At 35.3% G+C, this 53,829-nt stretch overlaps 4 protein-coding genes and 1 long non-coding RNA gene across 6 annotated transcripts; all 5 read right to left on the reverse strand.

Annotated features, from left to right (window-relative positions):
• Positions 1-2,309: 2,309 nt before the first annotated feature.
• Positions 2,310-5,612, reverse strand: LOC135671036 (receptor-like protein EIX2). Of its 2 annotated transcripts, XM_065178909.1 has the most exons (3): positions 5,289-5,608; positions 4,658-5,147; positions 2,310-2,602 (listed from the first exon to the last, which is right to left on the reverse strand). In XM_065178909.1, exons 1-2 carry the CDS (start codon positions 5,602-5,604, stop codon positions 4,690-4,692), a joined length of 774 nt encoding a protein of 257 aa, XP_065034981.1. In that variant the 5' UTR covers positions 5,605-5,608; the 3' UTR covers positions 2,310-2,602; positions 4,658-4,689. The 2 variants fall into 2 exon arrangements, with proteins under 2 accessions (XP_065034981.1, XP_065034980.1); XM_065178908.1 differs by having other exon boundaries at positions 4,658-5,612.
• Positions 5,613-10,874: 5,262 nt separating this feature from the next.
• LOC135670988 (probable LRR receptor-like serine/threonine-protein kinase At1g51880) lies at positions 10,875-14,319 on the reverse strand. Its single transcript, XM_065178807.1, has 5 exons — positions 13,423-14,319; positions 12,153-12,414; positions 11,927-12,053; positions 11,369-11,437; positions 10,875-11,289 (listed from the first exon to the last, which is right to left on the reverse strand). Exons 2-5 carry the CDS (start codon positions 12,234-12,236, stop codon positions 11,048-11,050), a joined length of 522 nt encoding a protein of 173 aa, XP_065034879.1. The 5' UTR covers positions 12,237-12,414; positions 13,423-14,319; the 3' UTR covers positions 10,875-11,047.
• Positions 14,320-14,592: 273 nt separating this feature from the next.
• On the reverse strand, positions 14,593-21,752 carry LOC135670987 (receptor-like protein EIX2). Its single transcript, XM_065178806.1, has 2 exons — positions 18,667-21,752; positions 14,593-16,423 (listed from the first exon to the last, which is right to left on the reverse strand). Exon 1 carries the CDS (start codon positions 21,700-21,702, stop codon positions 19,012-19,014), a length of 2,691 nt encoding a protein of 896 aa, XP_065034878.1. The 5' UTR covers positions 21,703-21,752; the 3' UTR covers positions 14,593-16,423; positions 18,667-19,011.
• Positions 21,753-25,278: 3,526 nt separating this feature from the next.
• LOC135670989 (uncharacterized) lies at positions 25,279-28,063 on the reverse strand. The gene is made up of 3 exons (XR_010512597.1): positions 27,030-28,063; positions 25,719-25,981; positions 25,279-25,619 (listed from the first exon to the last, which is right to left on the reverse strand). It is a non-coding gene; the product is annotated as an uncharacterized LOC135670989 (long non-coding RNA).
• A 98-nt stretch (positions 28,064-28,161) lies between these two features.
• Positions 28,162-31,224, reverse strand: LOC135670963 (probable LRR receptor-like serine/threonine-protein kinase At1g05700; the record flags this gene model as incomplete). The annotated part of the gene is made up of 3 exons (XM_065178769.1): positions 28,162-28,301; positions 29,425-29,927; positions 30,782-31,224. Coding segments are annotated over 3 exons (1,086 nt in total), but the record flags the coding sequence as incomplete, so codon positions are not given.
• Positions 31,225-53,829: the final 22,605 nt, after the last annotated feature.

Here is a 53,829-nt window from a genome sequence, read left to right on the forward strand (position 1 = left end):
ATTATTGTAGCCCCCTCGGAACAAATTTTAATATTCATTTCAAAATAGTAAATGGGCTCCATGAAGCATTTTGACACAACTCTGCCCGGAAAAACGTTTCACATGCATGAGCACACCTACAGCCAACACCTTATATGATTTGGTTTAGATGTTTGTATGATCTTACCATTGATATTAATATCCAAATTGTCCTTGACCTAGCTTATGAATAACTATCTTGAAATGATATTTACAGGCACATCAGAACCATTAGATACATCACTTGTTGTTCGGTAACCAAGTCCTTTTATATATTGTCAATCTCAGTCATATATATTGTTGTCAATCTAACTTTTGTTTATCATCTCATATGCGTCAAATCACCACGAGAAGTAAAAGCGCAGAAGAATATAAATTATGATTTCTGATAATGCATGGTTCAAGTGCTTGGACTCAAAAAGAATAATTAACATTTTTTCCCGAAAAGTACTCATATCCTCTGAACATAAGATTATAAGATTGACAGTTATGCATAATATCTCAAACATTTCATTACAATAATCAAGTCTTTGGAATTATTGGAGCTTATAGCAAATTAGTGTAATCAAATTAGTGTAATCAAATTATAACATTATGGTAAGTTCATTTAGCTGCTTGTTCTTCGTGTCTAACTTGTGTAATTAAAGAACCATAATTACGGTATTGTTCATTGTAATTTCGCTTCTATAGATAATTAAACTTGGATCTTAATTGGGTTTGATTTAGTCTAATAGTCTTTTCTAGCGATGAACACTTTTACTGGACATCTGTGGTTAAAATTGAGAGTCAGTTTAATCAAAATTGTAATCGAAGAGTATACAGAGTTAATTACTTCTATAGTGCAAATGAGTCTTTATGTTTGTTACAATTTTTTGAGATAACTACAAACAGATTATAGCACTTTGTACCCTTTATAGAAGATCAAGGCTTCATCCCTTTCCAAATTTTCATTAGTGATTCAGCCTCAAAAGAACTACCCTAAGCAATGAATCGCGTATACCCCCCCACATTACGCGGTTCTCTGTTTGATTTGGTAAATAAAGGAAAGACAGGAGAAAACCCTAGAGTTCAAGAAATCCCCTTTCTCCACGCGAGGCATGAACAATGTACAATCCGTATGGGAGAAGAAATTTCAGCAATCATGGAGTGGAAGGTCTGCGTTTACCTGAGGGATCCCAAGTTGTAGCGACTGTGGAACAGTAGTGCAGCGGATTGAGTCGCGTCCTGGTACGCCAGGTGGTTGTCGATATGCCTCAACTCCAGCGAAGATACGAACGGTGTTCCCGAACCAATGTTGGCCAGGCATATCGACAGGGAGTCGGACGGGGCGGCAGTAATAATCTCGGCCCCGTAAAGTGCGAACACCTCGGTGATGTTGATGGTTTGCCGGAGGTTGACACCGACATAGAGATGGAATAGCAGCGGTGGGGCGACGGAGTCCCCAATGGCTTGGCCGTCGTAGTTGCCGTGAACGAAGGAGGCCCTTACGAGATACCTGTCCCCTTCCTTCAACCCGGGAATGGTGTAGCAGTTGCGAGTTCCGTCGGGAAAGCTTCGAACGGTGAACCACGTACGTACCTTTGTAGAATCCTCAAAGTACCTGTCAGTGAGTCGGACGTTTTTTCCCGTATCGATGTATCCTTCATCGACTTCGTACTATATATATATATATATATATATATATATATATATATATATATATATATATATATATATATATATATTTGAGCAATATTAAATTTGAGCAATATTAAAGAGGTTAGAATATTATCATCTTAATAGCCATATTGAAAGGGTTTATTTCGTCTATAGATATTTTATGTGTCTTTAGGAGGGAGAATAAGATGGAAGCATACTTTAATTTCTCCTGAAAGAAAGATATAAATTATTTAATATTTATAAAAAAAAGATATACAAGAAGAGTTGTGCCTGAATAGGGATATGACTAAGTCTTTAACTGATCTTATATAATGAAAATTTTAATTTTCTCTTTAGAGATAGACGAATGTTGTCAAATCATTTTAAATAGAAAAAATGATGATAATAGGTTTATTAGAAAAAATCTGAACTACCATATAATAATTCTAAAATGATTAAGAAAGATGAGTATCGATATGTCATTATCTATAGTATTTCGAATCCCAGCAATAGAAACTTTTAGCCAAAGCTCAAAATCACATCAAGTAATCGAAAGAGGAGAAACAAATAGATTTCCTGAAACACATCAGCTAATTCCTGGAGGAGAAACTAACAATGAATTCAGAAAGTGAACAGATGCCACAAAAATACTATTAAAGAACTTCTATTTTATAACTATATCAAATATTGCAACACCTTTTTTTTTTTTGGTTCCAACACCAAAAATTAGATAGACCTATTAAATCCAAATATATGCAATACAAAATAGATACATCAATAATGTCTACGTATAACAACAACGACATATTGAGTTCTCAAATACAAATTAGTTCACCAAAGATATCCCACTAATAGATTATTACATCACAAGTCTCAAGAGTTTGAACCATAAATGATTTAATTTATTATCTCGATGTATATCCAAATTCAGTCAACTCGTAGGTATCTGAAAATTTTTAACAATAAGGATATAAGCAACCACAACTTAATAAACACCAAAACTCATATATTAGCAAAGCTTCTCATGGATGCATTTTATAAAACTATACACTTATATAAAGGGCAAACATAACTTTACATGCTTTTCAAATCACAACTTTTTAGCTTAATAAACACATAAGATAATATAATTTTTTAATACATTTGCATAACAAAACATAAGTGGATAGATTTCATTTTAATGCCAAGATTATTAATAATCAATCATGAATCAGTATAAGTATAACTAAGTCTTCATATCTAAATTCATCGATAGTCATAACTATAATAAAGGGCATATATTAAAATAAAAGTCGAAGTGCTAATGGCCATGACCATATTATATTCTTGTGACAAGGATAAAATCATATTTAATCTCCATGGTATAGGTAATACATTTATCTTTATGTCAGACCAATGTACAACAACAATTAATAAAGTTTGAATCAAAACCAACGAATCGAGAACAATTAACCATCATTTAAAATAACATATTGACACCTTATTTGAAATATGTCCAACAATATAGTATTAGAAAATATAATAATTAAATATTTTACTTATTTTAAACAAATGCAATATCGAAAAGCTTATTTTCAAAAGCCAATTTAACGTTTGCAAATCACATAACTTCATTATTAACAAATATATTATTAAATTGGAAAACAAGTTAGACATAATCATTCGATACTTACGTTTATCATAGATTATTATAATTGATATAGTGATCAAAACTCTCCTTCTTTTCCAAATCATTCGAATAATATAAACCAATCCAATAAACAATCATAATATTTTCTTTCTTATGTGAGAATGACTATTTTTTTCTCTAAAATCACAACATACTCAATAATTTTAGAATAATTAATCTATAGCTCTATTTACTCTCTGATTGGTAGGGAATGAATAGGAATTCAAAATCATACATATATATACTCTTTCAAATTTAAAACTTACTCTCTTGATATAAAAACAACATCCTTATTAAATCTCACACCTATTTTATTTTTTTCTCCTCTTTTCTTCCGTCGCCAAAGCCACCCCTCTCTTCCTCTAATTTATTATTATTTCGAAAGTAATGTGTTTGTTCCTTTAAAATCAATATACCATATTTTTGAACTATATCTTTATACGAAAGACTTGGTTGTAGTTCTCTTCTTTTTCTAATATTTCTCTGCTTGAAAACTATGAGCTAACTCTTGGATGATGTTATAATTATGCAAACGCTAAACAACCACATTACATACAAAATTGATCTCAAACACCATAAATATAGCAGCCCATCCTTTCTTAGATCAACAATACAAATTCTTTTTTCATTGATCACAACCAGCATCTAGGAATCCAAAATATCATATAAATAAAAAGTATACTGATGACATACCTTCTCCTCATCTACCGTAAAGCCTAGGATCATCCACACTAGAAATTTTAGGATTAACGACTCAACAATCGTGGAAGAATTAATTTCCATTGCACCCAAACCCAATCATACACATCATCGATGAAATGGAAATAAGCATGCCTCCATGCGTCCTTGAGGAAGAGAATACCACAAAATATCCAAAATCCCATCACAAATCCTAGTACCATGCTAATATAGAACCATAGCCAATTGGAAATCTCTTTCTCGTGCTCTTGTATATCAATTTGAGTTGTTTTATTATCAGAACAACTTTTGGAAGTGGGTGGTCCACATAAGTCGGCATTACCCATGTAAATGGATGGATCATTGAGTGTTTGAAGTTGACGACCAGATGGTATCATTCCCGAAAGATTATTATATAACAAATTCAAATAGCTCAAGAAATATAAAGCCGATAAGGTCCCAACTGACATTTGGTTAAATATACTAATCTGAGTTGGAAAGGGGGAACCCAACTCTGGCCAATTGATATGGTGATGGAGTTGTCATACAAGTCTAATACTTGCAATCTTGTAAGATTCTCCAATTGAACTTCTGAAAGGACACCTCCAACAGAATTTCCAGCGAGATACAATTCGGTGAGATTAGAGAACTTACCAACGGAGGAAGGCATGGAACCGTTGAATAAATTAGATCGGATATCCAAAATGATGAGATTCGTCATTTGCTCCAGCCAACCGCTCAAATTTCCTGTCAATTGGTTGATTGCCTCCTAGATCAAGAAAAGTAAGAGAACCCAAGTCTCCAATTGTATCGGGAATAACGCCATAGAACCCAGATTCATGAAGATCAAGATGGGTAAGACTACTAATATTCCCCAACCATTTGGGTAAGGTGGAGTTGAAATTATTAGAGGAGAGATCAAGGACGGTAAGAGAGGAGGTGAAGTTGACGTGGACAACATAAGCTGGGATGGTATTGAGACTAGCGGAATACATACTTAACACTTGGAGGGATGGCAGCATGTTCACGGATGAGAACCAATCTGGGACATCGGTTAGGTTCAACCCGCTCAAGTCCAGGTGCTTCAAGGACGTGAGATGGGAGAGCCACTCGAGGTTGTCAACAGGTATTCCTCCCATGAAATCTGTAGAAGATAGATTGAGGTATCTCAGTTTCTTGAAGGAGCCGATGAATTCCTGTATGCGGATCCCGCTGAAATCATTGAAGCTAAGATCCAAGTGCTCCAGATGTGATAAAGCAAGCAATGACGAGTTCATCCTCTCACCGCGTAATGCCCAATCAAACGTATTCCGGAGGTCGAGCCTGACGACGTGGCCAGTGGTGGTGTCGCAGGTCACTCCCTTCCATGTGCAACAGTGGTGGCCTGTCCAAGAAGATAGCCGGTTGCGGGTGTCTCGGACACCAGCTTTGAAGTCCAACAGTGCCTCCCTCTCCAAGCTGAAACACCCACTTGTCACCGTGGCCCGGTGGAGGAGGAGGGCCAAGAGGCACAACGACAATGATGATAAGAAGCGTAAAGGGAAACCCATGGCGCGCAGTTTGATCTCCCTCCCTACCGAACTACCTACCAATTTATCCATGATATATAAATTGGGCATAGCTCACTCAGCTTGCTTGCTATGTGTGGTTGGAATAATAAATTAAACTTTATGGTTAGATAGAATTTTGATTTATGAATTCTATCCAAGATATAATTAAAATTGAAACCTTAAGTTTACCCTTTATAAAATAAGGGCTCATGTAAAGTAATACTTTAGGTATAAAATTTGAGATGAGAGATGAATTAAAATAGATTAAAGTTTTTATATTAAATACATAATTTTGAATTTTGAACTCGCTTCCTTATTTTTCTCTATCGTCACTTTCAACATAACATCATGTGACGTAAGAGTGAGGGCCAAGTTTTTGTTCCATCATCGTAGGGGTAAAATGATAGATACCTAAGGATGAAAGTCGTCATGATTAATACGGCTTTTTGGAAATTGATAGCATCGGTCTCAATCAGTGGGATAAGTACTGTTTGACATATGAGCGACTAGCAACAAATAAAACAAAAAACGTGGGGTTGTCTTCTTTAAATTTGATTGATGCAGAGAAAGATGAACGGTGAGAAACCTCACATCCCTAAGATGAGCTAGCATTCCAAGGATTCCTTTTCTACCTACTGGTCTATACGTCGCTGGTCAAGAAGACTTTGACTTGCGGTAAATTAGAATTTAGATTAGAGTTCTAAATAGAAAAATTAATTTTTAGTAAATTAGAATTTATTTCTGTGTGTATATATATATATATATATATATATATATATATCCTGAACACTATGAGAGTGTTTTGGTCCTCCTTTCACACATCATCTTACAAATGAATATTATTTTAGTATTACTTTTTATTCTTCTGTAGGTTGGTCATCTTCTTCTTATGAACATAAGGATGCGCCAAACAAACTACAATTTGACTTGCGATTAACATCTATCATTTTCTCTTCTTCTTTCAAGTGAATATTGGCTCTCTCAAATCTTAAGCAGCACATCAAGCATAATTTAGTGTATAATCTTAACGAAACTTGCATGCGATGGTTGAAGCTTGAATTGTCATAATGACAATTTTAGGACAGAAAGTGCCTCATCTGCAGCGTAATATGTTTTCTAGAGGCTAAAAGAGGACTGTATTCCCCCTCTTTCAGAAGCATCCTCTTGGTATAACTTTTTTGTCTAGGAAAGACGTCAAATAACATCATGGACGAGCGTGCTTCATACGGAAAGATATACCGAAGAAAGTTAATTGGGATAGCTACTCAACTCGATCGGGTAACCATCCACTTAGGTGAGTGGGCAAGACTCGAGAACTTTACAAGTCTTCCATGTCTACTGGTGAAATGAAGAAGATGACTTGCATGCTGTGTGGAAGAAGTTGGCATTTATTGGAGTTGATTCCGTCGTCGATTGGGCTGACAGGTCAAGTCTTCTTCGTGCAGAAGTGGAGATCAAAAGTAGTCCATGGAATCGGAGAATTTTGCGTGCATCCCTTTCCTCATCAGTTGCTGCTTTATAAACCATGAATGTTGGCTTTGTGATTTCACCGGCCATACACCTCCACCTTCTTCCTGTTCTTCTGATTGCAAGTGGGGGTTTTTAACATGGAGAGGGAGGTTTTGGAATTAAACTTATTAACTTATCATAAAGAAATTCAATTTGTATCAAGAGAAAAAATAAATTAAATATCTAAGAACAAATCAAAAACTATTGGTTAGAGGTTTTTAGAAAAAAATGATTTATTTTAAATATAATTGATATAATGTATCTATGGGACTATATAAACCTTGGGTCATGAAACATAAAGTTTTAAAATTGTGAAGAGTTTTGAGTGAAAGATAGAGTATTTTGCCTTGTCCTACTTTTCGATTGTGTGATAGCCATCATCTTACTCTTCCATTGTGTGATAGTCATATCTCTTTTTACTATCAAGTTCAACATTTGATATATGACCTCTTCTTCAAGCATCACTCAATTCTAAATCTTTTGATTAACAAAAGAAAATCATGACATGTGATAACAAAGAGATTTTTTCAACTGCATAGCAGATGAAATTTTCTCAACTGCACGAGGAAATCTCGCTGCTCCATTGAGGAAATCCTCTCATTCATCATATATAAATAGGCACCATATAATACTAATTGAGATGTGTTTTCCTTGTTTCTATCATTTCACTCTTCGTTTTATCAATATGGTAAATCTAAATGAATGTTCTTCTAAGCTCTCAAGATGTATGAGAGTTTGTAGAATATGAATTTGTTGAATCAAGTTCAATAGAATGAGCAATCACTATAGAAATAAGAAAATAACTTAAAAGATAGAAGAAAAGAGAAAATGACTTTGTTCACAATCTTTTAAGGGCTTGATGATATAATGTTTGAAGTCATCACTCTAGTAAATGCTTCAAAAGTATTTGGTGGTGTGGATCAAGTAAAATAGCTTCGCCTATAAGTTTTACTAGTTGATTTTATAAAATTACAATAAGATATTTCTGAATCTATTTATAATTACTTCTCAAAAGTCATTTCTATTGTTTATTAAATGAGACAAAATGGGGAACATATACATGATGAAAGAGTAATAGAAATAAAGTACTAAAATCTCTATATCCAATTTTATTTTTATAGTGATTAAAGAGTTTAAAGACTTAGAACAAATATCTTTAGAAGAACTAATAGGTTTTCTTCAAGTTTATAAACAAAGACTTACAAAAAGAGGAGAAGAAAAATATATATAGTAAACACTATAAACGTTTACTCTCGAAAATAAATGTAAATTAAAATCTCAAAGAGAAAAAGGTTATGGTTGAGGATAAAGAGGAAGAAGTTACAGAAATCATCAGACCAATTAAAAATCTCAAAACAATGAAGGTGATAGAAAAAATTTTAGCCAAAAAGGCTAAGGTTATGGTTGAGGATGTGGCCGAGGCTGTGCACGTAGTAAAAATTCTAAAAGGTCTGAAATTCAATACTATGTTTACAAAAGGTATGGACATACTCCTAATAACTTATAATAATAATTTGAAGAAAGATTAATCTATGACATAGTATCAAGTTTTGTTGAGAAAGAAAAGAACCAAAATCAAGTTTTGTTAATAACTTGTAATAATTTGAAGGAAGATCAGTTTAGGTTACCTAGTATATACAGGAGCTTCAAATCACTTGTGTGATATCAAAGGACTATTTTCAGAAATGGATACAAGTAATTCCAAGAACATTACATTTGGTGACCTATCTCAAAAACTAGTAAGAGACAAAGGTAAAATTTTTCTTAGATTTAATAATGATAAAAAAATACATGTTTCAAATGTTTATTATGTTCCTAATATAAAAAATAATATTATGAGCTTTGGGCAACTACTCACATGTGAAAATAGTGAAGAACAAAATGTTTCCTTTACATTTATGCATATTTGATTGGTCAAATGATTTTAAAACTGATATTGAAACCATTTCTACGTTATGGTATCTTAGATATACGTACTTAAATTTGAGACTTTGAAACTTCAAGTATAATATGGTGACAATAATATCATGAAATTGATAGCCCATCAAAGTTATGTGAAGTATATGTACAAGCAAGAAAGAAATACTTTCAAATTAAGAAGAATAAAAAGAGTATGACATCGACTTGATCTAGTGCACTTTGTGGCTCTATCAATCTAGTATCACTTATAGGAAGTATGTATGTTTTTTTACTTTTACTGATGATAATAGTGGCAAAACTTAGGTTTACATGTGGAAAAAAAAAAATTTAAGTAAATTCAAAGAATTTAAGAATTTGGTTGAAAGTCAAAGTGGTTGTAACATTAAATGTTTAAAAATAAATAAGGATGACGAATATTAAAGAAATTTAAAAGTTTTTTATAGAAATAATAGAATTTTACATCAATTCACCATATCATGCATGCTTCAACAAAATGGTATCTTAGAAAGAAAAAATAAGGCTATACATAATATAGTCCGATGCATATTGAAGAAAAGAAGAATTCCTAAAGAATTTTGGGGAGATGCTATTGCTTGTGCAATTTATTTGCTTAACAGGTTTTCGATAAGGTGAATTGATAATATTACACTAGAAGAAGTATGAAGCTTATAGAAATCAATATATGTTGTGGAGGTCAATATGTTAATTGGGTAATACGTTGAATGAGAGGACGATGCGGCGAAGGGTCAGACAAAACGCTAGATAAACCAATGACATGCCAGATTCATGCTTTGTAATTAATTATATCTTGATTGAAGTAGTTTATGGTATAATTAAGTTGGTTTGTAGTGAAACTATACCAACTTAATTAAGGGCCCATTGAACCTGATCTAGGACTAAGTTGGGCTCATTCAATGACCCAAAAGTTGGGTCAGGCAATGATATTGCTAGACTAGGCAGTGGAACCACCAGAGGCTCAGTCTCCGAGATCTAATCTCTCAGGATGTCAGGTGGTGGTATCGCTAGACTGGACGGTGGTACCACCTAGTGTCAGATAGTATTGGCGGTTGTACTGCCAGTACCCTAAAGACTTGGGATGAGACTATTTTTTACTTCAAATTTGAATCCATTTGGAGCCTATAAATATCTCACTCATCCCTGCTCAATTAATACAAAACAAAATTGTGTAAAAATGCTGTTATAATTCCTTAAGAGTTCCCTTTCTCTAGCTTTATGTTTTAAATTCAATTTGAGAGAAGGGTAAGAGAATTATAAAGATTATCTCGTAAACCTATAAAAATGAGAAAAGAATTGTAAGAGGATAGTTGGTCTTCATCCGTTGAAAGAAGATAAATAGTGGAAGCCAATGACCACGGAGGAGGAATCAAAAGTAGATGTAGATCACAATGACCAAACTACTATAAAATTGGTGTGCACTTTCTTTATGCTCTTCATTACTATTGTTTTCTGTTTTAATTGATTATCACTTTTTTTTTAAATCGACATCATTTTTTCAAAAGCACTAATTCAGCCTCTTTTAGTGCCGATTCAATCCTAATAGATCGTATCCATTGGACTAAGTGACACCTTTTTTTGTTGCTCCAACAAAGCTGATAGGCCTGTAACCAGCTCCAGAACAACTATACATCACTTTTTTCAGTCAGCTAGGAGGAAGCAAAGTACTTGAAAAAAGAAATGTATCAATGTAGTACTTGGTAACTACTATGATACTTTTGGAGAAGAAAATTAAGAAGATTGAATATTGTTTTGACTTCACTCATACATTAATTTAACATTATTCCTATTTTGTAGCTTTAAAAGGGGCAAAAATAACCATCCCAGAAAGGTGCAACAATTGTTAGTGATTCTCCTCTTGGAATTGGAAAGTTAGCTAAGAAGAAATCTGCATCACATTTGGAAAAAGAACATTTTTTTGTTTTTCTTCTCATTGTGATTCTACATCATTCTCTTTTTCATTTAGTTGCCAAAGGAATTCTTAGATTCTCTATAAAACAAATTAAACCGACTTGTCAGTAGAGGGGCAAACAAGGAAATCCTGAGCAATTCACACTGCAAATATTATCTGGCAAACTTCTGTGAAGTAGAAAACATACTCGGGATCTATGTATCCTGGAGTGCCAGCCACAACATCAGTAGATACGTGAGTCTGGGCATCGGTCAGGAAAGGCTTTGACAGCTCAAAATCTGCTACCTTTGCCTCAAAGTCATGTGTTAAGAGGATATTGTTAGTCTTCACATCTCTATGGATTATAGGTGGCACACATCCCTTGTGTAGATACTCCAGACCTGTTCAGATATTGTTCAGTGGAACAGAAAGTGAAAATTTGAAAAGATATATAAAAAGCAATACCAATTGTAAGATCACCTTGTGCGGTTTCCACTGCTATCTGAATTCGTTCTCTCCAACTTAATGTTTGGCTATTTCCAGTTTTATCTGTAAAATGAACTCCAGAAATTCAGCATAACGTAAAATTAACTCAAGAATATTATGTTGCACAGTTCTGTAAGGACCGGATGAATTTGACAATGCACTAAAGATTCTGAATATGTCTCAGATACAGTCAAGAACATTTTATCTATAGAAAAAAAGGTGCAGTTACGAATCTAAAATGTTTATAAAAAATGAAAAATCGTACTGGATAAGTCAGTTACACTAAGCTCCAGAATCTTGACAAATAATGATCAGGGTACTGTTTTTGCTAGAAGAAAAAAAAAAAACTAACATGATAATATCTTATCAATTGCATTAATTCAATCCAATGGTAATGTATGACAAATCAAGAGAGAGAAATTCTAGGTATAGAATGAGAAATATACTGTCGAAAGATACAACATTTTCGGGTAAAGCAACTTAAACTGGATTCAATCTTCTCCAAGCATACAGTAGCTCAGATCATAGAATACTATTCAACATCTTTTTTACCTGAAAGATGATCTCTAAGACTTCCACGAGCAGCATATTCATAAACAAGTCCAAGTTGATTGCTGTCTCTACAGTACCCGATCAAAGACACTAAGTTCCTGTGATGGACCCTCGATAAGAGAACAGCCTGCAACCCAAAGTGGAAGATATATACTTAATTTCATCCATAACCTATTTGTTCATTAAAATGCTAGTCCACCAAAATGCATTCATATAGATTGCATACCTCGGCTTGAAACTCTTTCAGCCCATGTGATCTGGAGCCAGAATTTGCAGACAAGGACTCCTCAGATGATGTCCCTTTGACCATCCGATGTGAGTGCAAAAGTTTTACTGCTGCTTCAGTGCCATCATGCAATCGACCATGGTAAACATTCCCAAACCCCCCCTTTCCAAGTACAAGATCAAAATTGTTGGTGATGGCCTTCAATTCATCATATGTAAATCTATGGGTTTCGGGTATAGCAAGCGCGTCTTAATTGGCGGTGCTATTATTTCATTAAAAGAAACAAAAAGAGTGCTGTTAACACTGCTTCTCATTGTAATGAAGGTGAAGTTGCTAGTACAGAATTCCAAAACATGCATCCACAAGTCACTTGTAACCTCCAGAGAGAAATTTCATGAGCTATGATTCATAATAACTCATATACCTACCAATGATCACTTTCCATTGTCTGTATGTTGATAGCATACAAGTAAATGAAGGAGTTAATTTAGAAAAGTTGTGTAGATAATTCTAAAACAGACTCTATAATAATGAGCGTAAAGAACATTGATGAGCCTAAAACATACTTTACAAATATAAAGGTGAAAAAGTTAGCTAAAAATTAACTGACTTAATTTTAGGCAATCACACTTATATGCAAGGTTTGTCAAGCTTTGGTAGAATGGTAGATAATAAATTATTATTTATCAACCCACTAGTTGTTTATAAGTTTGTATTACACATGGCCTAAAAATTGACTCATTTAATCTTGATCTATTTGATAAAGAACTTAGCTTTATCAAAAGTTTAATCTCAGGCAGAATTTAGACAAGACTAGAATTGAAAAAGATCAGCATAATTACACCCCAAATCAGAGTTGGGAAGGTTCATCATAATGAATGGTCTTATGGAATAGAAACTTCCCTTGAAGTAGTGTGTGGTATCAACCATAAGCTTACATCTGTTTTAGCTGTTCGCTCCAACTAAACCAAAAAAATATTTAGATAAAAATAGTTGTTTGGATGCTAACAACTATGACAGATACAGTAACCAAGCTAGAAATCTTTGTTTTACGAGTCTCACTTTTGTTACCCTCGATAAAAGAGAAAAAAAATCTTTTCAGCAATAAAAGAAGTTATTTATCTCTATGATATCAGAGAAGACATGCCCTGATATTATACAGATAAGAGTTCTATCTCACTTCTAACATTGCCTTTTTGCTGAAGAAGAAAAGGACATTATACAACAAAATTGTATGTTTATAAGCTATTACTTGCTTAAAACCACTTACATAATTTTGTTGTAGATTTTTTTCTCCTCAAGAAGAAGAATAAAAGCGATGATAGGAGCAGCAGTATTATCAGCGCAAGGATGACAGCAATCAGCACAATGGTGAATTTAGCAAGCTTCCTTCCTTTGCTGCCAATTTGACATGTACTATGACAGAGACATATATCCGGATTGTTGTCCACTCTTTGCAGAACATAAAGTTCATAAGATATTAGTATTAGGTAGAAGGAATTGTGGGAAGATTTGGGATGTTAGACTACAGCACAAACCTCAACTCAAGCAATCCTTTTGATTGTCCATCACACAAAGAAGCTGGAATAGGCCCATTGAGTCGGTTATTTGACAAAATTCTGCAAAAAGTTTGATCTTGCTCAACCATTAGCATATAATATGTGGAGAAAGAAGCCCTGAAGCATGCGCACGACAAAGTTGAAGTTTTCAACATTGAAAACGCATGCACCATGTGAAATGTGTAAGAGAGAAAAATATGTTCTTACAGCACATTGAGTGATGTCAATTCTTCTAAAGAGGGCGGTATTGGGCCTGTTAAATCATTGTTTGACAAGTCCCTGAGACAAAATACATGGATTACATTAGTTAATGATATGTTTTCATAAGAAATTTCATTAAAAAAAAAAGTAGTTACATGTTGATCTATATAACTTTGGTCCTTGGAAACCAGATTTCATGAGTAAAGCCATATTAGAAGCAAAACACAACAATAGTGTTGCGGTTTAGTTCAGTTGTTATAGGATAAGGTTAAAGAAAACCCGAAGCTAGTGCTTTGGTTTGTAAACTGGTCCATCTGCATTCCTAATTTTGGCAACTAACATGAAAACACAAAAGCCTTCTGTTTATGAAGTTAGAAAAAGGAGATTAGAAGTGAATAAAATACACATGTAAAAGGGTAACAAGTCAATTTCATGCAACATCTACAAGTTGTTCTATAGTTGTCTGCATGATGTTGCTAGCCAGCAGCCTCTGACAATAAATTTAGAAACTTACAAATAGTTAAGGGCCTTCAGATTAGCCAAAGCATTTGGTAGAGCACCATTCAACCCAAGATAAGAGAGGTTTCTGTTAAAGAAAATAAAGTAGAAATCATTACATCAGAATCAGTGCTTTTTATTGATGTCTTTTAAAACAACCAAATCTTGGAGCTTACAATGAGGTGACTCTTGGGGTACCAGAGCTTGAGTAGGTGCAATTTACTCCACTCCAAATGAATTGCTGCGGAGCACAAGGATCACCCTGCCATATCTTCATCTGATATAATTTCTTTATCCCCATCATAGCATCAACTGTTAATTTTACTGGTTAAGCCAATATCTGATATGCTATGCAGAGAGAAATTCTTATTTACTTCAGGAAAGAGATAGCTTCGGTACAGATCAACCATGGTCCACCATACTGAATTCAAGCTATTGTGAAAAAAATCCAAGGTTGGCATGTAATTGGATGCATGCCATGTAGATGATTATTGTAGCCCCCTCGGAAAAAAATTTAATATTCATTTCAAAGTAGTAAATGGGCTCCATGAAGCATTTTGACACAACTCTGCCCGGAAAAAGCGTTTCACATGCATGAGCACACCTAGCCACACCTTATATGATTTGGTTTAAACGATAGAACTTTGATCACTGAAAATCCTGATGTTTGTATGATCTTACCATTGATATTAATATCCAAATTGTGCTTGACCTAGCTTATGAATAATTATCTTGAAATGATATATACAAGCACATCAAAACCATTAGATACATCACTTGTTGTATGGTAACCCAGTCATTTTATATATTGTCAATATCAGTCATTTATATTGTTGTCAATCTAACTTTTGCTTATCATCTCATACATGTCAAATCACCACGAGAAGTAAAAGCGCAGATGAATATAAATTATAATTTCTGATAATGCATGGTTCAAGTGCTTGGACTCAAAAAGAATAATTAACATATTTTCCCGAAAAGTAGGCACATCCTCTGAACATATGATTGACAGTTATGCATAATATCTCAAATATTTCATTGCAATAAGCAAGTCTTTGGAATTATTGTACACTCCAAGTTGACCAAATGAATCCCTACGTAAGTTCCAGTAGACTGATTATTTTAACAAAGGTGGCAGAAAATGTGCTTCATTTTACCTATGCTACAACAAAATAAAGGAAAGAGACAATATATTCATCTTCAACTTAATATGTAAACTTCAAATCAGCAATCAGCTAAATAAGCAAACAACTTATTGTATATGTTCAGGTAAGACACCAGTGAAATGGATAATGCACTGCCAATAACATACTACACTTTTTTCCTTCAGAAAATGGATCAAAGGGGGGGGAAGCATGAATGGTCACATTGCATGTTAGTCTTCAAAAGTGTGCAGGTAATTAATAAGAAAAACACAGTTCATCTTGAGGGGAAAAAAAAAAAGAAGCAGATGATACAAGTTATTGGCCGGACTAGAGCGATGGATGTCCAAAGTAGTGGTGGGATAGCATACCATCGGCTGGATCTGTTGCCAAAACTGAAAGATTAATAGGAATGTAAACCTCAGCAGCATTGAGGATGGGGGGAAGGGTGGAACAGGCCACCCTTGTCAGATTAAAATAACCTTTTAAACCTGGGTACGCCAGCCGATGGATGAAATGGACATGAGTTGCCAGTAGATATGCAGGACTGATGTTATCACTATCGGGTTCCCCATCTGCTCTCACCTGAAAAATTCTACTTCCATTCCCACTTAAATAGTTGAAATCAGCAAAGTGCAAATAGATATAGAATGTTGTTTGAACACTCGAATTGAGGCCATAGTGCAAGAAATATTGCAATGTAAAATTATCTGCAGCAACAGTTGCAGTCCCCATGACCACGCCTGGGACCTCATAAGCATCACCACGAGTGGTCTTGATTCCCAAAGTACTGCTCGTAAAATACCATGTTTCACAACCAATATAACTGTTGCAAGGATCCCATGTCCTATCATATTTATCTTCTGGATACCTGTACAGCATGAAATTTGTTAACCAATCTATATTATTAATACAGATATGATTTTGATAGACTCAACCACTTTTCAAAGGCATAATAAAGAGAGATTATGCTAGTCGTGTTCCTTAAGACTCCTCCTTCGCCACACACGACAATGTTAATCATTGTCCTCATCGAGTTTGCTGTCCTCTCCCAAATTGTGGTAATTATCTATCTCCTGGGATCTCCTATTTCTGATCACTTATTTGTATCAGATACATGTGATTATTTCTGGTAATCAAATATAATAGGTTTATTAGAAAAAAATCTGAACTACCATGTAATAATTCTAAAACGATTAAGAAAGATAAGTATCGCTGTGTCATTATCTATAGTATTTCAAATCCCAATAATAGAAAATTTTAGCTCAAAATCGAAATCACATCGAGTAATTCAAGGAGGAGAAACTAACAATGAACTCAAAAAGTGAATAGATACCAACAAAAACACTGTTAAAGAACTTCTATTTTATAACTACCTCAAATATTACAGAGACTCCTTTTTTGAGTTCCATCACCTCCAATTACATAGACCTATTAAATCCAAATATATGCACTTTATGCAATATAAAATAGATACATCAATAATGCCCACATATAACAGTAGTAGTGACATATTGAGCCCTCAAATACAAATAAGTTCACCAAAGACATCCCACCAATAGATTATTACATCCCAAGTCTAAAGAGTATGAACCATAAACGATTTAATTTATTGCCTTGATGCATAACCAAATTCAATCTATTCATAGGCATCTGAAAATTTTAACAACAAGGATATTAGCATTAGTAAACACCAAAACTCATATACTAGCAAAACTTATCATAAATACATTTTAAAAAAGTATACACTTATATAAAGGGCAAACATAACTTTACATGCTTTTCAAATCACAACTTTTTAGCTTAATAAGCACATAAGATAATATAATTTTTGAATACATTTGCATAACAAAACATAAGTGGATAGATTTCATTTTAATGCCAAGATTATTAATAATCAATCATGAATCAGTATAAGTATAACTAAGTCTTCATATCTAAATTTATCGATAGTCATGACTATAACAAAGGGCATATATTAAAATAAAAGTCGAAGTGCTAATGGCTATGACCATATTATATCCTTGTGACAAGGATCAAAATCATATTTAATCTCCATGGTATAGATAATACATTTATGTTAGACCTAGAAAAAACTAGTTTATGAACTTATGACGAATGTACAACAACAATTGATAAAGTCTAAATCAAAACCAACTAATTGAGAACAATTAACCATCATCTAAAGTAACATATTGAAACCTTATTTGAAATATGTTCAACAATATATCATTGAAAAATATAATAATTAAATATTTTAATTATTTTAAACAAATACAATATCGAAAAACCTATTTTCAAAAGCCAATTTAACATTTGCAAATCACATAACTTCATTATTAACAAATATATTATTAAATTAGAAAACAAGTTATACATAATCATTCGATACTTACGTTAATCATAGATTATTATAACTGATATAGTGATCAACACTCTCCTTATTTTCCTAAATCATTCGAATAATATAAACCAATCCAATAAACAATCATAATATTTTCTTTCTTATCTGAGAATGACTATTTTTTTTTTTAAATCACAACATACTCAATGATTTTAGAATAATTAATCTATAGTCTTATTTACTCTCTGATTGGTAGGGAATGAATAGAAATTCAAAATCATACATATATATATACTCTTTCAAATTTAAAACTTACTCTCTTGATATAAAAACAACATCCTTATTAAATCTCACACCTATTTTATTTTTTTCTCCTCTTTTCTTCCCCTGCCAAAGCCACCCCTTTCTTCCTCTATTCTATCATTTCCAAAGTAATGTGTTTGCTCCTTTAAAATCAATATAGCATATTTTTAAACTATATCTTCACGGAAGACTTAGGTTATAGTTCTCTTCTTTTTCTAATATTTCTCTGCTTTAAAACTACGAGCCAACTCTTGCATGATGTTATAATTATGCAAACATCAAATAGAAGAAGATGGTAAACAACCACATTACATACAAATTGATTAATACTTGTCTTCAAACACCATAAATAAAGCAATCCATCTTTTCTTATATCAAGTACACAAATTCTGTTTTCATTAATCACAGCCAACCAGCATCTACAAATCTAAAATACCATATAAATAAAAAGTAGAGTGATGACATACCTTCTCTCCCTCTATGGTAAAATCTTGGATTATCCACACACGAAATTTTGAGATTAAAGTCTAAGTAATCGTCAAAAGATTAAATACCATTGGACCCAGAACCGATCATATATATCATCAATCATATGGAAATAAACATGCCTCCATGTGTCTTTGAGGAAGAGAATACCACAAAAGATCCAAAATCCCATCACATATCCTAGTACCATGCTGATATAGAACCATAACCACTCGGGAATCTCCTTCTTGTACTCTTGTATAATATTTTGAGTTGTTTTATTATTGAAACAACTTTTGGAAATTGGTGGTCCACATAAGTCAGCATTACCCATATAGATGGATGGATCAATAAAAGTTTGGAGTTGATAAATTCAAATAGCTTAAGAAATATAAAGCCGATAAACTCTCGGGAATGCTACCAGAAAGATCATTTATCGATAGATCAAGGGATTCTAATGAATTCATTCCTCCTATCTCCCAAGGGATTTTACTTTGTAAATGATTTCTTGACAAATTTAAGTTCTTGAGTCCTGCGAGGTCTCCAATTCCTTTTGGTATCTCTCCGGTTAGTCGATTGTTTGAAAGATCCAAACTTTTCATAAGACTTATGCTGCATCGTAAATAATGAAGATCTTGTCCCTTTGTAAAGACATCTGATTCATAAGAACAAAATGCATAATATTGTGATGTCAATCTCATGGTACTTAAATTACCAATGTTGTGAGGTATTGAACCAGAGAAGTTGTTATTAGCAAGATCCAATATTTGAAGTTGTTCAAATCTAGCAAGTTGCCAAGGAATAACTCCAGAAAACATATTTGAACGTAGACGAAGTACTGCCAGTTGTTGTAGATTTTCTCCCATCCATAGCATTATATTTCCGACAAGATTATTTTGAGCCAGATCAAGAAACCATAAATTTGTACAATTTTTCAATGACAAAGGAACCTCACCCGAAAAACTGTTATTTTTCAGTTGCAATAGCATAAGCTCACTTAAAAATCCGATCGTGTATGGAATTTCACCCGAGAAGTGATTGTTGTCCAATTTCAAGATATAAAGATTTCGTAATGATTTTCCCAGACAATAAGGGATCTCACCAAGTAATTTGTTGTTCGAAAGGTCAAGGTATTCGAGACCACCTGTCCATTGGCAGATTGATGAAGATAAGCCACCATCAAGCATGTTATCAGAGATTGACACAAATCTAACATAGGGCCATATCGGCAATTGCCCTGTAAAGGAATTATTGTAGAGAGATAGAGTATCAAGTGTAGATGGTAGCATCGTTGGTAATGGACCTTCAAATCTGTTGGAATCCAAATATAATCTTTCCAACTTGGTGAACTTTAAAGAAGATGGCAGCTTGCCTCCTATTTGGTTGTTGCTCAAATCTAAGAACCAAAGATTTTGTAATGATTTTCCCAAACAATAATAAGGGATCTCACCAAGTAATTTGTTGTTCGAAAGGTCAAGATATTCGAGATATGTCCATTGGCAGATTGATGAAGATAAGCCACCGTCAAGCATATTATCTGAGATGAACACAAATGTAACATGAGGCCATATCGACAATTGCCCTGTAAAGGAATTATTGTAGAGAGATAGAGTATGAAGTGTAGACGGTAGCATCGTTGGTAGTGGACCTTCAAATCTGTTGGAATCCAAATATAATATTACCAACTTGGTGAACTTTAAAGAAGATGGCAGCTTGCCTCCTATTTGGTTGTTGGAAAGGTCTAAATATGTGATGGTAGAAGATGAAATATTCCAAAACCAAGCGGGCATTGTCCCTGCAATTTTACAATAATCCATGGATAACACTTGGATCTGTGTTTGGAACTGCAACCATTCTGGAAATTGAGGTCCCAACTGACATTTGGTTAAATCTACATATCTGAGTTGGAAAGGGGGGACCCAACTTTGGCCAATTGATATGGTGATGGAGTTGTCATACAAGTCTAATACTTGCAATCTCGTAAGATTCTCAAAATGAACTTCTGAAATAACACCTCCAAGAGAATTTCCAGCGAGATACAATTCGGTGAGATTAGAGAACTTACCAACGGAGGAAGGCATGGAACCGTTGAATAAATTAGATCGGAGATCCAAAATGATGAGATTCGTCATTTGCTCCAACCAACCGCTCAAATTTCCTGTCAATTGGTTCCTCGACATATATAATTCTTTCAGTCCGCCCAAGTCTCCAATTGCATCGGGAATAACGCCATAGAACCCGGTAGCATGAAGATCAAGATGGGTAAGACCACTAATATTCCCCAACCATTTGGGTAAGGTGGACTTGAAATGATTATAGGAGAGATCAAGGACGGTAAGAGAGGAGGTGAAGTTGACGTGGACAACAGTTGCTGGGATGGTATCGAGACCAACGAAAGACATACTTAAAACTTGGAGAGAATGCAGCATGTTCACCGATGAGAACCAATCTGGGAGATCGGTTAGGTTCAACCAGCTCAAGTCCAGGTGCTTCAGGGAGGTAAGATGGGAGAGCCAGTGGAGGTTGTCAACATGGGATGTAAAATCTAAAGCAGCACGTAGATCAAGAACGTAGAGGCTCGAAAGGTTCCCCAGCCGAGCAGGTATTCCTCCCATGAATTGTGTAGAAGATAGATTGAGGTATCTCAGTTTCTTGAAGGAGCCGATGAATTCCGGCATGCGGATCCCGCTGAAATCATTGAAGCTAAGATCCAAGTGCTTCAAATGAGATAAAGCAAGAAATGACGAGTTCATCATCCTCTGACCGCGTAATGCCCAATCATCTGTAGTATTTGTGTTTCGGAGGTCGAGCATGACGACGTGGCCAGTGGTGGTGTCGCAGATCACTCCCTTCCATGTGCAACAGTGGTGGCCCGTCCAAGAAGATAGCCGGTTATGGGTGTCGTGGATGCCGGCTTTGAAGTCCAACAGTGCCTCCCTCTCCATGCTGAAACACCCACTTGTCACCGTGGCCCGGTGGAGGAGGAGGGCCAAGAGGCACAACGACAATGATGATAAGAAGCGTAAAGGGAAACCCATGGCGCGCAGTTTGATCTCCCTCCCTACCGAACTACCTACTCCAAGCCGCCACAGTCAGAAGAACAGGATGAAGGTGGAGGTGCATGCTATGTGTGGTACCCATTATCCATGATATATAAATTGGGCATAGCTCACTCAGCTTGCTTGCTATGTGTGGTTGGAATAATAAATTAAACTTTATGGTCAGATAGAATTTTGATTTATGAATTCTATCCAAGATATAATTAAAATTGAAACCTTAAGTTTACCCTTTATAAATAAAGAGCTCATGTAAAGTAATACTTTAGGTATAAAATTTGAGATGAGAGATGAATTAAAATATATTAAAGTTTTTACATTAAATACATAATTTTGAATTTTGAACTCGCTTCCTTATTTTTCTCTATCGTCACTTTCAACATTACATCATTTGAGGTAAGAGTAAGGGCCAAGTTTTTGTTCCATCATCGATAGATACCTAAGGATGAAAGCCGCCATGATTAATACGGCATTTTGGAAACTAATAGCATCGGTCTCAATCGGTGGGATAAGCACTGTTTGACAGACGAGCGGTGACTTGATTGATGCAGATAAGATGAGTGGTGAGATGCCTCACATCCCTAAGCTGCATTCCATGGATTCTTTTTCAACACGTCCCTGGCCAAGAAGACTTTGACTTGCGGTAAATTAGAATTTAGATTAGAGTTATAAATAGAAAAATTAATTTTTATGAACATAAGGAGGCGCCAAACAAACTACAATTTGACTTGCGATCAACATCTATCATTTTCTCTTCTTCTCTTCTTTCAAGTGAATATTGGCTCTCTCAAATCTTAAGCAGCACATGAAGCATAATTTAGTGTACAATCTTAACAAAACTTGCATGCGTTGGTTGAAGCTTGGATTGTCATAATGACAATTTTAAGAAAGAAAGTGCCTCATCTGCAGCGTAATATGTTTTCTAGATGCTAAAACAGTACTGTATTCCCCCTCTTTTAGACGCATCCTCTTGGTATAACTTTTTTGTCTAGGAAAGACGTCAAATAATATCATGGACGAGCGTGCTTCATACGGAAAGATATACCGAAGAAAGTTAATTGGGATAGCTACTCAACTCGATCGGGTAACCATCCACTTAGGTGAGTGGGCAAGACTCGAGAACTTTACAAGTCTTCCATGTCTACTGGTGAAATGAAGAAGATGACTTGCATGCTGTGTGGAAAAAGTTGGCATTTATTGGAGTTGATTCCGTCGTCGATTGGGCTGACAGGTCAAGTCTTCTTCGTGCAGAAGTGGAGATCAAAAGTAGTCCATGGAATCGGAGAATTTTGCGTGCATCCCTTTCCTCATCAGTTGCTGCTTTATAAACCATGAATGTTGGCTTTGTGATTTCACCGGCCATACACCTCCACCTTCTTCCTGTTCTTCTGATTGCAAGTGGGGGTTTTTAACATGGAGAGGGGGAGGTTTTGGAATTAAACTTATTAACTTATCATAAAGAAATTCAATTTGTATCAAGAGAAAAAATAAATTAAATATCTAAGAACAAACCAAAAACTATTGGTTAGAGGTATTTAGAAAAGAATGATTTATTTTAAATATAATTAATATAATGTATCTATGGGACTATATAAACCTTGGGTCATGAAATATAAAGTTTTAAAATTGTAAAGAGTTTTGAGTGAAAGATAGAGTATTTTGTCTTGTCCTACTTTTCGATTGTGTGACAACCATCATCTTACTCTTCCATTGTGTGATATTCATATATCTTTTTATTATTAAGTTCAACATTTGATATTAGGGCTTAGGTTAAGTTATGACATCTTCTTCAAGCATCACACAACTCTAAATCTTTTGATTAACAAAAGAAAATTATGACATATGTGATATCAAAGATATTTTCTCAACTGCATAGCAGATGAGATTTTCTCAACTGCACGAGGAAATCTCGTTGCTCCGTTGAGGAAATCCTCTCATTCATCATATATAAATAGACACCATATAATACTAATTGAGATGTGTTTTTCTTGTTTCTATCATTTCACTCTTCGTTTTATCAATATGGTAAATCTAAATGAATGTTCTTCCAAGCTCTCAAGATGTACGAGAGTTTGTAGAATATGAATTTGTTGAATCAAGTTAAATAGAATGAGCAATCAATATAGAAATAAGAAAATAACTCAAAAAATAGAAGAAAAGATAAAATGACTTTGTTCACAATCTTTTATGGGCCTCCCGGTGATATAATGTTTGAAGTCATCACTCTAGTAAATACTTCAAAAGTATTTGGTGGTGTGGATCAAGTAAAATAGCTTCGTCTATAAGTTTTACTAGTTGATTTTGCAAAATTACAATAAGATATTTCTGAATCTATTTCAAATTACTTCTCAAAAGTCATTTCTATTATTTATTAAATGAGACAAAATGGTGAACAAATAAGTGATGAAAGAGTAATAAAAAAAAAGTACTAAAATCTCTATATCCAAAGTTTGATTTTATTTTTATAGTAATTAAAGAGTTTAAAGTCTTAGAACAAATATCTTTAGAACAACTAATAGGTTTTCTTCAAGTTTATAAATAAAGACTTACAAAAAGAGGAGAAGAAAAATAAAGACTTACAAAATAAATGTAAATTAAAATCTGGAAGAGAAAAAGGTTGTGGACAAAGAGGAAGAAGTTACAGAAATCAGACCAATTAAAAATCTCAAAACAATGAAGGTGATAGAAAAAATTTTAGCCGAAAAGGCTAAGGTTATGGTTAAGGATGTAGCCGAGGCTGTGGACGTGATAAAAATTCTAAAAGGTCTGAAATTCAATGCTATATTTACAAAAGGCATGGACATACTCCTAATGACTTATAATAATAATTTGAAGAAAGATTAATCTATGATATAGTATCAAGTTTTGTTGAGAAAGAAAAGAACCAAAATCAAGTTTTGTTAATAACTTGTAATAATTTGAAGGAAGATCAGTTTATAACCTAGTATCTAGATATAGGAGCTTCAAATCACTTGTGTGACATCAAAGAACTATTTTCAAAAATGGATACAAGTAATTCCAAGAACATTAAATTACATTTGGTGACCTATCTCAAAAGACTAGTAAGAATCTAAAATTTTATCTATAGAAAAAAAGGTGCAGTTAAGAATCTAAAATTTTTATAAAAAATAAAAAATCATATTGGATAAGTCAGTTACACTAAGCTTCAGAATCTTGACAAATAATGTCATGACCCGAGCCTGATGGACTAACTAGCATATCAACTTTGTTTGGTCTAAACCAGTCCATCTGCTAACTTTCGATGTGGGACTAATCAGGGGTGTTACAATCAGGTAACCCTTTCCTACTCGAGCCCCCTCACCATGCCCAAATGCTAGGTCGACTCTGATACCAAATATCATGACCCGAGCCTGATGGGCTAACTAGCCTATCAACTTCGTTTGGTCTAAACCACTGACCAAAATGCTTAAACTGAAGTTGATAGTAGTACACTCATCAGACCCTTATAAGCCAATCTTAATATTGCCCACTTTCGATTTAGGACTAATCAGAGGTGTTACAAATAATGATCAGGTACTGTTTTTGCTAGAAGAAAAAAAAAAAACTAACATGATAATATCTTATCAATTGCATTTATTCAATCCAATGATAATGTATGACAAAGGAAAGAGAGAGAAATTCTAGGTAGAGATTGAGAAATATACTGTCGAAAGATACAACATTTTCGGGTAAAGCAGCTTAAAACTGGATTCAATCTTCTCCAAGCATGCAGTAGCTCAGATCATAGAATACTATTCAACATCTTTTTTACCTGAAAGATGATCTCTAAGACTTCCACGAGCAGCATATTCATAAACAAGTCCAAGTTGATTGCTGTCTCTACAGTACCCGATCAAAGACACTAAGTTCCTGTGATGGACCCTCGATAAGAGAAGAGCCTGCAACCCAAAGAGGAAGATATATACTTAATTTCATTCATAACCTATTTGTTCATTAAAATGGTAGTCCACCAAAATGCATTCATATAGATTGCATACCTCGGCTTGAAACTCTTTCAGCCCATGTGATCTGGAGCCAGAATTTGCAGACATGGACTCCTCAGATGATGTCCCTTTGACCATCCGATGTGAGTGCAAAAGTTTTACTGCAGCTTCAGTGCCATCATGTAATCGACCATGGTAAACATTCCCAAACCCCCCCTTTCCAAGTACAAGATCAAAATTGTTGGTGATGGCCTTCAATTCATCATATGTAAATCTATGGGTTTCGGGTATAGCAAGCGAGTCTTGAATTGGCGGCGCTATTATTTCATTAAAAGAAACAAAAAGAGTGCTGTTAACAATGCTTCTCATTGTAATGAAGGTGAAGTTTCTAGTACAGAATTCCAAAACATGCATCCGCAAGTCACTTCTAACCTCCAGAGAGAAATTTCATGAGCTATGAATCATAATAACTCATATACCTACCAATGATCACTTTCCATTGTCTGTATGTTGATAGCATACAAGTAAATGAAGGAGTTAATTTAGAAAAGTTGTGTAGATAATTCTAAAACAGACTCTATAATAATGAGCGTAAAGAACATTGATGAGCCTAAAACATACTTTACAAATATAAAGGTGAAAAAGTTAGCTAAAAATTAACTAACTTAATTTTAGGCAATCACACTTATATGCAAGGTTTGTCAAGCTTTGGTAGAATGGTAGATAATAAATTATTATTTATCAATGCACTAGTTGTTTATAAGTTTGTATTACACATGACTTAAAAATTGACTCACTTAATCTTGATCTATTTGATAAAGAACTTAGCTTTATCAAAATTTTAATCTCAGGCAGAATTTAGACAAGACTAGAATTGAAAAAGATCAGCATAATTACACCCCAAATCAGAGTTGGGAAGGTTCATCATAATGAATGGTCTTATGGAATAGAAACTTCCCTTGAAGTAGTGTGTGGTATCAACCGTAAGCTTACATCTGTTTTAGCTGTTCGCTCCAACTAAACCATAAAAATATTTAGATAAAGATGTTGTTTGGATGCTAACATCTACGGAAGATACAGTAACCAAGCTAGAAATCCTTGCTTTACGAGTCTCACTTTTGTTACCGTAGATAAAAGAGAAAAAAAAATCTTTTCAGCAATAAAAGAAGTTACTTTTCTCTATGATATCAGAGAAGACATGTCCTGATATTATTTATACAGGTTAAGAGTTCTATCTCACATCTAACATTGCCTTTTCGCAGAAGAAGAAAAGCACATCTAACATTGCCTTTCGTTGAAAAAGAGAAGGACATTATACAACATAATTGTATGTTTATAAGCTATTACTTGCTTAAAACCACTTACATAATTTTGTTGTAGATTTTCTTCTCCTCAAGAAGAATAAAAGCAATGATAGGAGCAGCAGTATAATCAGCGCTGGCACGACAGAGATCAGCACAATGGTGACTGTAGCAAGCTTCCTTCCTTCGCTGCCAATTTGACATGTACTATGACAGAGACATATATCGGGATTGTTGTCCACTCTTTGCAGAACATAAAGTTCATAAGACATTAGTATTAGGTAGAAGGAATTGTGGGAAGATTTGGGATGTTAGACTACAGCACAAACCTCAACTCAAGCAATCCTTTTGATTGTCCATCACACAAAGAAGCTGGAATAGGCCCATTGAGTCGGTTATTTGACAAAATTCTGCAAAAAGTTTGATATTGCTCTACCATTAGCATATAATATGTGGAGAGAGAAGTCCTGAAGCATGCGCATGACAAAATTGAAGTTTTCGATGTTGAAAACGCATGCACCAGGTGAATTGTGTAAGAGAGAAAAATCTGTTCTTACAGCACATTGAGTGATGTCAATTCTTCTAAAGAGGGCGGTATTGGGCCCATTAAATCATTGTTTGACAAGTCACTGAGACAAAATACATGGATTACATTAGTTATTGATATGTTTTCATAAGAAATTTCATTAAAAAAAAAAGTAGCTACATGTTGATCTCTATAACTTTGGTCCTTGGAAACCAGATTGCATGAGTAAAGCCATATTAGTTCAGTTTGGATGTTATAGGATGTGGTTAAAGAAAACCCCAAGCTAATGCTTTGGGTTGTAAACTGGTCCATCTGCATTCCTAATTTTGGCAACTAACATGAAAAAACAAAAGCCTTTTGTTTATGGAGTTAGAAAAAGGAGATTAGAAATGAATAAAATACACAGGTAAAAAAGGGTAACAAGTCAATTTCATGCAACATCTACAAATTGTTCTCAAGTTGTCTGCATGATGTTGCTAGCCAGCAGCCTCTGACAATAAATTTAGAAACTTACAAATAGTTAAGGGCCTTCAGATTAGCCAAAGCATTTGGTACAGCACCATTCAACCCATGATAAGAGAGGTTTCTGCAAAAGAAAATAAAGTAGAAATCATTACATCAGAATCAGTGCTTTTTATTGATGTCTTTTAAAACAACCAAATCTTGGAGCTTACAATGAGGTGACTCTTGGGGTACCAGAGCTTGAGTAGGTGCAATTTACTCCACTCCAAATGAATTGCTGCGGAGCACAAGGATCACCCTGCCATATCTTCATCTGATATAATTTCTTTATCCCCATCATAGCATCAGCTGTTAATTTTGCAGGTTAAGCCAATGTCCACCATACTGAATTCAATCTATTGTGAAAAAAATCCAAGGTTGGCATGTAATCGGATGCATGCCATATAGATGATTATTGTAGCCCCCTTGAAACAAATTTTAATATTCATTTCAAAATAGTAAATGGGCACCATGAAGCATTTTGACACAACTCTGCCCGAAAAAATGTTTCACATGCATGAGCACACCTACAGCCACACCTTATATGATTTGGTTTAAACGATAGAATTTTGATCACTGAAAATCATGATGTTGTATGATCTTACCATTGATATTAATATCCAAATTGTGTTTGACCTAGCTTATGAATAACTATCTTGAAATAATATTTACAGGCACAACAGAACCATTAGATACATCACTTGTTGTTCGGTAATCCAGTCATTTTATATATTGTCAATCTCAGTCATATATATTGTTGTCAATCTAACTTTTGTTTATCATTTCAGACATGCCAAATCACCACGAGAAGTAAAAGCGCAGAAGAATATAAATTATGATTTCTGATAATGCATGGTTCAAGTGCTTGGACTCAAAAAGAATAATTAACATTTTTTCCTGAAAAGTATGCATATCCTCTGAACATAGGATTGATAGTTATGCATAATATCTCAAACATTTCATTGCAATAATCAAGTCTTTGGGATTACACTCCAAGTTGACCAAATGAATCCCTACGTAAGTTCCAGTAGACTGATTATTTTAACAAAGGTGGCAGAAAATGTGCTTCATTTTACCTATGCTACAACAAAATAAAGGAAAGAGACAATATATTCATCTTCAACTTAATATGTAAACTTCAAATCAGCAATCAGCTAAATAAGCAAACAACTTATTGTATATGTTCAGGTAAGACACCAGTGAAATGGATAATGCACTGCCAATAACATACTACACTTTTTTCCTTCAGAAAATGGATCAAAGGGGGGGAAAGCATGAATGGTCACATTGCATGTTAGTCTTCAAAAGTGTGCAGGTAATTAATAAGAAAAACACAGTTCATCTTGAGGGGAAAAAAAAGAAGAAGCAGATGATACAAGTTATTGGCCGGACTAGAGCGATGGATGTCCAAAGTAGTGGTGGGATAGCATACCATCGGCTGGATCTGTTGCCACAACTGAAAGATTAATAGGAATGTAAACCTCAGCAGCATTGAGGATGGGGGGAAGGGTGGAACCGGCCACCCTTGTCAGATTAAAATAACCTTTTAAACCTGGGTACGCCAGCCGATGGATGAAATGGACATGAGTTGCCAGTAGATATGCAGGACTGATGTTTTCACTATCGGGTTCCCCATCTGCTCTCACCTGAAAAATTCTACTTCCATTCCCACTTAAATAGTTGAAATCAGCAAAGTGCAAATAGATATAGAATGTTGTTTGAACACTCGAATTGAGGCCATAGCCCAAGGAATAATGCAATGTAAAATTATGTGCAGCAACAGTTGCAGTCCCCATGACCATGCCTGGGACCTCATAAGCATCACCACTAATGGTCTTGATGCCCAAAGTACTGCTTGTAAAATTCCATGTTTCACAACCAATAATATAACTGTTGCAAGGATCCCATGTCCTATCATATTTATCTTCTGGATACCTGTACAGAATGAAATTTGTTAACCAATCTATATTATTAATACAGAGATATGAGATGATAGACTCAACCACTTTTCAAAGGCATAATAAAGAGAGATTATGCTAGTCGTGTTCCTTAAGACTCCTCCTTCGCCACACACGACAATGTTAATCATTGTCCTCATCGAGTTTGCTGTCCTCTCCCAAATTGTGGTAATTATCTATCTCCTGGGATCTCCTATTTCTGATCACTTATTTGTATCAGATACATGTGATTATTTCTGTAGTGTTGGTCCGCTTTTCTTTTTGTTGCATTACTGGAGTCTATAGCAAATTAGTGTAATCAAATTATAACATTATGCTAAGTTCATTTAGCTTGTGCTTCGTGTCTAACTTGTGTAATTATAGAACCATAATTACGGTATTGTTCATTGTAATTTCACTTCTATAGATAATTAAACTTGGATCTTAATTGGGTTTGATTTAGCCTAATCGTCTTTTCTAGCGATGAACACTTTTACTGGACATCTGTGGTTAAAATTGAGAGTCAGTTTAATCAAAATTGTAATTGAAGAGTATACAGAGTCAATTACTTCTACAGTGCAAATGAGTCTTTATGTTTGTTACAATTTTTTGAGATAACCACAAACAGATTATAACACTTTGCTCCCTTTATAGAAGATCAAGGCTCCATCCCTTTCCAAATTTTCAGTAGTGATTCGGCCTCAAAAGAACTACCCTAAGCAATGAATAAAGGAAAGCTGGAGAAAACCCTCGGGTTCAAGAAATCCCCTTTCTCCATGGGAGGCATGAACAATGTACAATCCGTATGGGAGAAGAAATTTCAGCAAGCATGGATTGGAAGGTCTGCGTTACCTGAGGGTGTAGTTGGTGAGGGATCCCAAGTTGTAGCGACTGTGGAACACTAGTGCAGCGGATTGATTCGCGTGCTGGTACGCCAGGTGGTTGTCGATATGCCTCAACTCCAGCGAAGATATGAACGGCGCTCCCAAACCAATGTTGACCAGGCATATCGACAGGGAGTCGGATGGGGCGGCAGTAATAATCTCGGCCCCGTAAAGTGTGTACACCTCGGTGATGTTGATGGTTTGCCAGAGGTTGACACCGACATAGAGATCGAATAGCAGCGGTGGGGCGACGGAGTCCCCAGAGGCTTGGCCGTCGTAGTTGCCGTGAACGAAGGAGGCCCTTACGAGATACCTGTCCCCTTCCTTCAACCCGGGAAAGGTGTAGCAGTTGCGAGTTCCGTCGGGAAAGCTTCGAACGGTGAAACCTTTGTAGGATCGTCGATGTACGTTTCAGCGATTCTGACGTTTCTACCCGTGTCGATGTATCCTTCATCGACTCGGTACAGTATTCCAGTTTCGGAGTCGGTATAGCTACGAGTGGCGCCACAGTCGATGATTTGGGTGATCCGTTCGTATGATATATGTTAGGTTAACTGATAAAGATTAAGATCGAAACTTTCGATCTGTCGACTAATTATATAAGTCCAATATGAATGTCATGAATCGAAATATATATATATATATATATATATATATATATATATATATATATATAGTCTTCGTTAGTTGGAGGTTGAACTCATGACTTTAACATAATATAGAGACGACTTGCAGTGACAGAGTGAATGCATTTGACATGATTTTGTTTTCTGTTAAGAGTATCTTAATATTTATTTTGACTAGAAAAACTTGATATAGAGTAGATTAATAACTTGGATCAGTCTTACCCTTAACTTTTGCAGTATTGAAAGGGTTTATTTATTCTATAGATATTCTATGTATCCGGGGAGAATAAGATGTGAAGAATACTTTGATTCTTCTTGAAAGAAAGATATAAATTATTTGATGTTTAGAGGAAAAGTCTTTATTAATCTTATATAATAAAAATTTTAATTTTCTCTATGTAGGTAGATGAATGTTGTCAAATCATTGTAAATAGAAAAAAATGATGACAACATGTTTATTAAAAAAAAACTGAACTACTAGATAATAATTTTAAAACCATTAAGAAAGATGAGTACCGCTATATCATTATCTATATTATTTCAAATGGCAGCTAATTCAAGGAAGAGAAACTAACAATGAACAAATACCAACAAAAACACTATTAAAGAACTTCTATTTACTAACTACTTCAAATATTGCAGCGGTTCCTTTTGTGAGCTCCATCACCTCCAATTACATACACCTATTAAATCCAAATCTATGCACTTTATGCAATATAAAACAGAAACATCCATAATGTCCACATATAACAACAATGACATATTGAGCTCTTAAATACAAATAAGTTCAAAAGACACCCCACTAATGGATTATTACATCAAGTCTCAAGAGTTTGAATCATAAACGATTTAATTTATTGCCTCGACGCATAACCAAATTCAATCTACTCCTAGGCATATGAAAAAAATTATTGTAAGATTATGTGCCCTTATTTAATTAAGTAAAATATATTATAGATATTATTGGATTTTGATTATGGTTATTGACCAATAGAAAAAAAGTACATGTTAGGAGATACTCTTAATGGGAGGAACTCTCCTAATAAATAGAAGGATCTAGTTCTCATCCTTGCAGATTGATATTCCATATCCGAAGATGGAGACGCTTGTATATCAAATAAGGTTTATTCTTCTGAACAATAAGAAAGGTACGCATCGTAATATATTGTTAGATCCACTTTATTTGATTTCAATATTAGCATAAAAGTTTTTTCGCATTACAGATAGCATGATTACATATTTTATGCAAATAATTGGTATCGAAGCCAAGTTCTTGAGATCAAATATATTAGATCTATTATTTTTGTTTACGATACATGAATGATTCATCGAATATTATTGAGCTGTTTTTTCTATATGATTTGCTCAATTACTAATTATGAGCAATGTATAATTTTATGTTTGATCGATGAATTTACTGTTTATTATCATCGATGTTATTGAGATGATCATCTCTGTTGATCATTGTCGACGAAGGACCGTGTATCACCCTGCAGCCGCGCATCACGGTCGTGCACGGGCAACGGTCCACTTGTGAGCGATGGCGGCACCATGAGCATCCTGCACCGCTTGTGAACATGGTGTCCACGGAAAGTGACAGCTGCACCTCGTGTCAAGGCGGCGGTCGCCCTCATGCGTAATGGTGGCATCCGCAGAAGGCACCTGCGTAAGGGCAGTGGCCACAGATGGCGGCAGCCACTGCCCCCGTGGACAGAGGGCACACCGGCGGCAACCGCTTGTGGGTAGGCCATACATAGGTGATGGTCGCGCGCTGGCAGCAGCCACGTGTGGGGAGGAACCGTCGCAGCCGTAGTGGCTGCGCGCGGGTAAGTACTATCGCAGCGGCCGCGCGCGAGCGCGAGCAGTGACAGCACCGCATGCTTAGGCGGCGACAACAAGGTAGTTTTTGGCATAATTATGATTTTGACCTCGAGGCTGGGGTTTTACAAAATTATAATTCTACCCTTTGCAAATTTCGTAATTCTAATTTATGTTCTTTGATAACATATTTACAGTTTTACCGTCGGGTCTAATTTCTATCAAATTATAGTTTTACCCTTCATAAATCACATATTTTTTTATTTATATCCTATCAAATATTTACAATTTTATCATTATAAAATTGAGAAAATTGGTTTATATTCTCAATTATAAAATTAATAAATATGATTTATTATAATTATGATTGAATTTAATCATGATTATATTTTAGTTATTTGATTGGATTTAATTTTGATTAAAAAAAATATAAATTATGGTTTATTTTATAGTTTTTTCATATGAGTTATTGATTATACATGTGATAAATAAAATCCAATTATTGTTCTTGGATATTCTTTAGTTATTCACATGTATATATTTGAAATTATGAAATAATATTTACCTTTCACATAACAACATGATTTATATGTTATCATGATTATCATATGAGTTTTCTTTTGCTGATTAATATTCAATAATTATTATGGTTATTATTTTATTATTAAACTGCTTAGCATTAATGTTTAATAATTATTATGGTTATTATTTTATTATTAAACTACTTAGCATTAATGTTTAATAATTATTACAGTTGTTATTCTATTATTGAATTGCTTAGTATTAATGTTCAATAATTATTACGATTATTATTCTATTATTGAACTGCTTAGCATAAATTAAAAAAAATTGATGAATATTATTTATACTTCATCTTTCTAAGTTTTATCTGACTTGTAGCTACCAAAGTGATCTTAGATGATAAACTTTTATGATATGAATTACAATAAAGGTCTTATCATTTATAGGATATTTTAGATTGTATTATATATTTTTATAACAGTCCTACAGCCACCAAAGTTACCTAAACCAATAATTTATAAAAATACATTATGAAATTAGTCCTAAATGATATTAAATAAAATAATATTCACAATGATAGCATGAATCAAGATAAAAAAATTTAGTGAATATTATTTATAATTTATCTTCCTAAGTTTTATCTGATCGGTAGTTACCAAAGTAACTTGGGATGATAGGCTTATGGGATATGAATTACAATAAAGTTCATGTCATTCATAAGATATTTTAGATTGTATTTTATCTTTTTGTATTGGTCTTATGACCACCAAAGTGACCTGGACCAATAATCTATAAAATACATTATAGAATTCATCCTAAATGATATTAAATAAAATAATATTCACGATGACACATATAATTATGAGATTTAGATAATTCTAATGGAGAATCTATTTCAAATAGTTATATGATGGGGTAGGATGATACTGTTTTGGATATTCTTGTAGTTTATGGTTGTATACCCAAATGTAACAACACTATTCTACAAGGATAGTATCAGTCCTCCATAAGTGATCTTGAGTAAACAATAGATATATCAATATTTCACCCAAAGGTGAAATATAGATGATATCAATAGTTCATCGTATTTTGGAAACTCAAAGCATTAATGTTATATTATTATAATGGTACTTCCTTTATTATATTTCTGTAAATGTCCCTATACTTTCTGAAATAAATGGCTTGAGGATATACAAGTTGTATTGAGTGAGTGAGACATTGATCAAATTAATTGAACAGAACATAGTGTTAATTACTGAAAGTTCTGTAAAATAAATAATTGAGGTGACTGATCAAGAAAGGTATGAAAGACTCAATTTTTATGATACTTAGACTTCAATATAGTTTACAACTAGTGCATGAGAATATCTAAGGATCAATTTAAATTTTCTGATAAGTCATTAGTTGATATTTTTAAAATGATAATATTTGAGAAATTCAAGATTATATTCTAAAAAATAAATGATAAAGCTGTAAGCTTAAGACTCATAATATTTTGAGTTATACTCAAGTAGGTAACACTAAAATAAGGATGAAGAGTAAGTAGTTTATAATTGCTATATAAACTCATAAAAGAATATCCTCACAATAAAGTATTACTTTTGTAGTATGACTATAAGATTTGATTTGAAATGAAAAAGGTATAAATATAACTTTTATATGGTTCAAATCAAATATTACAGATATTATTGATGGATTAATTTGATGCTTCATCATATGTTACCAATAATAGATATTTATTAAAATAAAAGGAAAAATGAAGAGTGATAAAACCAAAAGAGAATGAGATATTTATCAATGTAGAGAATCATTTTAAAGTGAAAGCGATATTAGTTTGTATTTATTGCTTATATCTAATGATGATTCAATTTGATAAATATTGAGAATACATATTGTGTTCTTATACTTCTGAGAATTTGAGTTCTTTACCTAGAATTATTAGAATATTATTTTCCTTTTTGGAGGTTATAAACTTACTATGACTTAATAAAATTAACCTTTAAATTCTATATAATAGTCTATACAGAATTAATATGAATAATAAGTTTACAATGATCATACAATTAAATATTGAAGTGAAATGTAGTTTTATAAACTCTTTGAGTTTATGTTTATCACTCTATACTTTTATCTCATTAAATAGAAACATTTTATTACCATATAAATAATCTGTTGAGATATGATTATATTTATCTAATTAATATAAAGTCTATGACCGTTTACACTATTGAAGTGTATATAAATGAAGTTGATAGACAATTAGATAGAAAAGTCAAGATCATCATATCTGGTAAGGGTGATAAATTTTATGGTATTTATGATGAACCCAATTATAATTCTTTTGCTAGATTCTTAGGAAAATAAGGTATATGATTTACTAGATGTGTTATAGCAGAATATAATTACTGAAAGATATCATCGTACCTTATGATTAGAAGCATGATAGATTATTTTTTTGTATCCAAATCAATGTGAGAAGAAGCTCCAAGGACAATTATATATATCTTGAATGGTGTTCCTAGTAAGTAAATTACATGACTTCTTTTAAGTTATGAAATGATAGGAAATCAAACTTAAATATTTACATATTTGAGATTGTCTTATGGAGATAAGGATATTCAACTCACATAAAAGAAAATTAGATTTAATAACTATTCTGAATATTTTATAATCTATTCAGAAAAGTTTAAAGGGATACATATCTTATTACTCTAATCATAGTATGAGGATAATTAAATCTGATAACGTAAGATTCCTATAAAATAGCAAATCAGTGGGAGTGAAAATCTCGAAATTTAATTTTGATATAGAGGAGATACAAGTTAATACTCATTTATTATTCGAGAAATTATAATTACTCAAATCATTAAATGATTTGATAAAAGTGAACAACAAAATAACATTACTAAACTCCCACATTATATTGATATCATTGTTAATGGTATTGTAGAATAACCATAATTGATAACTTTGAGAATATCTCAAAGGGGAAGGAATCATGTCATTTATGATTATTATGTTGTATATCTACAAGAATTATATTATGATATAGGAATCATAATGGATCCCTTATTTTTGTCACGGGTCATAAAAAGTAATGATTCTGAAAAGTAATATGATGCAATAAAAGAAGAGTTAAAATCAATAACTAGAATGGTGTTTGATAAATTTATCGAATTGTCCAATAATTATAAAAGAGTCTATTATATAAATATAACTCGAAGGACAATGTCGAATAATATAATGGTCAGACTTGTGGTTAAAAGTTTTACTTATAAAGAATGTACCGATCATAACGAGATTTTTAATGAACTCATTAAGAATCATCATGACATTAGTGACTCATTATGAGTTTGAGTTATATCATAATGATATGATTAAAAGATCTAGCTTTATATGGGTTATTATGAATGATTTACAAAGAAAATGAAAGAAATATAAAGTTTGGTATGTAAATTCAGGAATCCATTTATGATCATAAACAAGCTTCAAGATAATGATATATAAATATTCTTGATATCATTATTTTATATTTAAGATAAATACTATTAATCAGTATTTACATTAGTGGAAGCAAGTTTATTATATTAATCTTATATATGAATAATATTTTGCTTTACATCTCGTAGGAAAGCAGCAACCTTCGGTCAAGTCAAAAAGGTAGAATCTTTCCACGTCTTTGCACGGGTAAAAAGCTCCGTGCTTATCTCCTGCCTCACCGAATTCTTTCATGGAACTTTCTCGTTCCTATGATTTGGCACCCTCCGTCGTCTTCCTCTATTGTGGCTGCGAACGGGGAAATAAAACCATGATGATCAGTTCTTTCTTTACTCCATTACCATCAACAAAACACTATTGGTGGCACAAGATGGTAAGATCCAACTATACATGATCTCCTACTTTGTCTGACGATAATAATTATTATTTAAGTATTTTATTTGGATGATTCTTTATGAAACTTTATATGAGAGAAAGTGTAGGAACATTTGAAGTTAGAAAACTGTTACTACCAAACAAAATATTGAGAACATTCAAAGTTATAAGAGAGAGATTAAAGATTATTCAAATTTATCAAACGAGCTATATTGATAACAAAAGGAGAGCTATATTGATAAGAGAGATTAAAGTAAAAAAATTTATATTTTTGAAGATCTCCCTTAGTGTGGTAAGAATCGGGAAATCAGAAAAATTAAAATCTAGATTTATTAGACTGAATAAGTTGAGAGGATTCAATTTGTTACTTATAAAATTATCTTGTCACCGTTCTTATCTCACATTAACGATATTTTTCATCGATGCTTAGAAAGAAGGTATATACCTAATCCATTCCCATATCATCGGCTAATTTTGATAGATAAAATATTTATTCTATGTGAAAAAGTTTACTCAGATTATTAGTAAGAAAGAAAATATGTTAAGAAATTATATCATTCCTTTAGTTAAGGTGATTTAAAAGATATTAAAATCTTATGAGTTATTCAAAGGAAAGTTGTTCAAGTCTTTTGCTTATTTGATTGATGTTACCTTTAGATCCTAACTTTTTTGAAGAGAAATTAAAATCTTACTCATCAATTCAAGATTAGTATAATTTTTACCAAAAACTTTTAACCTATTGATAATGTCCGTAAAATGGGTGTATATATCATGGATTCGCTTGACTTCATTTTAAATAATTCATAACTTTGAGTATGTGTCAAATATTATATGCGGTGTCATGATTAAACTTATTTTTATCTAAATCATAAAATAATATATTTATAACTTTAGCATTTAAACAAATGTTCTTTTTTCAAAATCATTTGATCCATCCATTCATTTAGAAGAGTTTTGAAAACCAAACTCGATGATATTCTATAATTCAAAATCCATAGAAAATAGAAATATTCTTATTCTAGTTTTTCAATAGGTATAGTTTATCCCACCGAACATAAGAAGACGAGTGATAGAATGACCCTTTTGATTGCTTAAAAAAACATTAGGGTCTCTCTTAGGTGTTAATCAAACTAAGAGAATCAGACTTTGGTACCAACTATTAGGATCGTAATGGCATTAAGAGAAGGGGGTGAATTAATGCTGTAGCAAATTTTAATTGATTTTAAAGTTTATTTAATAAATCCATATCGAAAATATAATTAATCAAAAGTGCGAGTAAGGGTTGAGAGTAAAATAAATGAATAAGTAACAACAAATCAAATATAAGAGAAGGAATGTAAACTAATTTATAATGGTTCGATCTTTCCGATCTATATTCACTCCCGATTCCTCTTCCCTCAACGCCATCGGCTTTCACTACCGATCTTCTTTCTAATGAGTGAAGATCAACTACCATTGTTATAACTTTTCTCCTTTTAATAGGCTTAGGAGAGAACCTCCACACTCTTTTATAAGATCTCTCACCTCTTATAAGTTAGAATCACATCTAAATTCAAGGAGTAAGAGACTCAAATAATGATCAAAGAGAGAGCTACAACCCTTTACAAACCTGGAATTTTATGCTCTATCAACTAAGCCTCGATGGAGTACTTATAGGCTCCAAAATGCTACAAAATGGAGCTAAAAATTTTAAATCCTTGAAAATTCAGGGTACGGGTTGTCATGGACTTAGCTGGTTTTGCCTAAGTCGTGCGGCACCCTTGTGTGTCCATCCGCAAAGGTCAGCCTCCCCAAAGCCTCTCATTGTCCCTTAGGACCAACAAAAGAGAGAACGGGCTAGAGGAAACGCCTCAATCGGGATCCACAAGCAAACATCTCCGAAAAACACTTCCTAGACAATGCAAATTACAAACAGACATTACAAGCTCTGAACAGTGGCACAACAAAGGGTAAAATGGTCCATTACAGACCGAAAATCTCTCGCACGTGTCCACATGACACAACCTTTATTTACAAGCCTAAAGAGGCCACCAACCCAACTAAAATGGGACTATTAAGCCTTCGGCTGCCCCTCTACATTTTGTACAAGGCATAACATGCCAAAAGACACGGACATACATGAGCATTACATCAAACATCTTGTTTAGAAGTTTGTCCGTGACATTCTCCCCCACTTATTCCTTCGACGTCCTCGTTGAAGCCTTTGTCGACACTGCAACTCCTCGCCTTTGCTGAGTCTTCAATCTTCTGCTCTAGCTACAATGCGCCTCTTGGCTCCTAGCTGCTCTCCGCTGTTATTTTTTTTTGAGTAGTCGAACCTTTTGATCCGCCATGCTGCTGCAACTCACCAATGACTCTGACTCTAGTGTGGAGTTGGCTGAGCTGTGTTGATCCTTGTTGATTCCTGCGGATCCTCCAGATGAAGGAAAATACCATCCTTACTGTGCCAGTCTCTCAAAGATTCCTCATGCTGCTTGAACTGGTTGGATGCTTCTTGGAGCTTTAACGAGCATTGTCTCGCAAACTTCTGAAGTTTTGGGTCCTTCCTCCACAGAATCTGCTCATTGACTCTTCTTTCAGTTAGTTGTCACATCCAAGTAAGTTCGCATCACTTCCGCTTTCGATTGGCATTTCGTTGGGAAATGAAGTGGACAATCTACTCTCAGTAGCACTGATCACCGTTGGTGAGGATTTGACAACTATTGTCTTCCATTATCTTCGAAGGGTCTTTGAACTTGTGCAGAGCTCCTCTGCTGGATAGATAAGAGAATTGGGGTACTCGGTTTCGCCCATCCTCTTAAGAGTTGAGAAGGCAAAGGTTACTTGACTTCGCCCACCTCCTCGAGGTTGTACTTCATGCATCGAGCTGGTTACTAGCCTTCGCCTGCTCTTTGCTCACACTTCTGAAGCACTTGAAGTGTTTGCACTCCTTGCGTTGAGTTAGCTACTGTGATTCACCTTCTCAATGCCATTGAACTTCTGGAATGCAGGAAGTTTTCACCCCAACTTGGAGTAATTCTCTGATAGATGAGGTCGCCTCTAGGATTGTACCGTCTTCTCCATCAACCCTGCCGCCTACTCGACTGAGTAGCAAAGGTACAGCACCACGTACTGCTTGCTTCGTTCCTTGGTCGTGCACTCTTGCATGACCCAAAGTCCTTCACTTACGGCTATCTTGATGAGAAACTTGTTGACACCGGTCTTACGAAGTTCCTCGGCCTCTGCCCTTCAGCCTTGTCTCGGTACTTGGAGATTGCCTCTGCATGCTCCACCTCCTTGGCCCCTTTCACGACCAAGCGCTCTCCCTCCATGAGAGCAAGGGATTAATGACTTTCACGGAAGTCCCGCCTCTGCGGTACCATGGCGCTGCCATGCCCATGGCCCTACTATCCGTTGCCTCGCATCTGCATCCCTTTTCTTCACGATCAGTAGATATGTCTCCGTGGCACTCCTCTGAGTCCACCTCCATTCTAACTGATGCTTGATTTTGGGTAGCTAAGTCCCTCTGGACTTGTCGTCGCTTCCTCGCCCCTTTCGACCTCCCCTGCTTCAACACCTCTGTGTTCTCCAAGCAGACTGTTTGGTCGATGGAAAGACAGACTGCAACTCCCATGCCTGGCCTCTGCCATCACGTTGTAGAGTTTGCACCGATTATGTTCTCCTTAGCTTCCTTGGTAGCAACGTCCGCTTACTCGACCTTGTCCTCTGACTTGTCGGGCTCCCTTAAGCAAATATGAGCTTTGGAGCAGTCCAACTCTCCAGCTGCTTCGATCATACCTCTGCATGATCAAGTCCCTCCCATGGGACTCACTAGTACTTGCATTCGAACTCTTCCCTTGGTGGAACACAGCCCCCATATGCTGATGACCAAGGTTTTCATCTGATGCAAAATTTGATGCACACCCGGAAGACCCGCCTCTGCGGTACCATGGCCTTCACTCCTTGAATCCATAGCCCTTCTTGCCGTCGTGTTGTTCACCGAAGTGGAGCTTCCAGTAGCTCCCGATCATACCTCCATATGATCTAGTCCCTCACGGGACTAGGTCGTGTGTATCACATTGCCACGAACTGTTCCACCACGATCCGCTGCACCATGTCGCCTCCTGATGACATCTCCATTGCATTCTGATCCTTGTGGAATGAACTCGAATTGTGAACCCTCCATGTGTGGCCTCTGCCAATACATCGCAGGGTCTCCTCCACCTTCGATTTTGTTCGCTCCTTTGGCAATCGACCTTCATCCACCCACTCTTGGGTCACACCTAGATGAAGCACCGCTCTAGGACAGTCCGTCACCTAGTAGCTCCCGAAGTCCACCGACTTCACTGTAATTTGTGCACCATTGTCTGGATCCTGGGCCTCTGCCCCTACCAGCACAATCTCCGCTGCGCACCGCTTCCTTCATGGCAACTTGAATGGCAACACTGTGGCATATTCTTCAAGAGTACCCGCCTCTGCGTCATCTTGCCCCGTGCTAAGGCCTTTTGTACCCAACTTCGCATCCGCAAATTGAGTCGCCTTAGTTCCTCCATCAAATGCTTCTCCGAGATAAGGTGCATGTGCCCCGAAGCTCCCTTCGTCTTTGGCACCATGCAAGATGAGTCCGCTCCGTCAAAATGAAGGACCCATGGAATAACATGATCCTACTCTTGCCTCTGCAAGAGTTCATGTCCTTGACCTCTGTCTAAGGAAAGCACTGTGCCTCTGCTCCATGTTCCAACTTCTATGCTGGCTCCCTTCATGCAGCTTGGGTACTTCGCCAAGTTACACCCAAGTTGCTCCGCTCCTCGTTTTTGCATTGAGTCGATGGTGGCCCTCGCGCCCACCATTCCACGGGTCAGCCCTCCCTTGAGTCCGATCTCCATATCGACTCTAAGTGTGCCTTCATTTAAGTTGCTTCAGGTCGCTCCCCCACTTGATCTCGCAATGCATCCACCAATGCATTCTCTCGAGCGAGATCATGCGACAACTCCTCGTTGCTTGCTCGGTCCATTGAGCTTCGTGGAGTTGTTGTTTGTGAGGTACTCCTCCTCAACATGTGAGGTCCGTCTCACATGACTCTCCCTCTGGAGAGCCGAGACTTATCCCTCCTGGATAACTGTCCCGTTGGAGCAACATCTCTCTTCGTTTCTGAGACCACCATCCCCTTGGACTACTCCGATCTACTGAACAAACTGTGCATTGTTCTGCCTCCTGCAAACTCACTTGCTAGATTGCGACTCCCCGTCAATACAGTCCCCGCTGCACCCCTCAAGGCCTAGCAACATGCTGAACTCATTGCACACTTCAGCATCCTACGGACGTATCCTTCACATGTCGAAGAGAAAGTTTCAATGCTCCATGGCGCCGAGTTTCGGTCGCCTTGGGATGGCCACGAACATTCCATCGTCCGCATACAAGCCCATGCATGAGTACCAAATTCTTCGAGTTAGCAATTCCCCTCACCTCTGTGAGCTTTGCATAACTCTTTTGGTCGTTGAGCAACTCATTCCACCTTGCATGGTCTCATTCTTGCCAAGTGCCTCGCTTGCCTAGAGCACCATCAAGTATAGTTGTCAACGTTGAGCCGTAGCTCAAACTCAGCCATCCCAACCTTTGTGCGCTCCAAATTCTTCCAAGCTTGCCTGTTCTCGTGGTGCCTCTTGCGCAAAGGGTTGGCCATTCCTCTGAATGCCAATGTTAGATGCCCGCTCCTCCAAGCGACTCCTTTTCCCTACATCTCCATGCCCGTTTTCCCCCAAACGGTCGCGTATGTGCTGACTGCCCGCAACGTAGCCCCGCTAGGTCCCCCACGTTTGCATGCTAAGTGTTTCTATGAGTGCTTGTCCCACTCTGATACCATCTGTCACGGACTTAGCTGGTTTTGCCTAAGTCGTGCGGCACCCTTGCGTGTCCGTTCGCAAAGGTCAGCCTCCCCGAAGCCTCTCATTGTCCCTTAGGACCAACAAAAGAGAGAACGGGCTAGAGGAAACGCCTCAATCGGGATCCACAAGCAAACATCTCCGAAAAACACTTCCTAGACAATGCAAATTACAAACAGACATTACAAGCTCTAAATAGTGGCACAACAAAGGGTAAAATGGTCCATTACAGACCGAAAATCTCTCGCACGTGTCCACATGACACAACCTTTATTTACAAGCCTAAAGAGGCCACCAACCCAACTAAAATGGGACTATTAAGCCTTCGGCCGCCCCTCTACATTCTGTACAAGGCATAACATGCAAAAAGACATGGACATACATGAGCATTACATCAAACATCTTGTTTAGAAGTTTGTCCGTGACAGGGTGGTACTACAGCTGATAACTAGTGATACTACCGTCGTAACTTTTAACGTTGCAAAATTTAAGTTTTGAGTGGTGCTACCATCGAGAATTTTGAATTTTTGTGGTACTACCGCCTACATAGGCGGTACCATCGTTGGTAGTGCTAACAAGCACTGTTTTGTGTTTGTCGGTTGACTCAGGTACCATTGCCAGGGCCCAACGATTCCATCACCCAAGCCTGCTCAAGACTACTATTATAGCTTTCTAATGGGCCCAATGTAGCCTGGGTCTAAGGTCATTGGCTTTCTCAACATGTTGATATGGTTTCGGCCTAATACTAACTCAATTTGACCTAGAAAAATCTCGAACAAGACTTTAACAATCTAACCATATATCCGACATAATTACGAAGCTTTCAACATATTGTTCACCATTCCGACATATTGTTTGATCTTCCAACACTTCGTTTAAACTTTTAGCACATTGTCCTTTTCTTCAACATATTGCCTGATCTATCAGCATATCGACTTTCTCATAACATATAATCTTTTGGCGCAATACTCAATCCTTCTAACATGATGCCCAAACTTATAGCATAAAATCTAATCTTCGGTATGTCGACCAATCATTCGACTCGACGTCTAATTTTTGACATGATATTCTTCTCATCACAATGTTAGATTCTCCTGCTTCGACAATTTGTCCTTAATGGTTCGAGTTCTCGATCGATACATTTCCTACATCACTTATCTCAAAAGCATATTAGTTCATAAACTTATTAATTGATTTCATCATCAAAATTTGGTATTCAGTAATAATTTTAGAATTTATGAAAATCTTGATTTATCTATCTTATTTTGATTGTAATGTTCTATATAAAACTATGATTTAAGTAATTTTTTTTTATTAGAAACAAGACTTATCTTTTTTTCAATCCCTTATTTAAATACAAATAACTATCCAAACGTCTAATTAAATTGATCCTCTAAATTTTGTTAAGTAAAGACAAAATCATTTAACCTATCTATCTTATTTTGGTTAAGTTTAAGATTACAAGTTATGGGCCAAATCTAGTATATATAACTTGACTCTCATGTATAACCTCACACACGTGTATCCCTATTTTGTTATCTTCACCTTATTTTTAAGGATTAAAACTTAGTATACATCCTTTTTTAAGTTACCAGATGGTTTACTTATTTTGTGTCTAACCATGGTGGTGTGGCTCATCTTTATTTAATCAAATCATAGTTTTACTTTATTTAATTTTCTTTTTCAATTCATTCAATCAAACTACAATTTAACCTTAAATCTCATTCATTCATTCAATCTCATTCATTCAATCAAACTACAACAAAGGCTCAAATCTCATTCATTCAATCAAATCAAACTACAATTTAACATCTATCATTTTCTCTTCTTCTTTCAAGTGAATATTGGCTCTCTCAAATCGTAAGCAGCACATCAAGCATAATTTAGTGTATAATCTTAACAAAACTTGCAAGCATTGGTTGAAGCTTGGATTGTCATAATGACAATTTTAAGAAAGAAAGTGCCTCATCTGCAGCGTAATATGTTTTCTAGATGCTAAAAGAGGACTGTATTCCCCCTCTTTCAGAAGCATCCTCTTGGTATAACTTTTTTGTCTAGGAAAGACGTCAAATAACATCATGGACGAGCGTGCTTCATACGGAAAGATATACCGAAGAAAGTTAATTGGGATAGCTACTCAACTCGATCGGGTAACCATCCACTTAGGTGAGTGGGCAAGACTCGAGAACTTTACAAGTCTTCCATGTCTACTGGTGAAATGAAGAAGATGACTTGCATGCTGTGTGGAAGAAGTTGGCCTTTATTGGAGTTGATTCCGTCGTCGATTGGGCTGACAGGTCAAGTCTTCTTCGTGCAGAAGTGGAGATCAAAAGTAGTCCATGGAATCGGAGAATTTTGCGTGCATCCCTTTCCTCATCAGTTGCTGCTTTATAAACCATGAATGTTGGCTTTGTGATTTCACCGGCCATACACCTCCACCTTCTTCCTGTTCTTCTGATTGCGGCGGCTAGTAGGGGCAATGGTGGCAAGTGAGTGTTTTTAACATGGAGAGGGAGGTGTTGGAATTAAACTTATTAACCTATCGTAAAGAGATTCAATCTATCAATATATCAAGAGAGAAGTTTATTGTATCAAAAGGAAAAATAGATTAAATATATATATAGAAAGATAAATTAAATTGACTAATAATTCTTAAAAGAGTTTTTTAGAAAAAAATAATTTATTTTAAATATAATTAATATAATATATCTATGGAAACTTTATAAACCCCGTATGTTAGGTCATGAAACATAAAGTTTTTAAATTAGTAAAAAGTTTTGAGTGAAAGATAAGAGTATTTTGCCTTGTCCTACTCTTCTATTTTATGATAGTCATATATATTCTTTCTATCTAGTTTTATGTTTGGTATCAGAGCTTAGGTTAAGAAATGGCCTCTTCTCAGCACCATCCAACTCCATATCCTTTAATTGATAAACAAAATTATAATATATGGTATATCCAAATGAAAGTTCTTCTAGGCTTATGAGAGTTTGTAGAAGATAAATTTATTAAATCAAGTTCAATAAAAGGAACAATCAATATAGAAGTAAGAAAATAACTCAAAGATAGAAGGAAGGAGAACATGACTTTGTTCAAGGACTTGATGATATAATATTTGAGATCATCATTTTAATAAATACTTCAAAAGAGGCTTGAGAAATAATTCAAAAAAGCATTTGATGGTGTGGATCAAGTAAAAAAGCTTCGTCTACAAGTTTTATAAGTTGATTTTAAAAAATTAGAATAAGGTACTTCTAAATCTATTTCTAATTACTTATCAAAAGTTATTTCTATTATTCATTAAATGGGATGAAATGATGAACAAATAAGTGATTAAAGAGTAATAAAAAAAATACTAAGATCTCTGTATCCAAAATTTGATTTTATTACTATAATGAATGAAGAGACTTAGAACAAATATCTTTAGAACAAGTAATGGGTTCTTTTCAAGTTTATGAACAAAGACTTACAAAAAGAGGAAAAGAAAATTATATAAAGCAAGCACTACAAACCAAGTTTACTCTTGTAAACAAAGGTAAATTCAAATCTCAAAGAGAAAGAGGTCGTGGATAAAGAGGAAGAAGTTACAAAAATTAGACAAATTAAGAATTTTAAAACAATGAAGGTGATGGAAAAAATTCTAGCCGAAGATGCCAAGATTATGGTCGAGGACGTGGATGTGGTAAAAATTCTAAAAGATCTAAAATTTAATGCTATGTTTGCAAAAGGTATTGACACTACTCTTAATGACTTATAATAATAATTTGAAGAAAGAAAAGAACAATCTATGACATAGTATCAAGTTTTGTTGAGAAAGAAAAGAACAAAAATCAAGTTTTGTTAATGACTAATAATAATTTGAAGGAAGATTAGTTTATACATAATATCCATATACAAGAGTTTCAAATCACATGTGTGGCATCAAAGAACTATTTTAAAAAATGTATACAAGTTATTCCGAGAATATTAAATTTGGTGATTTGTCTCAAAAATTATAAGAACAAAAGTAAAAAATTTCTTAGATTTAATAATAAAAATATATATATTTCAAATTTTTATTATGTTCCTAATATGAAAAATAATATTCTGAACTCGGAGCAACTACTTGAAAAATGTTATGATAGGGAGATAAAAGATATGATTCTCTTAATTTGTGATAAGAATAAAACATTAATCTCACATGTGAAAATAGTAAAGAACAAAATATTTCCTCTACTATTTGATTGGTTAAATGATTTTAAAACTGATATTTAAGACATTTCTACACTATGGTGTCTTAGATATATTAACTTAAATTTTGAGACTTTGAAACTTCTATAGAAGTATAATACAGTGACAAAATACCAAGAATTGATCGCCCATCAAAGTTATTTGAAGTATATGTGATGGACAAGCAAGAAAAAAATAATTTCAAATTAAAAAGAACAAAAAGACCATTACATCGACTTAATTTAGTGCACTCAGATTTTGTGACCTTATCAATCTAGTATCACTTGGAGGAAGTAGATTTTTTTTTTACCTTTACTGATGATCATAATGGCAAAACTTAAGTTTACATATTAAAGGAAAAGAAAAAAGTTTTAAACAAATTCAAAGAATTTAAAATTTTGATTGAAAGTCAAAGTGGTTGTAAGATTAAATATTTAAAAATAAATAGGGACAACAAATATTAAAGAAATTTGAAAGTTTTTATAGAAATAATAAAATTTTACATCAATTCACCATATTGTACATGTCTCAACAAAATGGTATCTCAAAAAGAAAAACTAGGACTATACATAATATAGTTTGATGCATGTTGAAGGAAAGAAAAATTCCTAAAGAATTTTGGGGAAATGCTATTGTTTGTGCAATTTATTTGCTTTTTGACAAGATGAATTGGTAATATTATACTAGAAGAAGTATGAAGCTTATAGAAACCAACATCCTCTTGGATGTTACGAAGGTCAACATGCCGATTGAGCAATACGTGGAAGGAGATGATAATACGCCAAAGGGTTGGACGAAGCGTCGGATGAACCAATGATATGTCGGACAAAGGATTCATTCTTTACAATTAATTGTGTCTTGATCCAAGTAGTTTATAGCGTAATTAAGTTGGTTTGTAGTGAAACTAGGCCAACTTAATTAAGGGCCCATTGGGCTTGATTTGGGACTGAGTTAGGCTTATTGGGAGGTCGATTCAGTGACACAAAGACCCAAAAGTTGAGTTAGGCAGTGGCACTGCCAGAGTAGGCGATGGAACTACTAGAGGCTCAGTCTCTAAGACCTAGTCTCTGAGGATGTTAGGCGGTAGTACCGCCAAACTGAGCGGAGGTACCGACGCCCAATGTTAGACGCAGTGTATCACAAGTACCTCGAAGACTCGAGATGAGATTGTTTTTGTCTCCTAATTTGAATCCATTTGGGGCCTATAGACACATCACTCGTTCTTGCTCGATTAACATAAGAACTGAGAACAAATGTGTGAAAATACTATTATAATTCCTTAAGAATTTCCTTTCTGCTCAAAGTTTTGAACATATATTTTCTTTCTGCTTTTCATTACTATTATTTTCTGTTTTAATTTATTATCACAAGTACTCTAAGTCAAGCACAGATATCATTTCCGATACAGTTTTATTGAAATATATATATATTTTTTTCGAATCGATGTCATTTTCTCCATTGAGGCCAACCGCTGATCTCTACCTAGAATTTCAAAATTCTAGGTATAGAAAGAGAAATATACTGTCGAAAGATACAACATTTTCGGGTAAAGCAACTTAAACTGGATTCAATCTTCTCCAAGCATGCAGTAGCTCAGATCATAGAATAATATTCAACATCTGTTTTACGTGAAAGATGATCTCTAAGACTTCCACGGGCAGCATATTCATAAACAAGTCCAAGTTGATTGCTGTCTCTACAGTAACCGATCAAAGACACTAAGTTCCTGTGATGGACCCTCGATAAGAGAAGAGCCTTCAACCCAAAGAGGAAGATATACACTTAATTTCATCCATAACCTATTTGTTCATTAAAATGGTAGTCCACCAAAATGCATTCATATAGATTGCATACCTCGGCTGAAACTCTTTCAGCCCATGTGATCTGGAGCCAGAATTTGCAGACATGGACTCCTCGGATGATGTCCCTTTGACCAAAATGCGTTCATGATCCGCATGATGGTCTGCATCGTATCCGCATGAACTCTTACCTCTTTCGTCACATACGAACTCTCCAATGGTGAAGGTTGTTAGTTTGGCAAGTCCCATAGTCCCACATCGGAAAAATCAGACTTGTTGTCTCGTCTTGGAACTATAAATAAGGGCATGGGCTTTGAAGTCAGAGGTACCACAAGTGGCACCACAAGAAAAACCTAAGTGTTTGCTTTGTTTAAGTCCATACTCATTTAAATAGTTTGGACTTATAGTTTGATTTTTCTTGTTTAGTATTTTCAGGTGTTTTATGGCCTAGGAACATCTTCCTAAGGCATTTGTAATTGTTCCTCTTTTGTAGTAGTAATTTGCTCATCTTTCGTCCGTGGATGTAGGTCAAAGTCAATTGACCGAACCACGTATATCTGGTGTTCTTGTCTCGCTTTTATTCTTTCCGTTTTATTGTCTTGTTGGGTTGCCAAAATTACCTTGTGGTAAATTTTCTGGGGCTAGCTCTAACAAACTGGTATCAAAGCCTGGTTCTGGGATCTTTTGGCAACGATGACAATAACAAAGATTGTTGTCGAAAAATTCGACAGAAAAGTCAACTTCGGCTTATGACAACTCAAGATGGAGGCCATTCTAGTTCAAGACGAAGTTGATTTGGTACTACAGGGAGCCGAGAGCATTCCAGATGATATGTCAAAAGAAGAGCTTGCGGGTATGGATAAGAAGGCCCGATCAAGCATCATTCTAAATCTCTCTGATGAGGTTTTACGGGAGGTAGCTATGGAGACTACGGCTAATAGTATGTGAGACAAGCTTAAAGCCTTGTATATGAAGAGGACAGTAGAGAATCATCTCTACTTAAAGCAGAGTTTGTATATGCTTCGGATGACTGAAGGTACATCTATACTCTCACATCTTGATAAGTTTGATTCTTTGGTTATGGATTTGGAGAATATAGATACAAAAATTGATGATGAGGATAAGGCTCTATTACTTTTGTGTTCTCTTCCCCGATCTTTTAAGCATTTATGTGATACTATGATTTATGGAAAAGAAACAATTTCGTATCAGGAAATTAAATCTGCACTAAAATCTAAAGAGCAGATATACAGAGATATCACTGGGGAAAGTAGAGAGAATCAGGCTGAAGGTCTGGTTGTTAGGGGGAGAACAGATAAAAGGGAATTTGACAGTAGTAGATCTAAATTTAGATCTAAATCCAGACATAGAAATTTGGAGTGCAGATATTGTCATAAAATAGGGCACATTAAATTTGATTGCTTTAAATTGAAAAATAAATTAAAGCAAAAGGAAAAATTTGTTGAGAAAACTATTGAATCCGCTGAAGCTTGTGTAGCAACTGATGAGAATGTTGAAAATATTTTCTCTGCTATTGATGACAGGACGAGGTCTAAAAATGAATGAATTTTAGATTCTGGTTGTTCTTATCACATGTGTCCCAATAGGGATTTGTTTTCCACATATGAATCTTGTAATGGTGGAATTGTTTTGATGGGCAATAATGTCGCATGTGATGTTATTGGTAGAGGTACAATCCGAATTAAAATGCATGATGGTATTGTGAGGATGCTCACTAATATTAGACATGTTCCTGATTTAAAAAAGAATCTCATCTCTTTAGGCACCCTAGAGGCCCTTGGGTATAAATACACAGCTGAAGGTGGAGTTATGAAAGTTTCTAGAAGTGTCATTATTGTTATGAAAGCTTGTAGGTCTGGTAGCTTGTATATTCTGCAAGGAACTACTGTCACAGGTTCGGTTGCAGTTTCGTCATCATCATTGTCTGATTCTGACATCACCAAATTATGGCATATGCGTTTGGGTCATATGAGCGAAAAATGTTTAGCATATTGAGTAAAAGGGGTCTACTTTGCGGATAGAGTACTAGGCCACTGGACTTTTGTGAACACTGCATTTTTGGAAAGCAGAAAAGAGTCAGCTTCACTTCTCCGACAGTTCACAAAACAAAAGGTACTCTTGACTATATTCATTCAGACCTTTGGGGTCCAGCTCATGTTCAATCTAAGGGTGGTGCTAGGTATATGTTGACTTTCATTGATGATTATTCCAAGAAAGTTTGGGTTTATTTTTTGAAGCATAAAAATGATGTTTTTCTAACATTTAAACAATGGAAGGCTTTGATTGAGAAGCAAATAGGTAAACAGATTAAGCGGCTTCGAACAGATAATGGCATGGAATTTTGTGAAGGTGATTTTGAAGAATTCTGCAAAAATGAAGGAATCGTTCGGCATCGCACTATTAGGATGACGCCTCAGCAAAATGGTGTGGTCGAACGTATGAACAGAACACTCTTGGAGAGAGCGAGGTGTATGATCTCAAATGTAGGGTTGACAAAGGACTTTTGGGCAGAGGTGGTTAATATGGCCTGTTACGTTGTCAACCGCGCTCCTTCTGCAGCACTTAACTTTAAAACTCCGGAAAAAGTTTGGTCAGGTACTCTTGCTGATTATTCTGATTTAAAAATTTTTGGGTGTCCAGCATACATGCATGTAAATGAAGGAAAATTAGAGCCTCGAGCTAAAAAATGTATTTTCCTTGGGTATGCTTCTAGGGTGAAAGGATACAGATTATGGTGTTCTGATCCCAAATCTCCAAAATTTATAATCAGTAGAGATGTTACTTTTGATGAATTATCTATGTTATCTTCCAAAGAGGATTCTACTAGTTGTACAAATGACAGTGCGCAGAAGCGGGTGGAGCTTGAGATTGGTAGTTCAGATTTTTTGAAGTCGAACTCTTCTACTCAAAGAATGCCAGTAGGTGGTCCCGAGTCTACTGACGCAGATGATCCAGAGGAAGAGCAATATTCCATAGCCAAGGATAGACCACGGAGAGAAATTCGACCACCACAAAGATATGCAAATTTGGTTGCATATGCTTTGTTTGTTGTAGAAGAAACAAGTGAAGTTGGTGAGCCTACTTCCTACTCAGATGCAGTTTCTTGTGATAATTCCGCTAAGTGATTGATCGCGATGAATGAAGAAATTGAATCTCTCCATCGGAATAGAACTTGGGATCTTGTGGAGCCGCCTTCTGGTAAGAAAATTGTTGGATGCAAATGAGATACTATTGCTGAGGGGAAGGTCCTTGTTCAGAAAATTCATACGAAAGAAAATCTAGTGGATATGCTTACGAAACCTCTTCCGGTTTACAAGTTCAAGCAGTGCTTGGACTTGGTTGGTGTTCATTGTTGGTGATTGCCCGTTGGGGCTTTTATGAAAAAGGTGGAGCGAGTTTTGTTGGGACATGCCAAGGTGGAGATTTGTTAGTTTGGCAAGTCCCATAGTCCCACATCGGAAAAATCAGACTTGTTGTCTTGTCTTGGAACTATAAATAAGGGCATGAGCTTTGAAGTCAGAGGCACCACAAGAGGTACCACAAGTGGCACCACAAGAAAAACCTAAGTGTTTGCTTTGTTTAAGTCCATACTCATTTAAATAGTTTGGACTTATAGTTTGATTTTTCTTGTTTAGTATTTTCAGGTGTTTTATGGCCTAGGAACATCTTCCTAAGGCATTTGTAATTGTCCCTCTTTTGCAGTAGTAATTTGCTCCTCTTTCGTTCGTGGATGTAGGTCAAAGTCAATTGACCGAACCACGTATATCTGGTGTTCTTGTCTCGCTTTTATTCTTTCTATTTTATTGTCTTGTTAGGTTGTCAAAATTACCTTATGGTAAATTTTCTGGGACTAGCTCTAACAAAGGTGACTTGTGGAATGGAAGAAGTTGTGTGCATCAGTTGGCTTATAAATTTGTGATTTGGCATAGCGTAGCATGCACCTCCACCTTCGCCCTGTTCTTCTGATTTTGGCGGCTAGGAGTGGGAAGGTAGGGAGGGAGATCAAACTGCTCCCCATGGCTTTCCCTTTACGCTTCTTATCATCATTGTTGTTGTGCCTCTTGGCCCTCCTCCTCAACCGGGCCACGGTGACAAGTGGGTGTTTCAGCATGGAGAGGGAGGCACTGTTGGACTTCAAAGCCGGCATCCACGACACCCATAACCGGCTATCTTCTTGGGTAGGACAAGACTGCTGCGCATGGGTGGGCGGGGGTCATCTGTCGCGCCACCACTGGCCACGTAGTCAAGCTGGACCTCCGGAACACGAATACGCTTGATGGGGCATTA

This window comes from Musa acuminata, unplaced genomic scaffold, assembly GCF_036884655.1.
Source record: "Musa acuminata AAA Group cultivar baxijiao unplaced genomic scaffold, Cavendish_Baxijiao_AAA HiC_scaffold_1137, whole genome shotgun sequence".
In the NCBI taxonomy this organism is placed as follows: domain Eukaryota; kingdom Viridiplantae; phylum Streptophyta; class Magnoliopsida; order Zingiberales; family Musaceae; genus Musa; species Musa acuminata.

Excerpts from the sequence above, each read along its gene's own strand:
- LOC135671036 (XM_065178908.1), bottom strand. The coding sequence starts at position 5,604 with ATGGATAAATTGGTAGGTAGTTCGGTAGGGAGGGAGATCAAACTGCGC.
- LOC135670988 (XM_065178807.1), bottom strand. The coding sequence starts at position 12,236 with ATGGTCAAAGGGACATCATCTGAGGAGTCCTTGTCTGCAAATTCTGGC. Across the intron at positions 11,438-11,926 it reads TCTTAGAGATCATCTTTCAG|ATAAAACTGGAAATAGCCAA; the intron begins GTAAAAAAGATG and ends TTCATTTTACAG. Across the intron at positions 11,290-11,368 it reads AGCAGTGGAAACCGCACAAG|GTCTGGAGTATCTACACAAG; the intron begins GTGATCTTACAA and ends ATATCTGAACAG.
- LOC135670987 (XM_065178806.1), bottom strand. The coding sequence starts at position 21,702 with ATGGGTTTCCCTTTACGCTTCTTATCATCATTGTCGTTGTGCCTCTTG.